General features: G+C 40.5%; 1 protein-coding gene across 2 annotated transcripts; it reads right to left on the bottom strand.

The window, feature by feature from the left end:
- Positions 1-630: 630 nt before the first annotated feature.
- LOC120306091 (PILR alpha associated neural protein) lies at positions 631-50,390 on the bottom strand. Of its 2 annotated transcripts, none has more exons than XM_039338738.1 (6): positions 50,309-50,390; positions 18,155-18,222; positions 16,703-17,274; positions 16,333-16,414; positions 8,616-8,843; positions 631-5,754 (listed from the first exon to the last, which is right to left on the bottom strand). In XM_039338738.1, the coding sequence occupies exons 2-6, from the start codon at positions 18,169-18,171 to the stop codon at positions 5,733-5,735; spliced, it is 921 nt and encodes a 306-aa protein (XP_039194672.1). In that variant the 5' UTR covers positions 18,172-18,222; positions 50,309-50,390; the 3' UTR covers positions 631-5,732. The 2 variants fall into 2 exon arrangements, with proteins under 2 accessions (XP_039194672.1, XP_039194671.1); XM_039338737.1 differs by lacking the exon at positions 50,309-50,390 and adding an exon at positions 49,075-49,917.
- Between the last annotated feature and the right edge of the window lie 21,699 nt (positions 50,391-72,089).

Below are 72,089 nucleotides of genomic sequence, written 5' to 3' on the forward strand. Positions count from 1 at the left end.
CAGATGCAATTGGGACAGAGTCGGAGTGGAACTTTATTGTTTTATCATTTTTGAAGATATTTATAGGGAAGGGCAGCATAGAAATAAGTAATTGGAATCCATGGGATCTTTAACTTCTTCTCTTGGTTAAACTGAATCATTATTCAGTGGTGCAGATTTAAACCTAGTACGATATATAAATAAAAAACAAGTATTGGGGACTTCCAAGGAAAAAAATGGCAAACTGAAGACAGCCCTGCAAAAAGCAGAGCTGATGGCCACAGTGAAAGAAAGAGCTGGCGAGTAAACCAGCTCTTCATAATTCCTCTGTGGATAAGGAGAGCAACTGAGATCACCCACAAGTGCTCCAGCCATTGCAAAAGAATGGAGCCAGTGCATTTAGTACTCTCAGAGATAAGGAAATAGCCATCTTGCTCAAATCACAGCCAGTGCCTTTGAAACACTAAGTGAGAAAAAGATAAAGTTAGTTTATTTGATCAAAGTTAAAATAGATTTTAATGGACTTTTGTTGACATCAGGACTGAAATTAAAACATTTTATGAATTTGTTTATATATAAGAGATGGGTTATGGGAAGAAGAGATCATGTGTTGTATTTTAAGAGAAGGTGATAATTACTAAATTGTTTATACTTGTAAGGATAAATTAATTTATTTAAAAAAAGATATTGGCATGAAAACAAATAGGAAAAAATATTACAATGTCATAGATTTTTCTTGGAAAATATAAACCCAAGTGGCTTTTGTTTCATGGGTTGTTTGGGTCCCAGTTGATATTTGCCTGATGCTACCATTACAGCTCTCACGTCTGCAATATGGCCAACAAGAGAATTAAAACCCGACAAAGAAATCTGATTACATGTAGCAGAGATAGAAAGTACATTCATCCTGCAGTGTAACCACCCCCATTGGGAAGCTCTGTGTAGTTATGCACTTACAATTAACAGCATTTAATGTACTATCACTGATGCAGAGGCCAACAAAAATAAATAATGACACAGAAGACTCTAAGGATTCCAATGCAGTGAAGTTAAAGAAGTTTTTTATGGAGCTGTACATACTGTCACGGAGACAGAACTGTCTACAATATGTATGCTTATGGCAGAGCCATTCTCTCATGACCAGACCTATTAGACCTCAGCATAACCCATCATGGTAATCATTGTTAGCTTCTTTTCCCCCCTATTGGGTGGAAAAATCTATGCTCCCCTGGTTTAGCTGGGTCAAGGCAAGGGCAAGAGGAACCCTAATGAAGAGGAGATGAGACCGTCCAACCAGGCGCTTCAACCACCCCTTTCACCTGGAAAACCTTGGAGCAGCAAATTTAGGGTTTGTGCATAGTTTTGGCCATGTGCCAAAATAAAGTATGTATCCAAACCAGGAATGGATAAATGCTGGCTGCTGCCCACGACATGGCTTCTCCTCCATCTCACCCACCTCAATTTTCAGTTTTGCTTAACCCTGCCTGCTTCCTTTGGCAGCATCTCTGCTTTGCCTACCCAACAGTTTCCAGTGCTACCTCTTCCTATTCCGGCTGGGAGAAATAATTTTAGAACAACTTGGTTATGATCTTTGCAGCTGCTCCATCTCTTTTCCCCATATAAGTAACCCATCAAATGCTAGCATGGATTGTGTTTAATGTCTTAAAAGTACGGTAACAGTTGAGCTATTTTAAGCCATGAGCTGCTTGGAAGATGGGGATAAAATTCTTCTATCTCAGCTGACTGGAGAATCAGTCCAGCATTCCAATCGTTACCCAAGAAAGTAAAGCAAAGCATGAGAAAGGAATTTTGGAAAGAAAAAAATATAATTGTAAAACACATTGGATTTTGACCAATTATGTTCAAAACAGCTACACCCACTGTAGTCAAAAAGCCCTTAGAAACGAATACAGTATACAGTTATATATTGGCCAGGCTTTTTTAAGCTGGCGTAGAGTCAAGCAGGCATGAGCAAAGGATAGGAACAGCTCAAACAGTAAACACAGAAATGCCCTTAATTACAATGAGGCATGTAGAAGAAAAGTCTCTGGTGGATTACCCATCAACTGAATTCCATGCTGAAGGTTTTTGCATTTTTCATTTCATTGGCTAAAACATCTTTAGTCAGACTTGCTGACATCACTCTGTTTTAACAGCATGAGGATTAATATTTTTAAAGGTCAGAGAACACAATTTTGTTGAGGAAGAATCCTTATCTTCTTCAAACACATATCAAGGTAAGAGAATAACAGGCATAGAAAAGGTAAACATCTAAGTAGTTAAGCACCTAACCAGTTTTTCACCTTCCCTCCCAAAGTTTATATCGACACCATTTTTCCTTTACTTCCAGTGATGGGCAGTCTTAATAATATTTCTGCCGCATGTCTTTTTCTTGTTTTACTTCACATGCTACAGCATCATCCATTCCAACTTCTCTTTAATTTTGATGAAGATGGTGGATTAGGGCTTATGTGTTGCTAAAATAAAAGCAGCTTTGCGTACAGACATTAAAATATGACATTTATAAACAAGCTGAAAAAAGCTCAGTTGACTGATTTTGGCATTTCAAACCCAGGCAAAGAGGATACAGTTATGGTGGGGGTTGGTTATTATTGTTATTATTATTTGGTTAATAAGCATGCCTGGGTGGTCTGTGGTTTCCACTAGGGATCTTGGTAGTCACATTCTAACTCTGTGCTATTGTTATAATTAATAAAATATAGAGCTTTATAGTTCTTAACTAACTAGATGATGATCCCTTTGCCCCAAACAAGCAGAAGGGATTACTAACTTCATATTACTACATAAAAATAAACTATAAAGTTATTTCACTTGAATAAGAAATTTATGCTGGCATTATTATGGCAATTAATTCTTAATTTAAAAATAGATGTAACTCCATACTTAAATAAGTGACACTTTAAAATAATTTCCTGTGTATCATACCCTTAAGCAGATGAAATAATGAAAACATTTTAATTGTTATTAAGTATACTACAAAGAAAGGAGAGGGATAAATACAAATAACAATGGCAAGTTTCCTTTATTTCTTCCTCAATTAAAATAAAATGACAACAGCTCCCCCTTCCTACCCCTCATTTTCAATAGTACAGGATCCCTATACTCTTTTGACTATTTGGTGGTTCTAAGAGTGGAATTCTAAATGCAACAATGAAATTTAATTCTGAGTGTTCATAAGATAGAAGTGACTTGAAATATAAAAAGTTACTCATGCATTTTTCTCCAGAACTTAAGAGGGCCAGTTAAACCCCAAATACCTGGCTAGCTTCAAATCTCCATTCAGGCTGGCTTCAAATCTCTGATTCCATTCAGATAAATGTGGGCCACTTTCTCTTTCTCACCTCGCAGAAGAGTTGTGAGTCTAAAATTGACAGGGTGGCACCTACTCATTCAGTGCGTTTCCTTGGGAAAGAGCAAGATATAAACATAACAAATGTTTGTACAGAGTATCTCATAACTATGCAATCTAGTATCTGGGAAGATGGGTAAAAAGGAATCTGCCCCTTGTGGATTTATCACAGAAACACGGCTTTACGTTGGAAGCTCAGATATAATTACCGGAGGAGCCTTTGATAAAGAAGTTGTGCTTGTCAGAAACTGAAGTAATAAAAAGAACAAGTAAGTGCTTCCTTGGGGCTTTGGAACAGATGCCCGTATTTCAAAAAGCAGATTTTGGTTTTGTCCTGCTTAGACAACACAGTTCTGCAGATACTGTACAAAACTGTAAACATATACCTTTACTATTTATTCTAGGCTTAGAGAATCCACTGCAGAAAATATGGAACACCCAGGGATAATGATGCTGGAATTGCAAGGAAGTAGCTTTATATCCTAAGAAGAGTCAGACTGCCCAGGTAGCTGGTCCGTGCTTTAAAACAAAAGCAGACCCCAGAAGGCTTGATTATAAGCCTAAGGTTAGGACTGAAATGTTTAGCAATGCAAATTCCAGTGGCTACGTATGGTTTATAATCTTTGGGCTGCCCATCTTCAAATCTCCACCTGAAACTCTATCTCTACTACTTCCCTACTTGGAAGGGCACAATGCACACTATATACACCAGCTAGCACCGTCAGCAGTGATACCTCAATTTTGGAATCCCTTCCTAGAAGAAATGCATTTGGCACTGACTACAATGCTTTTGGAGGCCACACTTATTGCAAACCAAAGTTTTCATTGGGGGCATCAGGACAGGTACGTCTCATCCAATCATTGTAGTGGGGAAATCAGAACTAGAATGAAATGCTATAGAAGGGCAAATGAAGCGGGACATAAAAGGAATACCTTCTTGGCACCATAGCTATAGCAAGTAATGTGCTTAAAAATTCAAGAACAGACAGATGGTATGGGTTGCCTACATACTACAGTGGTGCTAAGGAACTACCTTTCTGCAGTTGGCAGTAAATTTAATTAATCAGAGATTTTACATATACAAAAGGAACAACACTTGCTGCTATCAAGAAAATCTTAGCATGTTTATGCACAAAAAGGTTCTGTTTAGTGAAAGTTCCCAGCAATATAAACAAGCTATTTCCTCTTTTAATTCCTCAATAGCTAGTTTTCTGCCACAGAGGGAAGGGACATAATTCCACAATATTTTTAAGACAAAAAAAAAAGCAACTAACAAACCCCTCTAATGCATTTTTGTTCTGCTGTCAAAACAAAGGCTGCATTGGGTTGAAGAGAAACTATTCAGAGGGCCATTAATAGCTTTTCACTTATCTCCCATTCATTCTCATTATGAAGCAATCAAGCATACCACACCTGCAGCCAGGAAATATTTAATAGGAAGCACAAGACCCTATCAAAACTTCAGTTATGGTTAGCCTGTCATCACTAGACAGTATAGTCTTGCAATTGTTTCATTGAAATAGCCATTGGCTTGTTTGTTTACGACCATGTTCTCCTATTATCTCTGGGCAGAGGTTTTTGTTCTGTATCAGTTAACTATAAACAAGCAATGGTTTTCAAAGGAAAGTGGCATATTTGGATTAACCAGGTCCTAGGTTTAGTATGATACTAGAACACAATTTTAAAAAGATGAACAAGGGATGGCAATTCTAGAGAAAAGGTTAATCTGAAAACCACCATAGGAAATTGAGTGTGGTATGCTGTTTGTTACTGACTCTTTGTATCTAGTTCTCCTTAATCATACTTTTACTTTCTATATAGTATGTTGATTCCCACAACCCAGTAAGAACCGCATCATCCCCCCACCCCACCCCAAATGATACTAAGAACTGCCCTTTTGGAAGACCCATCAGATCCCACGAAGAGGAAGAGAACAAAAGTTGGGAAGGAAGGGAAGACACACAGCATCCTGCCTCTTGGTATCAAGCATGCTTACTAATAAATATCTGTAATGCAACTGTTTGTGTCAAGATACAAGGGAGATGTGTTTAAAATTATTATCATACTAGTAACTTTCATCCGCTTGTTCCTTCCCCGGGCTTTGTTGGCATGACACTGCCCTAATCGCCGTGCACCATGGGGCTCCTGAAAGCCCAGCCTGGCGGGTTGAACGTGAGCTCATCTTTGTTTTAGTTGGGCCCGCAGTGATGGTGGAAGGAGGTGACACAAAGGGATCCACAATAACTCTTCTGTTGCACCAGAAGTGGCATTGCAGGAGGATGGGACTAAAGGAAGGGCTGCCGCTTCTGTGGGACTCCCTTGAAGATTCAGCATTTGAGCTCATTACAAGGACATCAAGCCTTATTCCTTCCATTGCATTCAGTCACAAGTTCACCAGTGGAATCCTGAGGGAGACAGAAGTAGAAACGGAGTGGGAGAAAATTAGAGACATAAATAAAAAGTATTCCCAGTACTTAGATGCTATGAATAGAGTGGCTTTATCTGTTTTCTTGCAATGCTATCATAGCCCGGATGGGATTATTACTAAAACATCCTTAGTTCTCTATAAAAAGGGATAGCATGTAAGTCATTGCACTATGACAAAATGATAAATTTTAGGAAAGTTGACAGTATTTCCATCAACTATTACATTTAAATAAATTTACATTATCCACATTCGGTTCATGCTTTCTCATTGCTGCATCTCTTGTCTTCCATTTGTGGGAGGAGGCTCCTATAGACAGGAGTCTTTAGAAAGAAGAAGGATATAAAACTACCCATGGGACAAGAAGAGAAGAGCCCCTTCGTGGAGAGCAGGCACGGTCCTTTCTACTCCTGTCACTCCCATCTATTCCCAAAGAACCCAGCACACATCATCCAGGGCATCAAGATGGAGCGGCTGATGACAATAGCAAGGAATGGAATATCCTGATTAGAGAAATGTCTTCTGAGATACCCAGGTTGGAAAAAAATCAAAACAAACAGTAAGACAGAAATGGGTGGTCAGAAAAAAATCCTTTTGTCAAAAATCCTCTCTCATACTACGGGTGTTTGCCTTTAAGTTGTAACTCTACAGGTAGTCTCGACTCATGACCACAACTGATCCCAACATTTTCCATTGGAAAGCAAAATAGCTGTTAAATGAATTTTGCCCTATTTTATGACCTTTCTTTGCCACAGTTGTTAAGTGAATTTGACTTCCCCATGGACTTTGCTTGTCAGAAGATTGCAAAATGTGATCACGTGGACCCCGGGACACTGCAACCGTCATAAATACATGCCGTTTGTCAAGTGTCTGAATTTTGATCATGTAGTCACAGGGACGCTGCTGCATGGTTGTGTGAAAAAGACTCATAAGTCACTTTTTTCAGTGCCATTGTAACTTCAAATGGTCATTATACAAATGGCTGTAAGTCGAGGTCCACCTGTATTAATATTTGATTCTCGCTGATCAACTATAATTTTTGATGGATATCCAGCTGCTATTATATATTTACTATATATAGAACCAAGATCCCCTTGTAAATTGTCAAATGTATCACAGTATTGGTAGTATTCACCTTCAGCCACTTTTAGCCCGATAAATGTTAGAGGGCTAAGTAATTTTGTTACCACATATTTGCACGGTGGCAGTTAATCTATGATTTGGTTTAGGGAACCCAACCCATTTTACAGAAACCAATGCATTCTGTTTATATACTATTATAAGGGGAGGGGGGGGGATGCAATCAAGCAATGTAACTCTTGCTACCTCTGTGGTCTTGCCTGGCATATTGGACTCTGCTCGTGCTATGAATAATGAAAAGTAGCGAGATTTCTCTTCCATTATTTCTAAAGGTCATAATTGTTGTTAAGGATTTATTTTTGTTGCTCCTTCTATTGAGGATCATTTTTAAAAGCAGTAACATAAGACTACTACATTTCCTATACCAACTATGGGATCTGCACCTTCCAGCATCCTGAGGGTACTGGGAACTATAGTTCATCAAATATCCAGGGACATGGCCTATCCCAAGCCTGTTGTAGTGATGCGTTATTTCAGGAGCCCGTGAAAAGTGGAAAGACAGAGAAGAAGAGGACCACCATCCAGCATGTGGGTAGGCTCAGCTACAGTGGCAGTGAGTGTGCTGTTGAAAGACATGAAAGGCTAAGTCAGGGATAGATCCTCATGAAGAAAATCTATATGGCTGCTAAGAGTCAGCAGCAACTTGATGGCACATAATCAATCAATTGCTTTTCAATTATTTTCCTTGAGGTTTCTGAACTCTTTGTATCTCTATTTTTGGTTTATACCTACTGGAACTTAAAGCTATACAAAGACAAAAACAGAAAGTCAACCTTCCCTCTCCCCAGTGCCATTAATTCTTGAAGGGATATTTGCTAATGTTTTATAACTAAAATGGAACCGGAACACAGTGACAAAGCATAGTACGCACAAATTAAACAACTGAAGCTCTCAATCTACAACTTGTCCTCTCTAAGGCATAGTTTTTCAACCTCAGGGTTCTGTGAGACACTAAAGGAAAGAAAATCACTCAAGCACAGCCAATTATCTATCAGTAGACTGTTGCCTTTTGATCAAGGTTTCTTTCTTTTCCTAACTAACAGGTTCCACCGCCTAAAAGAGTTTGAAGAATCCTGCTGTAGGAATATTACTGCTGGTCTCTTTTTATTACCTTTTGAACACAAATACTGCTACCACAGGGATGTCTCTGTAAATTTTTTTTTAAATGTTTAATATCATGGAATAGAGGAAGAATGTTTATTACTGATCACTTTTCACGCCACTTGAAAAAAGCCATAGCACAAATGAATGGGTACTGAAAAGGAAAACTGCATATCTTCCAATGAACAAAAGCTGGGGGGAGGGGGGGAGAATAAGAATACATAAAAATGGTTATATACTTTGAAACAAATAGAATGAAACAGTTGTTATATTCCCCGTGATAGTCTTTAGAACTGTGTGTTATAAAATTGACAAAATTTTACAAAGTCACCCTCCATTTAGAAATGGTCCCTTTTCCATTCATTTCTCCCAAGCATCGTGTCTGAGAAAGCCTAGGGAGTATAAATTTTAAGGGGAAACAAAACCAGCACCAAAATGTAGAATCTATTTTGACATGTGGCTCAAATAGAGGTTCACTAGCCCTGCACAAAAAATCAGCTGCTCACATACTTCTGATATTTTTTGTTCTGATTTTTACTTGTTTTCCCCCTCTTCTTCTGCCAAAAGCAACAGCCAATTATTGTCCACTCTGCTACTTACCTATTGAGCTGGAAGGCACTGGACTTCCCTAGACTGTCCAGCTTCTCCAAGCCTTCCAGTACTTGTCCACTTTCCACCATCTCTGGCGTAGGAACCTGTGAATCGCTGTAGGGTCCTAGGATGCTGACCGTGGCAGGTGACAGGTCTGTTAAAGGCTGCTGGCTCTCCTGCTGCTGCAATTCATTTTGCTGACTAGAATGGTGACGGCGCTTTTGATTCCGGTCCCAGCTAAAGTAGGTGGAGAAGGGGGTTACCATCAAGACAGCATGCATACATAAGTTCCAGTATGTGTGTGTGTGTGTGTGTGTGTGTGTGTGTTTGTGTGATTCATTGCTTAGTTTTAGAAACGCATTCCATTGTCTTCGTTCCACATACTGTATTAGATCTTTTGCAAGAACACTGTATTTTTCAGCATTCAAACTATTATTTTAATTACTAGGGAAATAAAAAAAGCCCATTTGTTGTATAGCTGCCAGAGAACCTGTTCTCTTTTTGAGTGCATCGATACTCAAACATCTCAGAGTATTACAATACTGGATACTGTTTGTGGAAGTTTAATGGGCATCTATAGGAACTGTGCCTATGAAACGCACCCCATGACGTGTGGACCAAGCTCAACAGAAAATGGCTATACAGGTAGTCCTCAGCTTAAATAGTTTGTTTAGTGACTGTTCAAAGCTACAATGGCACTGAAAAAAATGACTTATGACCATTTTTCACACTTATGACATTTGCAGCATCCCCACGGTCTCATGATCAAAATTCAGATGCTTGGCAATTGGCTCATGTTTATGACTGTTGCCATGTCCCAGGGTCATGTGATCACCTTTTGTGATCTTCTGACAAGCAAAGTCAATGGGGAAGCCAGATTTACTTAATAACCATGTTGCTAACTTAACTGCAGTTATTCACTTACTAACTGTTGCAAGAAAAGTTGTAAAATGGGGCAAAACTCATTTAACAACTGTCTCATTTAGCATCTGAAATTTTCGACTCAGTTGTGATCATAAGTCGAGGACTATCTGCATTCTAGGTTCCTTTTACCCATGACCAGACTTTGGTATATAACAATTAAAGGAATTGGTCTGGTTCTTTACTACATATCTATTGTTTAAAAATATTTTTCATTAAAGCTCAGGCATTTGAGAGAGCTTCACCTGGCTTTTATTTTTTAATTCTTGTTTTCGTTCATTTTGTTAGTTTTATTTATATAGTTGATTGTTTTTTTATTGAGTTGTACAGCACTTTACACATTTGGAACAGAAAAGCAAATAAGTTTCACTAACAACAGCAATTTATATGCGTAGTAATTTAGAACATGCAAAAGTGGTTCCTGCTTTTCTTTTAGGTATTATGGACAAACCAATTGGAAAAACAGTTTGCGACGCTATTTCTTTATATGGTGACCACTGCGAGGGTTGTATATGCTAAACATTGGAAAGAAAAGGTGAGGCTGGCTGTTGAAGAGTGGATTTTAAAACTGACTGAAGTAGCAGAGATGGCAAAATTAACTGCCTTAATTAAAAACAGTGGACTGAACAACTTTATAAGAGACTGGAAAGAGTTTGTGGACTTTCTATGTCTTAAATACAATAACAGATGGTTAACAGAGGGATTTGAAGATTAGTTTTACATTTGGGGTAACCTGTTGACTGGTGATTTTTTAATACATAGATTGTAAAGCAATATTGGATTGATTTGATTGCTATATAAGTAGATTTTCATATTGGGGATATTTGTGTATCTAATGTAGCATTTTTGTTAAATATAGATGGAAAAGTTTATAATTATTTGTAGATCCATTGCATAAGGAGAGGAGAACATATTATTTTTGGATGTATCTTTCAGCATTCAGACACGATGGATTTTTTAATGTTTAATGTTAGATTTAATGCTGCCAATTTTCTCTTTTTTATATACATTTTTATAAGTTCCTTCTTTTGGTTATTAGTGTTGGATGTTTGTCAATCTGCTTTTTTCCTGTTTTTCTGTTTTGTATTGTATCTTGGCTAATTAAAGAATAAATATGTTAGAATTCATAACTTAAGGTAATAAAATGGGTGCATTTACCATAAAAAAGAGGAAACAGTGATTCCCAAATTCATTTGGGAGGCTAAGATGTTTTTGTTTTAACCCTGTACAACAAAAGTATATGAGTGTTTCTAAAACTCTCTCAGGCTACTTCCTTAATGACAACATTAACAGTAATATAGTTGAGACTGTTCCTTTCTCTGTAGAAAGTACATTATTATTTCATGGACCTCTTAATTATTTATTCTTCTTTCTCATCTGGAAATTGTGTGGTTCACCACTTTACACCACTATTCCCCAACTCCATTCTCTCTTATTTCATAAGGATAATATCTTGTATATTTCCTGCTGCCAGAGAAGGATTAAAATAAGCATAGCCAATTGACTTTATTATGTAAAAATCCCTTTAGAGAGTTTCTCTTTGTCTACCTCAATTTTAGATTGCTACCTTTGTTTAAGCCTCACAAAATCTATGATGTAATTTAAACTGAGATAATTTGCTGATCAGCTTGGGGACTGAATGGGGAATTGAACCTCGGTTTCCTTTTTACTCTTAGTCTAATACTTAAACCACTATACTAATGTTGGCAAGTATCATATCTTGCAGACATGCACGAATCTACCTGCTTACCTAGGAAACAGATTAGGAGGTTATCTTAGAGCTTGCTGCCATTGGAAAAAAAGGTGATGTGGATCCCTAAAACAGCCTGGTTACTCTATTGCCAGGAATCCCAGAAAACATTACTTTTATCTGAGCCTGCAAATTAATCCTTGTATTCTGTCAGCAAGAATGTATGCTCAGAATTACTAAACATCAAATCTTTGTGCTTTCATTGTAAAATAGGTTTTCACTCATTTCGTAATAACTAAACTGCTTCATATTACATCATTGTTATGAAAAAAAGGCAGCTTCTACTCAACCACATGCTCCATACCAGCAACCAACATACAGCGATCCACAGCCACTGAATAAACCCTTCCATCCCTATACACAAATCCTTTGTTTTCCTTTTTATGTGTCAGGCAAAAGCTGTCGATATCTCAGCAGCATTTTCTGAAATTTTCAATCCTTAAGGCGACCGTATTGCCTGAAGAATCTCCTGGATTGATATCATATGACACAGATGATAGTTAATACAATTGTCAAAGCTTCCAGAACATGTTTGCCTCTACGCCTTGCCTAATGTAGATAAGGCTGCCAATTTTAATTCTGATTTCAAGAGTTCTGGGCCTAGAATTAGTGCTAGAAATGCAGGTGGGAGTGGATTTTAACAGGAGCTGAGCTAGCAACAAAAGGGTTTTGTTGCTTCCCTGGGAACTACCAGTGGTAGTCAACCTGGTCCCTACCGCCCACTAGTGGGCGTTCCAGCTTTTTTGGTGGGCGGTAGGGGTTCAATCGAGCTGTTTAAATTTTTGGATCCATTGAGCCCTCCGATCGGCTCACAGAGCTTTCCAGCAGGCGCGGGGTGTTAGCCTCAGCTGTGCGACCCCCCACGGAGCTCTCGGAGGCCAGAGAGCCTTGCTGAAGTGCGCCATCATTGCGAGGCTCCCGTCAACTTTCTCGACGATCCGGATCGCAGCAGAGGCTGCGCAATGAGATAAAACTGCAAGTGCCTCATTTTCGGCTTCGGGGGGGTGGGGGGAATTAAAGGCACAACGAACAACAAGCTTCCTCTTAGAGCCCCTCATGGCTGGGAAAGCCCAGCCGAAATACAAGCGGCCGCTAATTTTGGTGCGGCCGCCATTTTGAGAGCCACACAGAGCCCTCAGTCATAGAGATTTCAGGCATCTCTGACAAAAACCAGGCTCTCTCTTCATCCTGCTGTGACAGGCACGGATCGGGGACAAACCAGACTCCACTGGGCATTCCCTCAATACCAGGGTAGAGGCCATAAAGGCTTTCTCTTCATTCCTGCTTGCCCAGGACTTAAATTGGACATGGAAAAACGATTTGAAGATATTTTGAAATTGAAGGTGTATGACTGGATGAAAAATCCTTTTACCGCAAATATTGAAGAGGCTGATATAACTTGCCAAGAAGAACTGTTAGAAATTAGATATGATGAAGAAAGTAAACATAAATTTGAAAGTGGTGGATATGAAAACCTATGGCAAAGTAAAAAAAATGCCTGCCTTATATCCAAATATGTGGAAAATGATATTCAGTTTATTGATACCTTTCCCTACCTCATATCTTGTGGAATCAGGCTTTAGTGCTGTTAATCATATTATGACCAAAGAAAGAAACCGCCTGAATATTTCCGAAAGAGGAGACCTTCGTTTGTTCCTTACAAAAATTGAGCCAGATATCCAGTATTTAGTTTCGCAGCATCAGCCTCAGGGATCTCATTAATAATTTAATTAATTAAATGTAATTTCATCAGACTTCCTGTTTCTACAGTGGGGCAAAAAAGTATTTAGTCAGCTACCAATTGTGCAAGTTCTCCCACTTAAAAAGATGAGAGAGGCCTGTAATTGTCATCATAGGTAGACCTCAACTATGAGAGACAAAACGAGAAAACAAATCCAGATAATCACATTGTCTGATTTGGAAAGAATTTATTTGCAAATTATGGTGGAAAATAAGTATGTGGTCACCTGCAAACAAGCAAGATTTCTGGCTCTCACAGACCTGTAACTTCTTCTTTAAGAGGCTCCTCTGTCCTCCACTCATTATCTGTATTAATGGCACCTGTTTGAACTTGTTATCAGTATAAAAGACACCTGTCCACAACCTCAGTCACACTCCAAACTCCACTATGGTGAAGACCAAAGAGCTGTCAAAGGACACCAGAAACAAAATTGTAGACCTGCACCAGGCTGGGAAGACTGAATCTGCAATAGGCAAGCAGCTTGGTGTGAAGAAATCAACTGTGGGAGCAATAATTAGAAAATGGAAGACATACAAGACCACTGATAATCTCCCTCAATCTGAGGCTCCACGCAAGATCTCACCCCGTGGGGTCAACATGATCACAAGAACGGTGAGCAAAAATCCCAGAACCACACAGGGGGACCTAGTGAATGACCTGCAGAGAGCTGGGACCAACGTAACAAAGGCAACCATCAGTAACACACTACGCTGCCAGGGACTCAGATCCTGCAGTGCCAGAAGTGTCCCCCTGCTTAAGCGAGTACATGTCCGGGCCTGTCTGAAGTTTGCTAGAGAGCATTTGGATGATCCAGAAGAGGATTGGGAGAATGTCATATGGTCAGATGAAACCAAAGTAGAACTGTTTGGTAGAAACACAACTCGTCGTTATTATATGCTTTAACTTGCTATAACTCTGCTTTATAAATTTTATAAAGTAAAGTTATTTCCCTACTTTATAAATCACCATTACTGTGGAACCGGTGGGCGGTTAGAAAATTTTACTACTAACAGAGATACAAAAGTGGGCGGTAGGTATAAAAAGGTTGACTACCCCTGGTGTTGACACTTGCATTCTGGTGCAGGATAAGGAATAAGGCAAGCAACTGATACAAAATAATTACCCCGTTAGCTAGCCAGGCTGCCTGCCCGCCCACCCATATGCCTACTTGAGCTTTATGAGCTTAGACAAAGGTAGTCACTAAGGAGGAAAGTCACCTATGTAACCATAATCCTCCATCCTGGGGCTGACCTCCACAACTTTGTATGTTTGCTCTGATTACAAGGTGTGAACATATTGCTTCTGATTCCTGCTGTCCCACAAATGTGCGTTAGCAGCCTAAACATTTAGGAAAATAAGAGGCCTGCTTGTTTCCCTTCAACTCCAATTTGTTAACAAAGCTCTACGTGGTTTAAATATTCTTCCAGTAGTGGATGAATTAAGTATTGTGTAGGTGACAGCAAATTCCCCTTTTCTCTCTGTCTCCTAAAAGGGCGGATGAAATAAGAATCAGTTTTGTTTCTTATACATACTAGATCAGATGTGGGCAGTCCATGATTTACAACAGACAACCTTAAAACCATATTTTTGGAACCTCCAGATCCACATACAATTGCAGACTGAAAATCAGCAGAGATCTGAAACACAATTTTCCACATTTTTCTGGCAGGGAACTAAAATGTTGGTTAAGGCTTAGAATATACAGTCAATCAATTTGTAAAAATAATACAGCAAACATACCCCAGAAAGAAAGAAAAGAAAAGAAAAATGCTGGTGCTGCCTATTTAGAAACATTTTGTTTCTCTTGGTACCCAAAATAAAAAAAAATATAGCTTCCAGCAGTGAAACATTTTATGTTGTACCACATAAACATTGCCTGCCTCTGTTCTACAGAGGGAAGATAACAGGTTTGAAGCAAAACTTTTAAAGCTACCTCTTCAAATAGTTCTTTGGCTTTTGAAACAAGGAAAAAATAAAACATAAAATCACTGTACGCAAAAAGAAAAAGCTCTCTACATTGGGGCTTGGATTATGGCAACTGAATAAAAGACTCCATCAACCCCTTACGTGGTGACTGCCTTGGGAATACTTTGAGGGCATCTGATATGAGCACAGACCGAATATTTAAAGAAAGCTATACATTCATCTGCAGCATCAATCTAATTGTCTCTTGGTTTTACAATTGTATGGCAGATCCATCCAAAAGACACCCAGTTCAGTCTGTAGTCTTGTGTCTCCATTATATCAGTGAGCTGCTAACTTTTTACTTTGCAACACATAACAAAAAGCTACATTTTTTTCAACCAAAACACCCTGTTTTGCATATAATATTAAACCATATGGATAGCTTTGCACATCCCACTAAGCCAAAAACAGAAAAACCTCAACATTATGATCTAATGTTACATGTAAACTAGCTATAGCTTTTAAAAAGTGAACAAAAGCTGCATGAAACTGAATCAGATCTTTGGTGCATTTAGCTAATATTCTTTATGCAGACTGGCAGGGCCTCTCCAGAGTTTTAGCCATGTGTGCTCATGCACATACCAAATCACATTTTGCCCTCTGAATCTGGATCACTGCTCAGCCTTATTATGAGCAGAGCCATTGCCTTCATCCTAAGTTGAACATTGTAGGACATAGGAGGTTATTTTCATTATGTCGAATGAGATTGAAATTCGTTCTTAACTGAGGAAAGAAGCTAAACATTCACCACAACATAATGATAAAACCATTTTATCATTTATTATATACTTCTGATAATCTATTGGGCAAAATATTTAGAATAGATCTATTAGGGTTTTATTCTATACTTTGAAACCACACAGCATCCGATCCAAATATTCAGTAGAGAATCAGCTTATCTGTACAAAACTGAAAAGAGAAAATGGAAAGCATCCATTGCTTGAAAGTTGCTGGGTTTGACCTTTAAATCTTCTTCATCCTAAACACCACTCACAGTAGTAAAGAGGTAGGCATTAGTGTAACTACTGATAATTCCTTTAGTTTGACAGGGTAGTGACCTGCCATTTGCAGCCTTAGGCATATTATGGGCTTCATAATATACAAAATGCTTCCTGCTGGACAGCACTAACTTTATTCATACAACCTGACTGCTTGTGAGATAATTAGGGAAACAAAATACACTTCCAAGACAAATGAATGGATAATTGAAAAAATGACCTCCAAGGCATTGAAATTCATTATCTGCAATTATAGCCCATTCCCAGGACCATTGCCACATCCCACAATACTACTTTTGATTTCAGCTAAGGTCCGGAACAACTCTTTACACCTGTGTAGAATCTACTCACCAGAATTTGAGTATTATTCCCATTGCAACAAGGATGATAATGACAGAAATTGTAATGGTGACGTAAAGTTGGGGGTCCACACCTGGAACAGACAAAGGTTGCGGAGTCAGAAAAAAGAAAGAAAGAAGTGGGACTAACTTTATGAGGAGAAGCACTAATTTTTAAGCTCCTTTTTGGAAGGTCAGTTATTTCCTAGATTGATTTCTGCATGTCTGTAAACAGAAAGGCAAAAACCTAGCAGCCACAGAAGGCAGTTTTTGCAATGACAAAAATAGCCCCTGCCTAATTTTGGCTTGTTACTCAAGCTGTTGGTTACACAGAATCATTAAAGCAGTTTGTAAAGGAATAAGGGAAAGCAACTGATGATTACCTTCTCCCCGAGGTCCAAAGAGGAAGGGTGGTAGAGTGGCTGGGGTCTGACGCAGGTTGAGCCCTTCATTGTGTAACAGTGAGTGGGAATTGGGTTGTGCTGTTGCCATTCCATTGGATGAAACAAAGGCATAATCCAGAAGTGGGAAGCCTGGGTTGGCAGAGCTGGCATCCCCTCCCTCATCAACTGAAACTGTGGGACCCCAAACAATGGCCCAGGGGTACTGAGATGAGGAGGGGCCATCTTCAAAGCCAGATGGAGTAGCAGGCTGGATCCCTTGGGCTTGACGCCTCAGCCGTATGGCATGGCGTTGGCCAGCCCTTTTGGAAACCATAGAGTGCAGCCGCAGTGAGGTAGAGTGAAATCCTGTTTTCTCTGTGGGCAGGTTCCTATCCCAGATACAGAAAGATCTGGATGCTGTGGGGCTCCGGTGGCTGCACAATGGCCGGGCTGCCAGAAGACCACGGGTCCGAAGAGACCAGGCGCTGTGCAACGGAACTGCTGAGGCTAGGAGGAGGAGTAGCCAGAAGGGCAGCAGATGGAAGCAGGAGACCAGGGGGACCCTCCTATGGCTGTTGAAAAGAAAGAGAGATGTTCCTTATTCACCAGACCACTCCTCTTTCTATGCTACAAGATGGCTGTGTTTCAGCTAGTGGTTTTGTTCAGCTTCTGAGATAACTAGGAGGGGCCGCATGTTAACAAGTAGAAAAGCAGAGAATTTCTCCATTTGAGTTTATTGCCTCAGACATGAATATGCCTTAGGCTCACCATGAAGGTGGAGCAGCAGCGTATTTCTCAACCAGAATTAAGTATCATTTTACTTTCTCCAATTAAGGCCATGCCTGGGAGGAGTTGCACGGTTAACAGTGAAGAGGAAAGATTTTGCAACCTTCCAGCACAGATTCAATTATCCCTCCATCTCTTGTATAGAGATCCTCCTTTCAGTCTTTTTTAGAATTTCATGTCATTCAGAGGGCACTGCACTCTTCCGCCCAAGAAGTCTAGTGGCTGCATTTAGTTACCTGTGATGTCATTGAATATTATTTAAGGAGCATGGCTATATGCTCTTCCCTTCTTAATGGACTATCGCTTTGGTGAAGAAATCCTTATATCCTGGGTTATCGATACTAAGCCAGAATCTCCTGCTCTAAGTGTAATGGGGAACCTGTGCTTAATACATTGCAGGGCGAAAGAGGAAAGGGTTACTTTGTGAAACTGCAAAGTGTTCAAGCATTGGTTCCTAAGCCTCTTAGTTCTTAGTCAAGCCTCACCCATTCCTAATGCCAACAGAATAGCCTTTTTATAGCACCTGAAGTTACTGATGCTATGTGTTTAATCCCACCTCTTTCTGATCCTGCAGCTGTTTGATTAACTTTTTCAAAACCGTCTCTTAGATGCCATCGTCTGGGTCTCATTGCTATCCTATATTTTAGAATAATACTATGGACTTACCAGAAACTAGTTTCCATAGCTAGAGGCAACAGTTTTTCCACAGGTGTAAATGAGTCTCATATTCTTCACTAAACCAGGAATAAGAAAAAAAAAGATGAATGTTAGATGTTATTTACACCAACACTTCCAGATCCTTAGGAACTTTCATGGGTCTTTCCTCCTTTGTATCTGACTGCAACACAAATACGTAACTGTATAACCAAGTTGGAAGGGATTCTGGAGGTCTGCTAGTCCAACCCCTTGCTCAAGCAGAAGACCCTATACCATTCCAGAGAAGTGGCTTCCAATCTCTTTTTAAAAACCTCCAGTGGTGGAGCACTCACAATTTCTGAAGTTCCACTGATTAATTGTTCTCACTCTCAGGAAATTTCTCCTTCATTCTAGGTTGGAGCTCTCTTTGATAAGTTTCTATCTGTTACTTCTTGTCTTGCCCTCAGATGCTCTGGAGAATAGCTCAGCCCCTTCATCTCTGTGGTAGCCCCTCAAATACTGGAACACTACTAGCAGGTCACTCTTAGTCCTTCTCTTTGTTTGACTAGACATAAACAGGTAGTATTCATGATCTTTATTAGGCTAGACATGTCCAGGCAACTTCTCTTTTTCTGTTATGTCTTCATGATGTTGTGGGTTTTTTTGTTCCAAGACCAGAATAGAGGTTACCTTAAGTCACACAGGGTAGTATCAATATTAAAGCAGAATTTTTCCTTTTACACCAAAATCAGTTTCCAGGTGAATATAAATCAGTACACTTCTATTCCTAGTACAGTCAGGTGATTCTTGCACTTATTGGACACGGTAGCTTGATGTGGGCATGCCTCTCCCTCCCCCTTTAATTCCTGGGCAGCAGAAGAGGTGGTTCTTTCAAGCCCTCCCCATATATCAGCAAGCCTCCAAGGTGATCCCTGGTTTAGAGACTATTAGCAAACCAGTAGTAGTGGTAGGAGGGATATGCATGGTGAATTTGAGGAGGAGAAGAGAGAGAAATAAATGGCCTTAACTCTGCTGGTTCATAGCATAACCTTCCTGGTGCCTGTCAATGTTGCTTTTGAATATTGATTTAATACACTCCCGGAATAAGAATGACCTCATTTCTGGAAGGAGTTTGATTATCAGTTGATGTTAATGTCCTACTGCAAGAGTACCAACCTGCATTCTCTAAAAGAATGTTAACCTCATTTTCAGGAAGAGTGCTAAGCTAAGGTGACCGTGGGCTTCCCTTTGAACACACCCATGCAAAAGGCTTAAGCAAAATTAGAGTGAGGACTGAGAGATGGCTAAACATGCCATCTTGGCCATCTGAAAAAATTAGTCTCCTGCCCAACTCCCAACCCATTCCCTTCAGATAAATGTGATGCAGGAGAAAAGGCAAACAACTGTGGAGGAATCCTCCAATATTTCTCTCTAGTGTCCCCTGTATGGCATAAATAAAACAATCCCCATTTCTCAGCATCGTGGCCAGGGCAGGGTAGGTTTACCAGGTGAGGTAGCAAATATTAAGTCAGTTTAATGTTCTGCAAGGTCAAGGTCTGATGGAATCCAAATTTGGCAGCAAGAAGGAACCTTATGATTACTGCGCGATTCTAAACTTCCCACTTTTTCCACCTGTTCTTTGAACTGTTACAAAGACACCATGTGTTATAAATATAAATAGGCTATAGCTTGATATGGAGAGAAAACTTGACCTAAGTTTCCCATTTTGTGCACATATTTGCATTCATAAAAATGAAAAAAAAAAATCCCCGAATAGTCAAGCATGTGAAAACCTCACTATTATTAACATTACCATTGCTGCTCCTGAAATTGAAAAAAAAATATTGTCATGGATTTTTTTTAGCACTTAAAAACTTAACAGTTCCTGCATGTATTAATAGTATGAAATGTGTAATCCACTTCATATAAAGAACCGCTTTAATTGTGCATGCAGACAAGAAAAGGAATAAGAATAAATTTAGAATGATAAACACTGGAGATTTTGAAAGGGAATGAATCAGCAAGAAAAGATTCCAAGCCTGCTTAAGAATTTAGAGAAAAAAAATGTGCCCATAAAATATTTAGTATTTACTTTCTGGTTGGCTAAAATGGCTTTTCAACATTCCTTGTTGCCTTTTCCATAGTTGTCTCTTGTCTCTTCTTCCTCCACTTTCCTGCCCCACATAAAACACAAGTGGATTATATGTTCTGACTTGTATTTTGAACTATTGTTCGGGTAGACTAATAGATTAGACAATATTCTCAAATTCCAGAATTCCATAACTGTTCAGTCGCTAACACAGCCTGTGCCTTCTGGATAATCTCAGATATAGTTTATCTGTCCATAGAAAATACTGGTTATTACAAGCTTGTAGTTTTTTTTCAAAGACTAAGGTACTTTTCCAAAGCCTCTTCTCTCCAGGCTGCCTTACCCCACCTTTTGCTCCTCAGTGTGCCTAATTTCAGCTCCTACTATCTCTAGTGAGCATAGCTGAGAATTATGCTGCCTGCCTAGAGATTATGAGAGTTGGAGGCCAACAGATTGAGGAAGTTGGCTTTATGCCCTAGACCAGGGGTGTCAAACCCGATCGCATTGTTGGCCATATTGTGACATATCGGGATTTGTTTTGCCCTTATCAGGCCAGGGTGGGTGTGGCATACCTGCACTAAACCATTGTATGGCTGACACATAATTTATGCACCGAACCTAGATGGGAAATCACTACAGGTAGTCCTCAACTTATGACCACATTTGAGCCCAAAATTTATGTTGATGAGTGAGATAGCTGTTAGGTGCGTTTTGTTTCATTTTACAACCTTTTTTTACAACAGTTGTTAAATGAATCACTGCAGTTATTAAGTTAGTAACACGGTTGTTAAGTGAATCTCGCTTCCCGATTGACTTTGGTTGTCAGAAGGTCGTAAAAGGTGATCACATGACCCCGGGACACTGTGACCGTATAAACAGGAGTCAGTTGCCAAGTATCTGAATTTTGATCATGGAGAATGCTGCAATGGTTGTAAGTGTGACAAATCATCATAAGTTGCAGTTGTAACTTTGAATGGTCGCTAAACCAACTGTTACAAGTTGAGGACTACTTGTATATTGTTAGCATTTTCCTGACTTGAGCACTGAAGCTTGAAATGCTCAGCTAGGGCAACACAGACAATTTGAAGTGTCCACTATTTAAAAAAAAAAATATCCTAGGATCCACAGTCACAGCCAGATACAAAATAGTAGCTTATACAGGAGGCAAATGTTAAAATGAAGGATCTGCTGGACACTAATTCAGTCCAAGCACATGTAATCCAAAAATCAAAATCTGTTCCTGATTTCTGTCCTCCCATTTATTTTTCTGTATGTGTGTATAGACACATTGTATGTACTACCTAGCTGGTTGGATGCAGCAATGGTTTATTGGATTGCAACGTACTTTAGAGATCCTAATCTGTGTACAATAGCATGGGCACAGTTGAGATAAACTGGGTTTTGGCTGCTTCTATGCCCTATGATCCAAATTTGTCAAAATTGTTCTTACTATTAACAGGGAAGGCTGCATGTAACATGATACAGTATGACTAAGGTGCTAACCCAATCTATTCATCTTACTAAAAAACTTTATTTGAAATCTCTGGTTGATCAAAACCATTTATGGGAAGTGAAAGTCAATTCTAGGTAGCCCATATGGTGGTAACTATGGCATGTGGTAGTTTGTGACTTATAAAGTAAGAAGAATATATGGCAAATAGTATTAATTTACTAATGAAATAAAAGAAAGAAAAATGGATACGCTTGGTGTTTGAAAAATGCAGAGCAGGATACAATAGTTATGATTGTTCTAAATGTCTATGGAAGTATGAAACCATAGTTTGATTATAATTGCATGTTACACTTCAGTGACTATGATAATAGATGAACCAGGAATGATTTTTGGGGGAAATTGTACAACATTCTAAACGGATGGAATTCAAGAGAAAAATATTTATTGTTACATGATATGAACAACAGATGGGAATGAGGTGAGACAATAGAGAAAAATAATTGTTTTTTTTCAAGAATGAATGTGTTTGTTTGGCATCTGCTTAAAAATATTTCAAATACATAATTTAAGCAAAAGATGATTCATGCTAAAAGTTTGGTTGATTTGATTGTATATGCTGGAAGTCTGAGAACAAGTAAAGGATACACCACTGATGAAAATTTTCTGAATGAGAAACAGATTTATTTTAGTAATATCATGAGTCTACCTTGGGAAAAATGGATATGAAGGAAAAATAAGGAAGTGCCAGTGGAAAGAATGAATCTTATGTAATATTAGAAGAAAACATTAATCATTCAACAGAATAAATGAATGAATGGAATACAAAGAAAGGATATGAAAGTTGCTAGAAACAGACAAAAAAAGATTATGTTTCAAAGTGCCAGACAAATGTGTCATTTCATTAAAAGGAAATTTGAAGGCCTCTTGAAAAGATGAAGTGAAAGAGGCTGTGGATGAGAAAAATGCATGCAAACAGAATCATCATGGCAAAAATAATAAATGAATAGAGTGTATTATGTGTACCAATATAAAGATAGTTGCAAAATGTAATCAAAATTCATTAGAAACAGTTAAGATTAAAAATGGCAAAGAAAATGAATTTTAATGGAAACAAAAGGTTTTGGGGGAAGAATTAAGTAAAGATGGTGAAACAAGGAACTTCCAGCAAAGTGAAGCCAATTAAAAATCAAAACCATGAAATTATTTTGGATGGAACTGAGCTGAGGGAATGTAGAAGAAGCATTTTAGAAACTTGTATTGGAGTAATAGTTAAATGTCAACAGTAAAACAGGAATCAATAAAATATTAGCATCCAAAAAACTGATTAAAAGGAAGTTATAAACACTGTGAGCATGTTGAAAAACAATAAGGCTGCAGGTATAAACAGTGAGAGAAGAAACATTAAAATATGGATGTGGCTTATTTATCTGTAAACTTGTTTAATATCTAAGTGGACATATCTGTTGATCAATTGGAAGAATTGTTTTATAGTTCCCCTACATAAAAAGAAATGTTTTCAGAATGAATGGAAAACTGATTAGTTTGTAAAGTAAAGCCAGGGAAAAAGACAAGGATGTACAGGTAATCCTTGTTTAACAACCACAACTAGGACTGTAAATTGGTTGTTAAGAAAAGCAGTTGCTAAATGAAACCATGACTCTGCTTTTGATCTGATTTCAGCTTCTCTTTGCTTTGTGTACGTGTGAAGACTGTAAATGTGAGAATTGGTTTCAAGGTTACTTTTTCACAACTGTCACAATTGTGAATGGTTGCTACATGAGGCAGTCACTAAATGAGGATTACCTCTATACCGTTTGTTCCTTACTGTATTTATGGGTAAATATATTGTCAGAGGTTCCGACTAATGAAGCACTTCAAAGAACTTTCAGGCATGTTTCCTAAAGTCTTTATTACAGAACTACAAATTGCCGGTCACCATCATGGACGTTGTGATGCCAGAATCTGACTTCCTCTCGCTGGCATCAATCTTTTCTTGCTAAACCCCTCCCTTATCTTGCAGTCACAAGTCACATTATCCAATTAGTGTGAAGGTCAAACGTTTACTTCCTCTTTCTTTCCCGGGCTTTCCCCCCCCCCCACTCAAAGCTATGTATTAACCCAGTAAATACCAGACAGTTTTGCATATTGTCAAAGCAAGAATATACAGTATTTGCAGCATTGACATCCGGCCCCCCTTACAAGAAGGACAGATCCTGTAAAGTAAACAAAAGCATATGTTAAGGGTTATCTTTCGGTTTGCTGGAGTGTTTCACATGAAACCTTTTGATCAATCTGTCAGCGTTCACTTCACTAGATTTCACCCAGGTGGCTTCAGACAATGGGTATCCCTTCCATTGTACTAAGTACTGTAATTTCCCTCTAAAGATTCTGGAGTCAAGAATACGTTTCACTTCATAGTGGGTCTGCCCTGCCACTACGAGGGGTCCAGGTGCCTTCTTTGGAGGAGGTCTCAAAGTGGAGCCCCGATAAGGCTTCAACAAACTACAATGGAAAACTGGGTGAATTTTCCCTAACAGTTTAGGGAGTTTTAGTTGTACTGTGACTGGGTTGATGACCTTTACTATGGGGAAAGGCCCCAAGAATTTTGGTCCCAATTTCTTGCTGGGCAATTTGAGGCATAGATATTTAGTTGACAGATAGACCTTTTCCCCAACTTGGAATGTTCTTTGGGGAGCCCGCTTTTTATCAGCCTGCTTTTTATAGGTTTCAAAAGTCTTTTTTAAAGCAGTTTTTGTTTTTTTCCAAACTTCTTCCCACCCTCTCACCCATTGATCAAGTGTCTGTGAAGCGGAGGGCAACTGAGGATATTCAGGTATTGGGTTAAATTCTTTCCCTGTGGCTACTTTGAAAGGCGTGTAGCCGGTGCTGCTGTGCACGGAATTATTGTACGCCACCTCCGCAAAAGGGAGGAGATCAGTCCAGTTCGTCTGTTGGTAAGAAACGTAGCACCTAAGATATTGCTCCACCATTTTGTTAGCGGCTTCGGCGGCCCCATTGGTGGCCGGATGAAAAGCAGATGATAACCCTTGAGATGATCCAATCAATGTAAGGAAATTTATCCAAAACTTAGTGTGAATTGCACTCCCCTGTCTGAGATTATTCGCTTAGGGGCACCATGCAGCCGGTAGATACGTTTCAGGAACAATTTGGCCAGTTGTTGGGCAGATGGGAGTCCTTTGCAGGCAATGAAATGAGCCTGTTTTGAGAACAGGTCTATTACAGTCCAGATGACAGTATTTCCCCTACTTTCAGGTAGGTCCACTATAAAGTCCATAGCTATTTCTTCCCAGGGTTGAGAAGGGTCTGCCACGGATTGCAGTAATCCAGGAGTTTTCCCCGGGATTCTTTTCGTTGTGGCACATACAGTACAACTTTTTACATAGTTTTCCACATCCTTTTTCAGCCCCGGCCACCAGAATTGCCGGCGGGTGAGGTGTAGGGTTTTCAAATATCCAAAGTGTCCAGCCTGCTTTACATCGTGGCTGTGTTTAAGAGCATTAAGACGGAGCACTTCTGGAAAATATAACTTCCCCCCTTTGTAAGCCAAGCCATCCCTGCATGTTAGGGATGCTTGATTATCTTTGAACCATTGGTCACTGAGGAGTTCTCGTTTTATTTTCTTCACTCCAGGGTCATCAGGATTGGGGACCCTGCGAGGTGTAAGTTGAGCAACAGTTTGTGGATCGGGAATAATTGCCTTGTTAACCTGCTCTCGTTCGCTTTTGTACTGGGGTAACCGGGATAGCGCATCAGCTAGAAAGTTCTTTCCTCCTGGTATGTACTTTAGAGTGAAGTTGAAGCGGTTAATGTACTGTGCCCACCGTACTTGTTTGGTGACAATTTGCGGGGAGTTTTCAGTGCTTCTAGGTTTTTGTGATCTGTCCATACCTCAAATGGCACCTTGCTCCCTTCTAGATAGTGTCGCCAGTTCAATAGCGCCCACCTAATTGCGAAGGCCTCTTTCTCCCAGATTGCCCATCTTCGCTCGCTCTCAGTGCTCCATAATGAGATCTTCCCCGAAACTTTGCCAGCTCCTCTCAAGCATAGGGCAGCTGATGGAGTTCCGGACCGCAGGTCGTTTGAAAAGAATGTTAGATTCTGGCATGATGTCAGAGGTTCCGACTAATGAAGCACTTCAAAGAACTTTCAGGCATGTTTCCTAAAGTCTTTATTACAGAGCTACAAATTGCTGGTCACCATCATGGACGTTGCGATGCCAGAATCTGACTTCCTCTCGCTGGCATCAATTTTTTCTTGCTAAACCCCTCCCTTATCTTGCAGTCACAAGTCACATTATCCAATTAGTGTGAAGGTCAAAAGTTTACTTCCTCTTTCTTTCCCGGGCTTTCCCCCCCCCACTCTAAGCTATGTATTAACCCAGTAAATACCAGACAGTTTTGCATATTGTCAAAGCAAGAATATACAGTATTTGCAGCATTGACATATATAAGGAAACAAGAGCCAGTTTAGTGTAGTAATTGGGGGCAGGGACGTGAATTCTGCTTTTGCCTTAGGCATGAAGCCAGCAGGATGACCTTAGGCCAGCCCTCTCTTAGCCCTAGGAACAAGGCAGTGGCAAACTACTTCAGAAATCTTGCCAAGAAAACTGCACAGTCTTGTTCAGAAAGTTGCCAGGGATCAGGACTGTCAGGCTCAAGCCCAGAGACGAGACAGTGAGATTCAGCTGAGTCCAATCCTTTATTTGCTTACACCTAACAGACAGAATCTTGCCAAATTAAAGCTATAACTTTCTAAGCTACTAAAATATATCCTGAGATTCTACAGGGCATTATTCCGAACCTCTTCCCTCCTCCTCACTTCAGTTTGGGACTGCACAGTCTCTTGATCTGCATCTCCCTCAGGTAAAGTTCTAAGTTGGCAAAATTCTCCCCCTCTGCTGCTGCAGGTGCACATTCCATCACAAGACTGACTTGTAAGCAATGTGTATGTATATGTATATAGATAAACAGATGGATAAGAAATATATATATATATATATATATATATATATATATATATATATATATATATATATTTTTTTTTTCTGAGGTTTTCGCAGGTGTTTTGTATGTAGGTCTTTGGTTGTTCGGGTTTTCTCCCGCGTAAAATTGGAAGTGTCTTGGCGACGTTTCGACAAAGTCCCATTCGTCATCTTCAGGCTGGTGTTTTCAGCTTCGTGCTTCAAGCAGCAATGTGTGGTCTTAGCTGTTTCTTCCTTTTAACTGCCAGTGGGGGTATGAACTGATTGGGTGGGAGCTTGGCTGTGTTCTGATTGGCTGGGGGGTTGGCTGTGCTCTGATTGGCTGGGGGGTTGGCTGTGCTCTGATTGGCTGGGGGAGTGTTCTGTTTGGTTGTGCTCAGGTTAGTCTGAGTTGCAGAGGGGTTTAAGATTTTGGGCTGCCTTGCTATTTTTTGGCTTCGCGTTTGTGGTCGTGCCTCATCTTCATGGAGGGTGTCAGTTTGCTTCATGTATGGATTGGAGGGGTTTAAAGTGGCTAATGATGCAGCTGTGGTCTGGCTTCTGGTTTGTGGTCGTGCCTCATCATCGGTGTGGCTTTGGGTTTGCTTTTTGCATGGATGTGTGGTGGTGACATCCTGTGTGGTTTTTGTGAGTGTGGGTCTGGTATCATTTTTTGTGTTGGTTCCTCTTTTTTGACTGAGTTCTTATGTTCTCAGTCAAAAAAGAACTCAGTCAAAAAAGAGGAACCAACACCTTCCCTGGTCCAACACCTTAAAGCCACAGGACATGAAATTGACTTTAAAAATACCAGAACCATTGCCAAAAGTGAACATTTTAATAAAGGAATAATCAGAGAAGCCATCGAGATAGAAAAACGCCCACACAGCATGAACAAGCGAGATGATACCTCCCGCCTACCAGCCATTTGGAAACCCACCCTTATTGACAAACGACTCCTTAACACAAAAAATGATACCAGACCCACACTCACAAAAACCACACAGGATGTCACAACCACACATCCACGCAAAAAGCAAACCCAAAGCCACACCGATGATGAGGCACAACCACAAACCAGAAGCCAGACCAGAGCTGCATCATTAGCCACTTTAAACCCCTCCAATCCATACATGAAGCAAACTGACACCCTCCATGAAGATGAGGCACGACCACAACGCGAAGCCAAAAAATAGCAAGGCAGCCCAAAATCTTAAACCCCTCTGCAACTCAGACTAACCTGAGCACAACCAAACAGAACACTCCCCCAGCCAATCAGAGCACAGCCAACCCCCCAGCCAATCAGAGCACAGCCAACCCCTAACCAATCAGAACACACCTCCACCCAATCAGAACACAGCCAAGCTCCCACCCAATCAGTTCATACCCCCACTGGCAGTTAAAAGGAAGAAACAGCTAAGACCACACATTGCTGCTTGAAGCACGAAGCTGAAAACACCAGCCTGAAGATGACGAATGGGACTTCGTCGAAACGTCGCCAAGACACTTCCAATTTTACGCGGGAGAAAACCCGAACAACCAAAGACCTACATATATATATATATATATATATATATATATATATATATATATATACACACACATACATATATATATGTAGGTCTTTGGTTGTTCGGGTTTTCTCCCGTGTAAAATTGGAAGTGTCTTGGCGACGTTTATTATATTACTAAAACTCTTGTTTTTGTAACCCTTAGCTGGAGGAAACGGTGCATTATATGGCAACACCTTTTCAATTAAGGTATCTCAAGTAAGTTAACTTACAGGATGCTGGGACCCATGATTCCCAAGGGAATGAAATTTAAGAAAGTTTTGGCTTATCTTAGCATTGCCAGATTGCTGCTGCTTCGGCACCACTGTTGCACGGCTATGGTCAGCTGCAATTATGTGATCCTCATTTTCAATGTTCCTTTAAAACTTCCCACAAGTCGATGGGATAATCCACTCCTGTATGCTTGCACTGCACTTTCTTCCTCCCTCCCCACCTGGCAGCAGCATACTTATTTACCTGCTGACAAGGGAAGGAAAGGGAAGGAAAATGGGGGAAAGAACAGGTTGGAAAGGATGTAGGGAAGAAGAAAGGGAAAGGGAAGGAGGAAGAGATGAGTGGAGGAAAGAAAGGAAAGAGGGAGAAATGGAGGAAGAAAGGAAGAGAAAGTAAAGAAGAGGGAGCGTAGAAGGGAAGACGGTAGAAAGGAAGGAAGGAACAAGGAGAAAGGATGGAAGATTTCTGAGGCTCCCTGGCAGTTGCCACAAGGAATCTCAATAGGCAGGTTGACAGGAAGTTGAAAGTCACACTGGCTTCTATTGGTTTTTTCCTGCCAAAGCTTTTTTCCGCCTGCCTACCTTTTTTGCTAGGAAACAGCTCTGAAATCATTCAACAGGTCAGAGGTTGTCCAATGGACAGATAAAATTTAAGACATGCAAATGCTAGTAAATACAGGGATAGTTATGTGGTGAATAATAAATATATCTTAAAATAAGTGACAATAGCTCTATGTAACAGTATATTTCTGCCTATTCTGTTATATGCAAGTGGTAGCTGGATATGTCATGAGAAAATATAAGTTGCATGTAATGAGAATGGATTATTTTTAAAAAGTGTAATAAAGCAAGAAGAGATAGGGTCAAGAGTGAATGAGTGATGAATGAATGTGGTTTGAATACAAAAATGATTGACCTGTAAGAAATAAATATGCTGAGGGATTTGATGCTATTGAGAATAAGTAAAGATGAAATCACAAAATTAATATAAGGCGCAAGAGTGAATTATTTGATAGAAGGGGAAGAAACTGAGAAAAAGGTTGATATGTTTACAGAACATAAAGCAGTCTATGAATTAATACGTCAACATGGTGTTTTGCATGGTTTGGAAAGGAGTCAGTAGTATAGGGAAATGTGTTGTGCAAACTAGATTTAATTTCTTATATCTCCTGCTTCCATTTTTTCCTGCTTACTCTCACTCCTTTTTTATGCTTGCCACAACATTGCTTGACTTGAAAGGGAATAGCATAATGCATATGCTATTTTAGATATTTGAGAATCAGAACCCTCTGCAGAATAGTGCAGAAATCTATCAGTGGGTCTCACTCTAGTTTCATCTGCCCATCCAATATGCAAAGAAGGCATATTAATTCTCCTTTCTCTTCCCTTCATTTATTTTTCCCAAGTGTAGACATTCAGCTTCCTTTCTATGCAGTTACTTTCCATTGATTTAACGCAGGCTGTTTTCCCCAATATTAGCTAAAAGCTTCAAAGACAAAGCTTCCTGCAACTCTAGTTCCTTGTGATGGCATGGTCTGATTTTAATCTACCAATTATTCACTTCTTAATTCTCTTTTGGTTTTCCTGCTTTGCTTTTCTTAATGAGCAAAACAATCACCTTCAGATTCCTAATATATTGTGGACAGGGTTTTATTTTTAGTGCTGTACTAACTGAAATATCAATGCAATGTTTTGTATCTCTATAAGATTGTGCAGCGGGAGCCTTTGTGTGTGTGTGTGTGTGTGTGTGTGTGTGTGAGAGAGAGAGAGAGAGAGAGAGAGAGAGGGAGGGAGGGAGGGAGAGAGGGAGGGAGGGAGGGAGAGAGAGCATCCAGAGGCTGAGAGAATTCCATTGTTGCTTTGGAAAAAGACTTGTGCTTTATGCTTGAGAAGAGACAAACTGACTTGAGGAAAGAATTAACCTAAGGTGATATAAGTCGCATAGGTGCCAATCCCTTTTGCTTCTCCTAATCTCTCAGGACATCTATAAGGTTGCTTATATTCTATGCTGCATGCAAAGCAGAAGGTGAACAAAGGTAGACAATGGGAACACACATGGCAAAAATGACTTTTGGGGGCATTGCTGCTAAGAAGGGGTGGTCTTGCTGTCTTTCTGTTTAACATGTGGTGGGTTGGAATAAGAAATGTGGTTGAATTATATAATCTTGCTCATGGACATGTATAATGCTGGCATATGTTTCTTTAAGCTCATAGAAGTCATTGGTTTCTATTTCTCATGTAATAACATTTCGAATAGAATTTTTATTATGGGGCATTCAGTGCCTCCTTTCTGATTTTATAGAGGTAACACCTTGAGAGAAGGCAGTAGATTCAAAGTATTTCCTTATTGTTCTTCCTTCTGCAGTGAAACGCAAGGTTTGCTTGTTGGAATAACAATTAGAGACTTGGAATAAGTCGTATATCAAAGCTGTTATGTTGCATTTCAAGGAATGCATCTGTAATCTTTTCATGCCACTTTTGTGGTTATCTTGTCTCTTTTATCAGTGGCAAACCAATTCTTTCTGTAGAATTCTTCCCAGCTTCTGGGACGGTGCTCACCTGCTCACACTCTCTTTGATCAACATTTCATATGATATCTATTTCACCTTCTGGTTTTTGCTGTACTCCCACCTGAGTGCAAAAGACAAAGAGATTCCCTGGAATCTCTTTTGGACTAATAAAAGGTTGTTTGGACCTCTCCGGTTTGTTTGTTTTCTTAGGAAGTTGTTTTGCCGTGACAAAAAGATGCATGGGTGCACACACTACCTAACTGAGCAGTGTAGCAGGAGAAACACTCTCTCTCTGCAGAAATAAAAAAGGGACTCATAAAAAGGAAAAAGGGAAATTCAATGGCAGAGCTTAGAGAGAAAAATAAAATTCCTCCTCTCCTTTCCAAAATGCCAATGACATTCTCCTATAACAATGGCATTCACAAGGCTGCATTCAATAAAATACTTCAGTGTAAATAAAGCATATTATTGGTGGATGTATAAAAGATTAAGCCCAAAAGACAGATCTCTGCTACTTGCCTGAAGAGATTTGTAACTAAAACCTCTAAGATTCAGTTTCAATAACACATCATGAATGGCCCCTGTATGGAAGCCACAAGTGCCTATCTTCATCAAGACTTTCAGCCACTTTTCTCTCTTGATTTTGCTTTTCGGATCAGCAAGCTGCAAGAAACAGAGGGGGAAGAATGCACAAGACAAGGAAAAGGGGGAAAAAAAAGAATCTGGGCAGACGTATATCCTTTTACCTACATTAATATTTGAGGTGAAGGTGGAATAACAGTGTTTGAGAAAAGACTCTTCAGAAAATGTGTGCTCCTCATTTCAAGCTTTAGATGTGAGATTGCTCGGATAAAAGTTTATCTCCACAGAGAGATCTAAAAGACTAACCTGGAATCTTATGGCATCTTAAAGGCTAAAATATAAGCTTTCGTGAATCACATCCATTTCATCAAAAAATATCAGCAAATTCCCATGAGAAGGGTGAGGGAAAGGGATGATAAGGAAGAATTTTTGCAGTGGGAAGGGAGGCAGTGAGACTGAATTATTTAGATAGCAGTCATAAATAAAGTAGCATGGTGTTTCTCAACCTTCACAATGTAAAGGTGTGGGGACTTCAGATCACAGAATTCTCCATACTTGCTGGGGGATTCTGGGAGCTGAAGTTCACACATCTTACAGTTGTCAGGGTTGAGAAACACTGAAATGTGTCCTTGCTTAGAGACGATAGGGACCAGCAACTCCACTTTGTTAAGCAAAGTGGTTGCCAAGTGAAACCACAACTGTGCTCATGGTTTTACTTCAGCTTTCTTTTACAGACCTGGGAAGGTCAAAAATGCAAGGATTGGTTGCAAAGTTGCTTTTTGTATCACATTGCACCTGTGAAGGGCCACTAGATGAGGACTAGCCATAGTGATTTGGAGCATTCATAGGATTCCATCCGTAGCATTGGGGTTTTCCCATAAAAGCCAGAAAGAGTTTTAACCCCATAGCTGCTGTTAGTGCAAATAAAGTAGCCATAACTCTATACTGCCATTAGAGCCTTCTAAATTATATATGTTGCTTAATTAATTCTAGTGGGGCAGGGTGATTTGTGACCTTTTTTTCAATTTGATTGATGGCTGTGGTTACAGTTACTCTAATGTGAGCTGTTAAAGTTGATATTATTAATAGTTATATTTTTTCCCCCTTTGGCTTCTGCTTATAGAGTTGTATGTCACCCAGCAGCGCCACAGTCATTGAGGTAGCCTCTAAATTGGATGAATTTTAATAAGGTTGAGAAAATAAAATCCCCTCCATTTCTTCCAGCCTTTGGGAGGAGTGTCTTTGGAAGAAGAAGCCTGTTTCAAATCCATTCTCAGGTTGCATGGCTGGTAGGAAAAATAATCACCATTAAAATAAAGTACGTGCCTCACGCTTAAAGCTTTGTGGGCTTATTTATAGGCTGAATGATTAAACAGGATTCTGTAAGAAAGAAATTGTTCCTGCATCTACTAATAGTTTTCCAACTCCCACACATAGCAGGAACATCAAATGAAGAAGTCAGTGTTTGGAACCCCCTGAGCTCAGAAAGAGGCAGGTTGAATTTCCCAGCTGTCCCTTCCAGGATGCTGAATTGGGGGTTTTGAAGATGTTGAGTTGGTCTTGATTTATTTATATAGCAGTGAGATTAGTAGGATGGAGATTGTGGGATAATCAGTTGTGCACAGTTGTTCATATTCTCAGCTTTTTATTTTTATCATTTCTTCCTTTTTTTAAAAAAAAGCATTAATATTTTAACGTTAAAATTTTAAAAGAACATGTAACTTTCATAGAGCACTTTCAAGTTCTTATGCATTATCAGAGCATAATGTATTATCAATCGGTTGCACTACCAGGGCATGATTCTTACACTGTTTGAAGTCTACTGTCAATCAATGTGGTGACTGTGTCAACAAAGGGGAAGTGATGTCACGGACTACAATAACACAGTAGGTTCCCAGGAAGGAGGGTGCGCATTCCAAGGAAGAGGGTTAGAGAAGAGACAGCATGGTCCAGAGCTGGATCCTGAGAACATGAAGGGATTTAGGTTAGCCACTCCCTAGAATCTCCCAGGGTATGTCTGTTAAGTTAGGGTAGTCTAGGTTTAGTCTGGCAAGACTCTATCTATGTAGTGTGAGCAAATAAAGACTTTTGGCTGGATTGTGATGCATTGTTCTTGGGCTAGGCTTGACAGCTGTGATCTTTTTATATCTCTGACTTACTTCAGTGGTTGTCATCAGTCTGTTATAGCAAGTGATGTAACTGGGCATACAGTTTATACCTTACATCTCATTTACTGTAGCAATCTCCCAGTAACAATCATCTCCATCACCTCCTTCTCCTCCTCTTCCTCCTCCTCCCCCCTCCCCCCCCAATCAAAGGCTGGTAGAAACATAATACAAATCCTAACTAAAGATCTACGATTTGTTAAGACAGCAACTAAAAATACAAGTGATTCCAAGCAGGGTGCAGGTTTTTTCATAAAATTAGGATGTTCAAATCTGACAGATTCAATATTTTGAGATGTTGAGGAAGTCCTTTAGGTATTGTTCTGAAGGCTCCAATCATGACAGGGATAACAATGGGTTCCCCCCCATTAGCATTCAATTTTGATCGGCAAGTCCCGGTATCTTGTAATTTTATCCTATTGTTTTTCCTCAACCCTAGCATCACCCAGAATAGCAACATCAATGAACCAGATTTTCTTCTTTTCAAAAACTGTTATATCAGGCATGTTATGAACAAGATGTCTATCTGTATGGGTCTTAAAGACTCTTAAGATCTTAACCCACTCATTTTCCAAAAACTTCTCAATTTGATAGTCCCAGCAGCTTTCACTACATTCAAATCCAAACCTCTGGCAAAGCTTCCAATAAATAATTCTGGCAACTTGGTCATGAGATTGCTTATAGTCAGTATGAAATTTTGCTGCAGCCATTGATCGAATATTTATTATTATGGTTTATCCCACAACCAGCCATTTCTATCCACCTGTTGAGTGGATAGAGTCCTTCCCAAGGACCTGGGATAGGGAGATGTTGCTTGATGGTATTAAAGGCATCATCACAAAATTTAAGCTGTTCCAAATAAAACTGCCTTCTGCAATTGACTGGTGATGATTTTGTTTGTAATGGTGGTGTTCAAGAGATGCACCAGATATTTTGGAATTGCACCCAAGCCATATATTATTATTTGTATTATCTTTGTCTTTCTTGCCACAGTCACTCTCCTTCTATTTGCAGATCTTTTTATTTTGTGATTTTCTCCAGTTCTTTCTCTTCTCTTCTACTATCTCCAGATATTGTCATAACCACTATCCAGACTTTTTTTGACTTTCTTATTAACAATAATTAAGTCTGGAGTAGTATGTGGCAAGTGCTTGTTTGTTTGAATTCTAAAGTCCCAGAGCACTTTATCTTCTTCATTTTCTATAACTTTGTCCATTTTATGATTCCACCAATCCTTGCTTGCAGGCAAATAGTATTTCTTGCAGATATTCCAATGCACCTTGTTGCTACTTTGTCATGCTGTTTTCTATGGTCAGTCTATGCGGTCTTCTTGCAGCAGCTAACTAGGTGATCTACTGTTTCTTCAGCTTCTTTGCAGAGGCGGCATTTGCTCTCTGTTGCTGTCTTCTCAACCAACATTGCAGGCATTTATTTTTAAGGCTTGGATTTATGCAGCCAGAATTAGGCCCTCCATCTCTTTCTTCAATTTTCCTGCTTTTAGCCTTGTTGTTATTTGCTTTGTCTGCTATTTTGTATGTACTGGTCATGTACTTTTTTATGTGATATTATTATGTTTCATTGTACATATATTACTATATACACAAAAAATGAGATCACAGTTGCCAATTCTTTAGCTGGTGTTAGTCATCATATGTATTAAGTTCTTCCCAAGAACTTGGGATATCATAATGTATTAGCATAGTGTATGTTTGGATCCAAGCAGGATAGCCATTTGTAATTAATAGATGGAAATTTTGTCAATGTGAAGATTTTCTAAGTGCTGTCCAAGATTTTTTGGTATGGCACCCAGTGTCAATAACCACTGGGCATTAAGACTGGTTTATACCATCATCTTTCAGTTTTGATTTTCAGATCTTGATACTTTGTGATCTTCTCCAATTCTCTGTCTTCTACTATCCCCCAGCATTGCCACATCAGTTATCAGCACTTTCATATTTTCAGACACAGTTAAATCTGGTGTGTTATGAGCCAAGTTTAATTAGTTTGTTTTCAGAAATCCTACAATATTTTCACCTGCTCATTTTCAACTACTTTTTCAATTATATATTTCCACCAATTTTTCATTACTGGCACATGAAAATTTTTACAGATGTTCCAGTGAATCATTTTGGCAACTATGTTTTATCATTTTTTATAATTAGCTTGTACAATATTCTTGCAAGGACTGAGTATGTGATCAACTCATTATTATTATTTACACAAAAATGTGAAGTCACAACAGCCAGTTCTTTAGCTGATGTTGGCCTTTATGGGCATTGAAGATGTTGTTGTGTATCTGCATATGTGCAGATTCAAGCAGTGTGTCCTTTTGTAACTGATAGATGAAAATTTTGTCAATGCACAGGTTTTCTAAGTTCCATCCAAGATTTTTTGGAATAGCACCCATTGTGCTGATAACCATGAGACCACCATAGTTATGCCATAGTCTTTCAATTTTGGTTTTCAGATTGCTACTTTGTAATCTTATTATGGTTGGTCACGTAGCCAGCCAGATCTTAAAACTGGATTTGGCATTTTTATTCATCTATCAAGTCCTTCACAAGGAACTGAAATAAGCAATTATTGTTGTTGGATATTGTTATTATTATTACTATATACACAAAAATGTCACAGCTGCCAGTTCTTTAGCTGGTGTAGGCCTTCATACCCATTGACGTCTTTCCAGGAACCCTAGAATGTCTTGATGTATCAATATAGTATATGTGCAGATCCAAGAACGGTGGCCTTTTATAACTGACCTATGCAAATGTTGTGGAAATGAAGATTTCTTTTTTTGTATGGCATCCAGTGTGCCACTGGGACCAGCAGTTCCTTCTCTTCTCTTCTCTTCTCTTCTCTTCTCTTCTCTTCTCTTCTCTTCTCTCTTCTCTCTTCTCTTCTCTTTTCTCCTCTCCTCTCCTCTCCTCTCCTCTCTCCTCCCACTTCCCTCCCCACTCTCCTCTTCTCTTCTCCTGTTGCCATGTACTTATTTTATTATTTTATTTTATTCTGCCTTTTAACCCTTCTCTCCTCTCCTCTCCTCTCCTCTCCTCTCCTCTCCTCTCCTCTCCTCTCTCCTCCCACTTCCCTCCCCACTCTCCTCCTCTCTTCTGCTGCCATGTACTTATTCTATTATTTTATTTTATTCTGCCTTTTAAATATATATGACCCCTCCAGTACACCAAACTGGTTCTCTAATGAACTCTTGAGCTATTGTCCCCTTCCTGCCTGGATGCAACCTTTTTCCTCTGTCAGTGGCTTCTGCTGTTTCATTGATCCAAAATGCATGAATATGTGCATTTTCTGCCATGCTTTATTTATTACCTTCATTATTTTACCTTACATACATCATCTATCCTTTCCTCATTGCCCTCTGATGACCTAAAGAAGAAAGTTTTTGTTCTGCTTACAGGTTTTAAATCAAACCCTGTTAAATTACAGGAAAATTGCCCATAGAAATTCGCTTCAGGTTTGTCAGGCCTGGGTTCAACATGCGCAGAGCCCGTCCACACTAAGAATTTATAGCAACGCTCAGTCATCACTGTAGCAACATAAAACCTGTCTGCAGTATGCTTCTGTGTTAATGTCCAAGCCATGATTTGATGATGCTATAAATTGCTGCTGCAGAAGTCATCTCCCTGGGGGGAGGGGTTAATTCTTACAAGAAAAATATTCCATGTCCCTTTTTAAATTCATAAACATGTTATTTGTTTAATAATGTAGCTTTAATACATTAAAATATATTGATATATGAGAGGCTTACAGTGTCAGGTGGAGTGTTGTTCTCTCCACAGAACTGTATATATTGTATTTTGACATCCTAACACTGTATTTTACAATAGATTCTGTACACAGCTTCATAATTCACTAAGGTTATAACTTCTTCCTCTTTCATGTCATGAGAAATGGCAAGAAAATCTGTGAAGGAAAACTAACATCAAATCTTATTCTCTCTTATGGTTTCCTTTCCAGCACAGATCCTATAAGCCTCTCTTTATAGCCACAAAGGTTAAAAATGTAAGTTCTTAAATAGCAAAACAAGTGATAAAATCTGTGCCAGTCATTTGTGGAAGTGAAGACAGTTTATGGGACCTCTATTAGATCATAAACTTAATGAAGGCCCGTTTCTAGTTAAGTGGCAATCATGTTTTAAAGAACGTAACAGTTGTGTACTTTATGTACATTAAGTACATAACATTATTGATAAATGATCTGCACAACCTGCACAAAGTAGCTGAATTCACACATTAGTTAAGCTCAGACTTGAATTCATATGAAATGCTAAGCCAAAATTGTGGTTTTTGGCTTAGCAGGTTATGCAAATCTATTTCATTTATGTTCAAAGTCAGCCAATGGAATTTTTTCCCAGTTACACCATGGTTATATAAAGCACGGATTCATAAAATGTGTGAATTCGATGTGTTTCCTGTGAATTCGATGTGAATGTGTAGAGTAAGGAGAACTAAAAGCAGCACTTTCTTGAGAGAAGATAGGTTACTTTTTCACCTCGCATAAGTTCAGGTTCCTAGCTGATAGAGTTAGAATGTGACAAGCTGCTCAATCTATATTCTCTGCTATTAATTTAAGCAAATAAAACTTTCGTAAGTGATAACATGCAAATGCAATCAATTGTGATTTATTCGGTAAACTGTGGTTAAACCAACCATATATTAGTCTGATGTGAGAAGCAAATTATGGCTTCACTATCCCATATTATTGGTGAGTCAATTGTGCGCTGAGCATAGTGAATTGTCAGTTGATAATCTAGAGTATGTAGATTTTTCTGGCTTGGACATATCAAATGAAGTTTCCTGAAATGCTTTCTGACTGCATCAGCTTTTACCTAGATTTATCACTCTGTCAATGAAAGAAAGTACAGTAGTTAATTTTTAGTCTACTTGAATCCTGAGACATGCATAAATAAACACGTTTGAAATAAATTATGCTATTTCTGCCCAAATAACTGCTGATTTTGCCATGCCCCCTCCAGCTTTTCCAAAAAAGGGAATTGCACCAAGCAGCTTGTCAATATAAAGTAAATGCTTCCAAAATTTATTTAAGTTGAGAAAATATCATCTGGTTCTAATTATTTTTTATGGTACAAACTCAAAAATGCCCATGAGAAAAAAGGGGCAACATTTCACTGTTGCTTCAGTTTTTGCATTACAAAATGCATGGGTTAGAATAGAGAAGTTTGGAAATTCTGATAGATTGTAGTTTTTACACTGAATGCTTTTCCAAGGTCAGCTAGATGTAGGGAGAGCCAAGTCACTTTCCACACTTTTCAGATTATAAATGTATTGTATTATGTTCTGCCGGAACAAGGAACTGTTGTGATTGCGTGACTAGGAAAGACAGAATGTTTCTAAAACATATTTGGAACAGGTTTATTTTTAAACAATTAATTCAAAACATGGGCTAAAGTGCTATTTCATTTAAAATGCTACTGCATAAATATTTAAAATTTAAATTATATATTAAAAGTACAGCAATTGAATATACCGGTATATGTTTAGAAAATACATAGGGTACTAAAATTGGAAAACATACATTTTTTTATAATTTGTGCCAAATTGCTGCTGCTTCACTTAAGCATGCAAGTATTTTAATTTTTGTCCTGTAAATTAATTAGCACAAATTTAGATTTTGACTTTAAAAATGAATTCCATTGCTACAATCTTTATCTTTGTTGTTACAAATGTTGTAGCTCAGAGTTGCTATACAGCTGAACCGTGCAAATTGAAATAATAAACTACCTGAGCACTACCACCATTGACACAATCCCCATCAGTCAATTACAAAAGGCAGTTTCACTTGGAACAGCTTACATGCTGCAACAACACCTTTAACGTCATCAAACAACAACATCTGCCTATCCCAGGTCCTGGGGAAGGACACAATAGGTGGATAAAAATGCCAAATTCAATCTAAACATCTAGCTGACTGTGGGGCAAATCACAATAAAAATAATAGTCGATAGGTGGATAAAAATGTTAAATCCAGTCTAAACATCTGGTTGGCTGTGCAACCAATCATAAACACAACAGATCTGACAGATAAGGCAATTTGTAGAGATGTAGTAATATCAATTACTTAAAATGTCAGTCTTCCAAGTGAAAAACATGAAACACAGATGCTAAGGTGAAATTATGTCACTGTTCCATTCTTTTAATTAAAAGGATTCTGTGAACTCTTAACAGAAATTAAAAAAACAAGAAAAACATAAAGAAATGGTAATCAGTGATATAACATAAATTACAGATAGGCAAACACAGAGACTCCTGCAACTATAGTTACCAAAGTTGAGCAAAAGATCCTGATAATTTTGTGATAACACATGAAAATTATAGTGTAAATCTTAAAATAGTTTAAATAATATCAGTTTACAAAACAAGAATCTCCCCCCCCCCCCAATTCTCTCAAAGCACTCAGGGGAAAAAACAAACCAGACATTTTAATGCAATCCACACATGTGACAACTTTGCAGCTACAGCTCTTACTCTCCAAAAAATGTAAATTAGTCTTCTGGCATCCATAAACTTTTTTTTTTTCCAATCTCAACGTAGATGCTCCATAAAAGTGGACAGCCCCTCTGCACATAGCATTTGAACCGATCTGGCGTTGTGTCAGACTTCACACCAGGCATGGTAATAAATCTCAACACTCCCGACATTCAACCTTTTATTCGGGAATTTGCTAACCACAGAAGCTTCACAGACATGACATGGCTGAGTAAATTGCTTTATTGCAGATAAGAAAGAAGTAATATATGCACAGAAAATCTGACTACTGCAGTAAGCAGGAGGCAAGTCCAATGTGCAGCATATGCCTGCTCTAAAGTTTACATTTCAGGTCTTTTCCTTTTGCCTGTTTGCATTCATGGGCTTTTAGCCATTCTTTTTTTTTGGCCTTGAGAACTGTAGATACCTGCTCAATATCTATAAAACAGATTGTCTGGCCTGAGAATCACCAGCTTTGGCCTTTGCTCACAAGTGCTCAGCCACTGTGTTCATCCTTCTTGGGCAGCTGAGCTGATTTTTGAATATTGCCATTGGGGACCTGGAAGACGTATTGGATAACTTTCTGGCCAGTTTCACAATCCTTTTTTCAAACTGCCTAGATTGATTTTCCCAGCTTATATAGGCAGAGTGCATTGGTCTTTTGCCTTACATTGCCTCTGGCTCAAGCAAGCTAGTAACCCTACCACTACCCACCAACACATACACATGCAGAGGCTCTACACTGCAACCTACAATGGTTGTAGCTGTTGAAAGAAAAGTGTGTGTTAACAACTATGAAGTTATGCCACCTTCACAACTCTCACTGGGTATTTATAAACAGGAAGTATGATAACTTGACAGCCAGCAATTCAGATTTTTCTGAAATGGCCAAATGAACGCCGCTTGTACAGAAAGTGATGGACAGAAGCTTTCAAGGGATGCACAACAACATCTGAGCTGTACGGCCCAACCTGTTTTCTGAGCTAACAGCAATGCTTCCCCCCCCCCCCCGCTTAAGTGATGCAAAAACAAGAAGATTTTTGTTGTTCCATAAGCTGCCATAGCTCAAGGATGGGTCCCTAACTGGGTGACGGTTGGGTATCCACTTTTTCATTGTCTGAGAAACTACTTTTGATCTCCTGCCATTCCTTGCTGGTACCTCTCATTCCAAGGTTTGGGAGAATGTTTGTTGGATGTTTCTATAAAACACTCCAACATTTGGGGGGGGGAGAACTTAGGGGTGAAAACTGATGCCTTGTGGAATTAACCTGAATGAACCAACTATGCTAACATCACACTGAATAGCTCCTGTGGGAACAAACATTCACTCTGCTGTATAACAATCCAGGACTTAATTGCCGGAGAAGGTTTTCCTCCATTCCAAGCCTTTAAAAAGTGGTATGAATGTGATCTGAGGCAGCCCTGAGGGCATACAAGAGACAGTCAGTTCTGCTTACTGTTTTCAGAATTGGGATCATTTTAAAATGCCCTCTTTTTTTATGCCCGTGTCCATGTGACATTCTCTCCAGAAAGTTTCAGAATATGCAATAAGTATGGAATTCTTCCTAAAATCTGCTTCCAGACCTACTCCAACCTATCTGTTAAAAAAAAGGAAGAATCACAGATAGGGAGACTTCTTTCTACTCACGTATTAGAGACTGAATGGTTTGTGCAAATCATGTCAACCTGTGACCTGGCTTTCACCCCCATCACATCTTAATTTATCATCTAACAGAGGGCCAGCTTGGTCGCTTTAGCAACTGACCTATGGAATAGAAGTTCCATTTAGCTACCATAGCAGCCAGGACTAGGATTACCATTAATTTCTCTAATATTCCTTCAAAAAGCAACTACGGTAAGCTAGTGGTTTTTCTCCATATTAGCTCAATAAATTTCATGTGTTCTTTATTGCAGGATAACCAAACATTCTTCAAAGGTAACTGGGATAAATGCAGGTTATTTATTTATTTAATTCCCCATCCATTTTTCATGCCTTTCAGAGAGGTGGCTGATGGACTCATTCATATTCTTTGTTGGATGAGTCAGTGGAATAAAATATTTGGCCTTAATTCCTAGATTAAATTTGGCCAAGGCCTGTAGGTAAGAGGAAATAGAGGAGGGCAAACCTTACCCTACATTTCAGTCTAGCGGGTGAAATCCAGGGGGACATAAGAATTAGTCACCATGTGCCTTCTCTAAGCTCTGTTAAGCAGGCATGTTTACTCCCAAATATGGGAGTAAACATGCTGCTTTAGGACTGCAGCTTTAAAAACAGAGTTTTTACTGCTTTAGGACTGCAGCTTTAAAAACAGAGTTTCAGCAACACCAGAATAGATCATGGTTGGGAAAGCTAAACAGAATCAGGTCTAATATTTAGATGCCAAACGCTCAGGAAATTACCAAAGTGTAGGCATTGACTAGGAAGTTGAAACGTATCTTAGAAAAAGACAAGACAACCATTTCTTTTTTATTATTATTTTTGATTATAAAACTATGGGGACACATACATGAAGTCATCAGGAAAAGCTCGACTCGAAAGAGATTCCATTTCAGAAACTGAACTAAAAATCAGCAACTTCCCGCTTCCCCTCAGGACCCTCTCCACAATACGAGAACTACCATAATATTTCTCTACCTGACAGCAAACATATCCAACACACATTCCTCCTCCTATTTTCCCCTCAATAAGAACCCTGTGAAGTGGGTTGGGCTGAGAGGGAGCGACTGGCTCAAGATCACTCAGCTGGCTTTCATGGCTAAGAAAGAGTAGAACTCAAGTCTCCTGGTTTCTAGCCTTTTGCCTTAATCATTAGACCAAACTGGCTCTCCAAAAGTGGGTTTTTACAGGTATTATGAATATTCAGAACTGCTATACAGTACAAAAATTTAAGTATCATTCCTAGAAGACAGTCAATTTGGTGTAGTGCACAGGTTGGCAACCCACGGCTCCAGAGCCGTATGTGGCTCTTTGAGCTTTCTCCTGTGGCTCCCAGCCTCCTCCACCATTCGGGGAGAGAGAGAGAGAGAGAGAGAGAGAGAGAGAGAGAGAGAGAGAGAGAGAGAGAGAGAGAGAGAGAGAGAGAGGCACTTGTGCTTCCCTGCTTCCTCTCTTCTCTCTCTCTCTCTCTCTCTCTCTCTCTCTCTCTCTCTCACACACACACACACACACACACACACACACACACTGAGTGGGGGAAGAGGACTGGCAGACCAAGGGCAAGAGAGAGCCAGCCCGATAAGAATATGTGAAGCTTGTCATGAAGCCAGCTTGCCAAGTGAGTAGAAGATTGGAGAGAGGGAGAGGGAGGGGGAGGGAGGGAGGAGACAAAAAGAGAGAGAGAGAGAGAGAGAGAGAGAGAGAGAGAGAGAGAGAGAGAGAACTCATGCACAGCAGCCTCTATTTCTTTTTAATTAAACTCTTCAATCAAGCTCTCCCCCTGCAAGTTTTGGGGCTCCCAGTGTTTTTTTTTCTCTGGGAAATGAGTCCAAGTGGCTCTTTGAGTGTTTAAGGTTGCCGACCCCTGGGATAGACCATGAGTTCTAATCCTGTCTTGGGTACAAGCCTGCTAGGAGCTCTTGGGCCAATCATTCTCCCTCAGCCCTAGGAAGCAGGCAAGGACAAACCACTTTTGAAAATGTTGCCAAGCAAACTGCAGAGACTTCTACAGGTGGTTGACTGGAGTCAAGACTAACTCAAAGATATCCACCCATCTACACAAATCCATAGAGCTGCCATTATTTACCAGGTGTTGCTGCCAGCCTGGTTGAACAGAATTACAAAGAAACTAACCACTGGTTTAAGTCACTAAAAACAGTTCCACTGCACTTTTCCAAAGATATTTTCAGGAGTAAATTGTTCATCATATATGAAAATCTTACATTTATGAAGTTTTATAAAGTATTGCATTAGGATCTTTGGTAACCTTTTTCCAAATGAGCAAATTACCAGATTAGGTACCATTATCAAAGCTTTGAGACAAATGAGTGGGCTTTGCCAACTTTTTATGTGTGGAGACAACTGCTCCTGCCTGGATCAGGTAGGCCAATCAGAAACAGGCACATATTGTAATCCCAAACAATCCTGGTTGAAATGGAAGGTTTTGGGCAAAACTTAAAGGCAATAAAAGAACCATCCACTTCTTGCTGTATTATCATGGATTCTATTCTATTTCCTGCCTGAGCAGGAGGTTAGACTAGATCAGAGGTCACCAACCTTTTCTTGCTGGCAGCCCAGAGGGAAAGGGAGCAGCTGGAAAATTTGCGTGCACGCGCACGCACATGTGTGGAAAATGGGGCCACAAGCACTGAAAGGGGGCTAGAGGCCCTGTTTGCATAGGCTGCAGGGGCTAGCTGCCGCTGCTAGCCCTGGGCGCATGTGCAAACTGGTCCATGGGCACCAGCATGAGTGCATGCATGTGTGTGAGGGCACTGGCCAGCCTGTCCCATGGCCTAGTGGCCAGTAGGCCACAGCCCATAGATTGGGGACCCCTGGACTAGATGACCTCCAAGGTACCTTACAACATTGTTATTGTTGTTGTTATTGTTGTTGTTAATTGAAATAAATAAAACTTGATTCACACATTGGCCTATACCAGGCATGTCAAACTCGGACGTTGCGCAACGTATTGGGCCGGTTTTGCCATTGCTGGCAATGGGGTGGGCACGGCTTCCATGTGACATGTCTGACCTGCGGGCCGGCAGTTTGACAACCCTGGCCTATACCTTGTTTGTTGAACCTGGGTGTATAAAATAACCTCATTTGCTGAATTCATATATCCACTAAATCATAAGTCCTGATATTTAGACATCATGACTAAGTTCATATAAGGTAGTAAGCAAAACCAATTAAATGCACGCCATCTTGATATAATGTGTGAACTATGTGCTGGCTGGGGAATTTTGGGAGTTGGGAGTCCACAAATCCTACAATTGCCAAGGTTAAAAAAACAATGAATTAAACTAGCTAATTTCTACTGACACTATTTTTCTCTATCTTTTTGTATTTAAATTACAATCCTATTCCTACTTTGCTAGGTACCAGCTTCAATATAAAGGGTCTTCTTTCGGAGTAGATGAATACAAGATTGTGCTGCCAATTCTTTTTTTTTAATTTCTCCACAATACAATAATACTTTGTGGCAACAACTCATTCACAAATCCAATTGAACTGAAAGCCTCTATGTGCCTTGACAGGCATTGCCTTGTTTTATTTCATATTACAAACAAAGCAAAATTAACAAGTGCTTCTTGTTAACTTCATAATATCCATTGCATTTTTTTGGTCATTTAGATCAATGAAAATATATTTTTAGTCTTAAACCTTATGGAAACTATTTTTGCTGCCTTTCTTTATATCTTTGTTTCCATTTTCTACAAGTCAAATTCTACAACATTTGGAGCAAAGGATTTAGCATCTGCAAATCATGTGCATCTCTTTACTCTGAAAATGCTTACAATAAAGGTTCTTTCCTCACATTCCCCCAACATTTTGCAATTCTTAACACTGAGTTTCATCTGTCATTTTATTGCTAAAGTCACCCAGTTGTGTAATGACCTTCCACAGACAGCAATCTGTTTCAAGTGCAAAGCTTTGCCTATTGTGTTTCCAGCTCAATATTCTTCTCTCTCTCTCTTTCTCCTTCTTTTCTTCCTTCTCTCCCTCCCTCCCTCCCTTCCTCCCTCCTCTCCCCCCTTCTTTCTGTTTTCAGTGCTTTCCTTTCTACTCTCCTCTTCATATTTTTAGAATACCACTTGATTTCTTACTCATTTGCCACTCTACTCCTCAGCATAGCAGTCTTAACAAACAGAGAAGGAGTTGGAGGCATACTGGTCTATTAAGCAGAAAATCCAAAAAGCAATTATGTGTGGGGATGGGTTGGGGAAAAGAGAATCTGCTTTTTTTTTTTAAGTGCTCCAGATTTTGCCAAATGCTAAAGTTGACCCTGATCAAAACAGAGCTGGGGGGAGGTAGGTCGGCCCAATGCTCTGGAAATACAGTTGGTTGAATTCTCAACTTAACCACCTCCCCATTAGTAACTGACAAAACAACAGTCCCTCTTATTCTAGGATGACTTTGTTTTCTTAAGAGACTTTGAAGAATGGTTTTCTAAAAGACTTCGGAAAATCCATTTGTATAGAATCAATGGGAGCACCCTCTTTCACAGGCTGCCTGAACATTCTCAGAGAATCTGGGAAGATGAGTGAGGTGTCACTTTCCCTTATTAATCCCAGAGCTGACAATTTCCTGACATAACAACATTCATCTATACATTTTGTATTTTCATCTAGGCTTCAGAATTTCTGTGCATTTTCAAGGGAAAACAGATATTTAATTTAGTAGATAAAGATTGTGAAATTCAACGCCAGGCAGAAAATTCAACTGGAGACAAAAGGTATATTGGAAAAAAAAAACACCCTGTCGTTATTCACTGTGGTGATTTACCTAGGAATGTGTTGGGATTTGCATTCTGCATTTTGAATATTTATAATAATCTGTGCATACTATATTTTTTTACTCCATTAGAGCTCCTTTCAGAATTCAGCCTCCATGAGACTTTTGTCCCTGACAAGACTGATGAAACAAGGATGAATCCTGACCTGTAGGAGACCGCTGATGTTCCTGGTGTAAGGACAACTCCTTTCATCCTTTTTAACATTTCTCCTGCAGGACAATATCTAGCAAATGACCTCTCATATTACTTAATAGAGGGGAAAAGTGTGCCATTTGGATGTTCTGCTTCAGATATAAAAATGTCTGAGGCAGACCACCATTCCTGTAAGCTCAGTCAGAGAAACCACGAGTTCCATTTCAGGTCTTCTGCTTTTTCCATGGATGCTAGGATGTTCAGTAATTACACAAATACATTATTATGGGCAGAAACAAAGCTGTCTTTGAAGCCAAGAAAAGACAAGCAGGATTCAGTATTCCAAATCCCACCTCCGGCAAGCTCTGAATGGAATGAAGTTGCTCTTCATCAAGACTAGTCGGAGTATTAAAAGCCAGTTGCCAAAATATATGAGTGAGGTTTGCTGCAATAGATCCTGCCGTGTAGCAAAGAGGGCAAATATAATAATATAAAAAGATGCCTAAGATGATGTTGCTTTGGAGGTGTGGGTGTAGTCAGGAAACTTTTTTTTTTATTTCTTTCCCTTCATAAAATTGATTGGCAGTAAGTCTGGGATAGAAATGGAAAGGAATTCTTTAATTAACACCTAATAAAGTTGCAGGAGTCACCACCACCACATGCAAGCAATCATCTTTAATGTAGTCTTTGTTTAGTAAAGAATAAAAAGCAAGCCATTGAGAACCTCCATAGTTAGAGGCATTTGCTGGCCAGTTTTGGAAACAATGGAGCCTTGCTTTGATCCAGGCAGGCAACTCTTCCAAAGGCTTAAAGAAGCGTGGAGATCTTAGCCTAGGAATAAAATTGTTGTGTTATTCAAAGTATGGAGCTGCTATGTTCAAAGCCAGGCTGTGATTTCACGGTGATAGTAGCTAATGTGCTGTTTAGAGAAATTCAGCAGCATTTTGTAGCTGGAATAGTGAGAGTCTGGTGGTCTCTCACCCTACAGTGGTGTTGCTGCTGCTGCTGTGAGAAGCTGGAAAGTGTTAATCCCAGTGGGGAAAACAGTATGTTTTTCAAGGACTGCCAGAATGGTCCAGAGTGAATCAGATGGCTTAGAATAGCCTTCTCCAACCAAGAGCCCTCCGGGGAGTTCGGGGTCAGATGATTGTAGTTCCCTACTTCCAATGGACACCAGACTATAGAAATATGTGTACTTGATTTAAAAAAAAAATAGCAGGTAGGTTTTGTTCTTTCAGAGATTTGGAGGAAAAAACTTGTAGCCCACTCCAATCTCCTTGGGCAAGTAAGTTCCATGTTAACTGCTTGGGAATAATGTAGATGGACTAAGCAAGCAAACCTGGCGTCTACTGAAAATCTTGGAAGCCTAAAGCATTTTCTTGTCTTTAAAATAAAAATAAATTGTTACATGTGAGGAGTAACCCTGCATGGTGTCTGAATTTTCAACTGCACCCACAAGCTCTTAAGCTTTTTGAGATGTCCTCAAAGGATGGCCAGGTGGACAAGACCTACGTGGCACATTCTCCTGGGTACTGGGGCGGAGGTGGTGGTGAAGTAATTGCCTCACGCCCCTGTGTTGTGCCTGTTTGTCTTCTTGTTTACCACAATTGCTCCTGGGCACAGCAGATCTTGGCCGTCTGTGCACAGGGGATGGAGCCGAAGAGGCTCAGGGCAAGACGGGCAAGGGCTGCTGGAAAAGGCTAGATGAGACTGCTAAGTACCGCCGCCCAAAGGGTGGTCGAATTGCCGTTCTTTAAGGGAGACGCTTTCCCGGATCACAGAAAACATCCTCGATTTCTGCCAGTTTTCACAACACACGCGCGCGCGCACACACACACACACTGTACACAACAGAACGTCCCTCCTCTTCAGCCCGTCAAGAGCCACGGATAAGGCACCCCACGTTCTCCTCTCCCCCCCCCCGCACGGCCAGCCTTCACGCCAGAAAACCCCGCAGAAGCCCGAGGGCGCACACACTCACCACGCGGGTCCCTCCAACCTCCCGGGGAGGCGTCCTCTCCCCGCGGCTCTTCCGGGAGCCCCCCCCCCGCCCAGGTGCCCCGGCTCTCCCCACTCCCTGGGCCCCCGGAAAGCCGGGACGCCGCCCAGCCCCGCTTGGGAAAGGCTGACCGGCAGCAGCTCCCGGGCAAACAGGGGACGGCGGATCGCGGAAGGAAGACGGCGGAGCAGGCGAAGAGCCGCGAGCGAGAGGGGCTCGCAGTCTCCGGGCAGTGGCGAGCGGGCGGGCGGGCGGGCTCTGCCTTCCCCTCCTCCAAGCCCGGAGGACCGAGCCAGCCACCAACTCACCTTGGCGGGCGAGCCGAGGGACCCGGCTAGCCGTGGCAGAGTCCAGCTGCCGCTCTCCTTCTCCCAACTGGCGTCGCCTTTCCTGGCCAGGCGGGCTAAAGGAGGCAGAGGAGGCGGCGGCGGCGGCGGGCCGGCTGCTCCAGCCTCTTCCCTCGCCTCGGCTGTCTTGTCTGTCCGTCTCTCTGTCTGGTTCGCTCACACCTCGGTCCCTGTTAACCCTCCGCCTGCTGGCTAAGCCCGGCTCTGCCTGCCACGAGAGGCCGCCCCCTCGAGCGACTGCCTTGCGCGTGGCGTGGGGGGGGGGCTGCTGCTCTCGCTGCTGGCGAGCGACTGAACGGGCGGCAGAGCGGCGGGCAGAGAGAGGCGAGCGCCAGGGCGCGGGGCGGGCCGGGTTACCGGGGCAGGGGAAGACCCTCGGGGGTCGGGGGGGGGGACGGAGCACGCGGGCCCCACCTTGTAGGAAAGGGCGTGTAGCGCTTGCCAGGGCAGCTCCCCTCCCGCCGCTTGAAGCTCCCTGGGACGGTTGCGGACGACTGTGCCCGTGTGGTGGGCTAACCGTATGTTTGTGAGCAATGCTCCTTTCCCCACGGAGAGAAACCCTCCCTCCCAGGACTGCTTGTTTGTTCAAGCAGAGTCGGATTCATCTGAGCACCCGCAAAGTGAGCAGCCTCCTGTCCGCACGCCAGACCTCTGGCTAGCGCCAGGGAGCCCCCTTCGCTTTGGGGACGACGAAGACGGCCGCCCTCCCCTCCATCCAGGGCCAAGGAGCCGCGCATCCCCCTTTCCCAGGCTGCAGGCTGACTTCAGCCGCGGACGGGACTTCTTGCGGGAGGATCCGCCTGTAGCGATCCTGCCCTCGGTGTCTCTCTCCCCCCCCCCTCCGCCAACTCCCCCGAGCTAGTCTCGCAGATTCCTTTCGGCGCCCTTCTCCCTCCTCTCTCAGATCCTCCCCGGCAGTCCAGCCTCTTTCTCTTGCGTTGCTATGGAGCGAGGCGTCTCCAAGGGACATACCAGGCAGCACCTGTGGCTGGAACTGTCTCAGTTCAACCTCCAAGCCAGCTTGTCCGCTTGGGAAGGGTGGGCGCTGAAGCCCCCGCCTCTCGCCAAGGGAAGAAGAGACCCAGAACGGGCGGAGGGGGGGGCAGGCGAAGCAGCAATTAAACGGACGAGCGAGCTCGACCGTCCGGCTCTTCCTTGCGCTGCCTTCGATCGACTCCCGTCCCTCCGCTGTTACCGTTGATCCGATTTTTTTGCGCCAACAAATGCTAATCGTTTCTCCTCCGCTCCTCCGCCGAGTCCCGAATCGCCAACCTCGCCTTTCGCCTCCACCCCGCCCTCACTTGCCCAGAAGCATCTCCCAAGCGCCTTGCCGTGGGAGGGAATATTTTCCCCCAAAGCATCCTTCCGCTTTTCCTTGCCAAGCCCTCGTAACCCCGTGGGGAGATATGCCGGAGCGAGGGCGCGCCAGGAGCGAGCAAGGAACCTGCAACGCGAGGCCGAAGTCTGAACGGGCCGGTCCCTGCGCCTAGGCTGGAAGGATTTCAATATTGTGTTTGGTCTCCCTAAAATACCGGCATGAGCATCTCGTGAAACTTGTGATTAGAAGACAGGGCTCTTAGCTGGATCTTCTGGGTTCAGAAATTAAGTGGGGTTTGGCCCGGCTCATTCTTGGACGGGAGATCTCAAGGGGACACCAGAGCTGTAGGCGAGACTTCGAAGTAGAAAAACAAACAAGGTACTGAGGCGAGGAAAAATTGAAATCACCACGACTTGAGGGAGGCTATGTCATTCTTGGAGAGTGAGAAGTAGTTGGATCACTTTACCTTGTCCCCAATGGACGCTTCAGATATGTATTAAAAATGCAGTGTAAAAGTGTCAAACACATGTTTACAAACCCTAGGGCCATAAGTATTTAAGGAATGATGAACCACTGCAGTACGTTGTTAGTTAGACCATTACTAGAGCCAGTTTCATCTAATGCAGGGGTTCTCAACCTTGACAACTTTAAGACTTGTGGACTTCAATTCCCAGAATGGTTAAGGCACCGAGATAGAAACAGGGAAAGTGAACAGATGGCCTTTTGGGGAGATACACACACACACACACACACACACACACACACTTGTATTGTTTGGGAAATTTGCAATCTATCTAGTCTTTTGAGGATTTACAGCTTGATCATATGTGAGTTTGCTTCTGAACACTGTGCACTGTTTTCTGGACAACTTTACTGTCCATGTTGAAAACTGCAACTATTAACTTTTATGGTCCATCATCACATCACAATCCTCACTCCAAACACAGGGATGGTCTGTGACTTGAAAATTGTAAACAGAAATCCAGGTTTTTGTATAATGATGCCAATAACAACGGCCAGGTCTGTGCTAAGCAAAGAGAAGCTGTGCTACAGGGCTAAAAGCAAAACTAGTCCAATATTATTATATCCAGTTTTTACTCACATGTTCCTATAACACTTTTCTTTTCCCTCTTTTTTACCTTCTCTGCCTTTTGGGGCCCCAGTTCACCCCATTACTGCCAGTTTGCCCGTTCTCTTTCTTTTTATCTGTAGATCATTGATTCCTGCCACTGCCCAGTTAGTTCTGCTCTGTGCTTCTCTTCCATTTGCAGAGTGTGGCCATGCCTTTTTAAAATGTTTTCGATGGTGGTGAACATCTGTATTTTTAAAATGTATACACTCACTATATGGCAGGGCTTGCTTTGAAGCCCATGGCAAATCCAAAAGTATTCTGGGGGGGGGGGTTATACAGCAGGAAGCTGAGGCTTTGTAATGTTTTGTTTTGCTGCTTCCCCCCCCCCTCCAGCCTTTCCTGTGGGTGCTATGTTGGGGGTAGAAGACTTATCAAATCTTTCAATGCTTACTTTGTTTGTTAATACACCTTATCACAATTTTACAATGCTGTCTATTCTGTGCATGCATTTTGAATTAATTTCCCTTGAATTCTTTGCAAAAAGCCAACAGTGATAATTATAATTTACTCTGCTTCTGTTAGATACCTGGAAGCAGTAGCAGCCCTCCAGCTGACTTAAACCTTGTTTTCTTAACCATTTTAAAAATCCAATGACTACAGTTACTTTTAGAAACACACCTTGCCATCTCGCCAAAACTAACACACAGGAAAATCATAGGGGCTAGAAACTTTTTTCAGAAAATGAAATCTAAGGGATAAGGTCAGCGCCCGTTCAAGGTTTCTGCACTCTCTCCAACCTGCATAGAATCACACCAACTGAGCAATACTGTATGCAGTCAGTCACATGGTGTTCCTCTTTACTGGAGGACAGGCAGCTAATTACTTTTTACTCACCAGCACCAAGCCACAGCTGTTACATTACAGTATTTGTTACACTTCAGATCACTGCAAAAGTGAAACAGCTACCAATTTAGATGACTTGGCCTCCTTTGTACTGCCTTCTTTTTAGATTGTGCATGTGGGGAAAAGTGAGAAATAATTGGGGCAGAATAAGGCTTGGCAAAGAAAATAATTGTGAGTAAAAACTGTTGCGTTTTTCAGCTGCACGGCCAAGACCTTCCTGGAGGAATTCAAGAGTTATGTCATGTGTGCCGCTTCAAGAAGGAAGGATAACGGTGCGGTTGTGGCTTGGTTCATTATGCACCGCTGTGGGATTTCACATCCGCTATGGAGGATTAGATCCCTGTATAAGTGTCTGAAACAAGGCCAAAAACTTCTATTCTACAATGCTTCTGGTCCATATTGGAAACTGAATTGCATGCTGCGTTGGGATGCATGGACAGAATACTGAAGAAGCATTTGGGCTATTTAGGAAAGAGAGCTCCAATGAGGGACAAGTTGTCAACAATTAAACCCTTGAAGTGCCCGCTGGGCAAACTGGTGAGGAAGCCACTTGTCCGTGAATTTGATTACAACATGTGATCCATCTTTTATATGTTAATATGGCATGACAAGGCCTTCTAGCTTATTTGGCCCTACGTTGGAACAGAAGAGTCCAAAATGTGTCCTAGCATGCATTTTATACAAAAGCTCCTTTCACACATTTATTCAGTTAGAACAGGTTGATCCTGTTATGTTATGTTAGTCATTTAATAGCAGGATCATTGGGGAGGTGGTTGGAAGTGCTAGAAAATTTTCTGATTTTTAGCTAGATCTCTGACATTAAAGAAAAAATGTAATATTTGCCTGGGCAACAGAATGCTGGTTTTCACCTACCTTGCTTTTTGGGGGAAAAAATTGTATGTAACAATTGCTCTAAAATGAGAAAAACCGATGAATGTTTTCTTCCAAACCATCAATTCTGAAATAAAGTCAGCACATGCTCTGAAAAACATGATCCTACTGAAGCAAATAATAAAAGTTGGATGGATTTTGTTTCTTGAGATTCTGTATGCTGGTGGTAGTTTTCTCACTGTCGGTTATCACTGATGGGAGAGAGAAAAGGATAGGAAAGGAAAGGAAAAGGGAAAGATCTTCCTTCCTCCAGTCTCTCTTTCCATGGATGACAGGAGAAAGTGGGGAGAGAATGAGAAGGATTCCTTTTGAATCAATTTTATTCCACAATCAGCATTTGTTGCTTTTATACATTAAAAAAGGGAAAAGGTGAGAAAAATCATAAATAAAAAACCGCTGCTTGTGATTCAGCTCCATTCATGACTCTTATCTGTTGTGTATTTTTAAAACTTGTATTCAGTTGGAGTTGTGATAAAATTAGGCAATGGCCATGGGAAATAGCTTCAGATGATGGACCTTTGCACTCACACCCACTCCTTTCCTCCTATTCACTGTGACTGATAGATGTTTTTCCTGCCTGCTGCCATGCAGAAGAGGGAGGGCAGCAAAGATGTGGGGCTCAGTCAATCACTTTACTTATCACAAGTTGCACACATATGATTAGGACATTTGCCGTTCAGCAGTGAGTCAGAACAAATGGGAGAGGCAAAATAGGGATTAAAATAGTGACAGCAAATTTTATGCCATAATTGGTATAGTTTTTTCTATCAGCTGAAGGATAAGGGGACCACTGTTTAACTCAGCAGAAGGGAAAGATCTTTTCTCTTTGCCATTTGCCAGTGGTTGGATTCATACAACGCAAGATGTTACTCCCTTGTACAATATTTTTCAAAGTTGGTGGTTTTTCTTATTCTTTGTTAAGTTAAGTAGCTCCTTGTGCTGAGTATAGATTTAGGGAATGCAAAGGCAGGGTAATGTCAGTCCATCATGAATAAGCGCCATGACTGTAAATAGTTTTATAATAAAGAATTAGAGAAGTTAGCGGAGATGCACAGAAGTCAACATATTACAATAGTTATTAAAATAACTGTGAATTTTCTCATTTAAGATGCAGTTGAATCCCTCTTGGATTCAAATCTGTGGTTGTGATTTAAGTACTAGAGTTGTACAATGCTTTTCATTCAGAAGCAATCTTGGAACATAGAGACATTTATATCAGCCTTGGGAAATGATGCAGCTGCTTTAAGGAGTTGCAGACAGATGTTCTGTCTGCCTTCTGTATACTTCAAGGCATCTTCTTGACACAGAAGCAGAAGAATTGCACGGCCTTTAGTATTGCTTCCAGTATTATTTCAGATAGGACATTGCTATGATAATATTAATCCTATTAACCAGTGCAACAATGATGGGATGATGCTAGAAGGCATTGTAAATCACAATCACGGAAATGGGTCTTAAAACTGTAAAGAGTGTAATTTATTTGTAAATGTAGCTACTATTTAATAATAGCTGTCTATTTAATTCAGCCCCCCATCTCCCTCTCTCTCTCTCTTTTATAAAAAGATAAGCTTGTTTCATTGTTTGGGATATGCAAGAATTGATACCTAGAGCAGGGCTTTTCAACCTTTTTACCAATTGTACCACATTTAGGATATCGCAATATTGGAGTACCACCTAACAAGGTGTCAAAAACTTGATGACCAAAAAAAAAAAAAAAACCCCTGTTCAAAGTTGTAATTGCACTGAAAGGACTTATGACCATTTTTCACACTTCTGACCATTGCAGCATGCCCAGGGTCATGTGATTTATATTTGGATGCTTGGCAACTGATTCATATTTATTTATAATGGTCACAGTATTCCAGAGTCATGTGATCTCCTTCTGCAACCTTTTGACAAGCAAAGTCAATGGCAGAGCTGCTGGTGGCCAAGTGCTAAGGCGGGACTTCCTTTCCTCCCTCCCTTCCCTGCCTTCCTTTTTCTCATTCCCATCTCCTTCTGAAGGAAGAATTTGACCCCCCCCCATATTTTCCCTCTTCCATATATTGATCAAACAAGGCCTCCAGAGACAGAAAAGACAAGTTGCTGAGTGAACTAGCTTAAAAAGGCACATTCCCCTTTAAGAATTAGCTACTGGCTAGAAAGGAAAGTAAGGAGCAGATGGGCACTTAAGGAAGAAAAAAAAATGTAAGTACTGGCTGCCAGCTAAGGCAACCTCCCCAAATGGCTCCATTCATAAGTAAAGGAATGCTACAGGCAAAATCCATTCAGGAGAAAAATACTTCAAAATCCCTTGCAGCAAAACTTACAGCTAACAACAGCAGAGCAATAGAAGCTAACACGAGACATCAGCCATCAGCCAAATAGAAATTGCCAAACGCTCCTTAAGAACACAAAGCCCTCATTGCACAAATCCCAGAACTTCAAAGTGACAAAAGCACATAAGAATCCTTCCACTCTCCATCTCCTTCCCTCCTCCATGCCTCACCTCCAGCCATTGCTGCCTTTTTTCATTCCTCTTGGAGGGTGACCCCTCCCCCGCTGCATTTCTTGCCTGTTTGCTGCTGCCAGCACAGGTGGCTGCCACAACAGTTGTAGATGGTTCATGGCCAGCCTGCTTGATCTCCTCTTCCCCCACCCTCCCCCTCCTTCTTCCCCTTCGGTGCAGCTGACTCTGTCTCCTCCCAAGGCTCCTGCCTTTTCTCTCTCTCCCTCTCCTGCCCAAACTGCCTCCTTTTATAGGCTCTCCTGTCTCCGCCCCCTCCTCCTTTCTCATGGGGGAGGGTGAGCCAGAAGTGAGCCTATAAAAGGCTCATTTCTCAACCTTTTTAATGCCGCCACCCCCAACCGGTCGTAAGTCAAGGACTACTTAACCGGTCGTAAGTTGAGGACTACTCAACTGGTGCAGCACCGTTTGCAGAATGGGACTTTTGGCGGGCTCAGCAGGGCAGAGACAGCCTGGACAATTCCTATTGGCTTTTGAAAGCCAATAGAATTAGACTCTATTCAAGACAGTCTATTCTATTGGCTTTCAAAAGCCAATAGAATAAAAGGAAGTAGCACAGCTAAGGAAAAGGGGGAAAAAATGGCGGACTGCATAGTTTGGCGACCCCCGTGAAATGGTCGTTCGACCCCAAATGGGGTCCTGACCCACAGGTTGAGAACCACTGGCCTAGGGCCTTTGCAGCTCCAGAGGACTCTCTCACTGTAAGTCCTTGCCTGTGCTGGCTCTTTCCCTCTCCCACTACACTTGGCTAGGCAGGGCTGCGTACCACCTGCCACTCATTAATGTACCACAAGTGGTATACCACCGGTTGAAAAGCCCTGACCTAGAGAAGGAATGGCGAGGAAGGAAAGGTGAAAGTTGTGCTTGATTCCTGATTACTCTATTGATCCATTTCTGGAGTTTTCTTGTCAGCAATATAGAAGTGATGGGTCTCTGTCTTCTTCCGGGATTTTTTTAAAGCTTTATTCCCTAGTTTGCAGGGCAGATTTCCTGATAGTGCTCCATCTAAATACTAAGTCTGATCATGGAGGATCAACCAAACTCAGCTTAGCGTTACCTAGCCACGGACAGATGCATCTTAATTTAAAAATCTGAGGTACCGTATATTAAACACAAGTAATTTCTCCTTGAGTTAAATAAAATGATAATGTTTCCAATTTTGCTGAATTGATTTCTTTTACTCAGATACCTTGGTATTTGTCTAATTAATTTCAAGTATCATTTTTTTCTTATGAATCTGTACATTGTCAGGACAATACAGCATCTTTGTAAAGAGAGCAGTTTTTGGGAACAGAGGTATAATAAATGCCTTTTGTAAAACTTCTCTGCCACTAACAGACAATAGGATTGCAAACGTCTGGTCCTGTTGTGGAATCAACCCCATGGTAACTGTCTACTGTGGAACAATCAAAGAAATATAACTCTGCAGTTGGAAGAAGCAATTTAAAAATAATTCAAGGAGAGATGTTGGGAAATGCTTGGCACAGTTGCCAGCAGGAAGACCCCCCTTTCCTTGTTATTTGCAAGGAATGGAGCTGAGAACATCTTCCTGGATCTGTGGACAGAAACAAATTGTAGGAGTAGGTGTGGGTGCATGAGATAGGAAGAGGTGCAGCTTATTAAGGTTGGGATTTTCAAGAGGAACAAAGTCAAATAACATTTTGATTTCTATGTAGAACAAAAAGAAAAAAGATTGAATGCATAGGTCGTCCTTCAGAATATTTATGGAAATTTACTTCTCTGTACTGATGTATCTTGTTCATAGGAACGATATACAGCAAGGTATCTGAAAAGGTATCTTGATCTTTATTCAGAAGGAATGTTTTTTACAACATAGCTTTGGATAGTTTTGTCTGTGACTTCAGCCCCAGATATAAGATATACAATTTATATCACTAGTGGGTAGAACTAGACGAAGCTTCTTTTTCAGAAATAGCCTTCAGATTATTTTGATATTGTTTTCTTTATGAAATGGTATGTCCCTTCTAAAGAAGATAAAAACTAATATGAAATAATATAGAGTGAGAAAAAGAAAATCAGAAAGAAATCAAAGAGAATGCTAAAATGCAAGAAAGGAAAAAAGATAAAGAAAAAAGTTTCAGATCTTTTTTACAGCAGTTATAAATATAATTATAAATTTACCTCTTACTCCATAGTTACAAAAATAAGTCTCTTTATAATTATTCTGTCTAATCATCAAATCATAAGTTCATTTTTTTCTGCTTCACACAAAAAGTCCAGAAGGGATTTCTAAGCAGTAAATGTAGAAATTGTTTTTTTCTAAAAATTGTAACAGATTTTCAATAGATAATAAGATAGTTTTATTGTATGCTGTCAAGAAGATGAAAGAAATTTCTCACCAAATCTTGTAGACATTCTACTCTGGGAGGAGAGTAATTAACCTAGTGCTCAGTTCTTTTGTTTATCTTGTGATTTGCAATAGAAATTGACTTTGGGGAGATTATTCATTATTTTTAATGAAAAGAACAAAACAATGATGTTTTTAACTGAACAGGTTTATTTATATGTTTGCAACCACATCACATAATTAGAATTTTAAAGAATCAAAAACAAAAGAATGCTGCAAAATAATTAAATGTTGAACTTAAGGGTCAGTTCTACAATAAACCAAAATAGATTAAGATGCCATTTTTGCTATGGACTAACAGTTCTAGTGCTGATGCTGGTAATTTGAAAAATGTACAAAATACAGTATATTTTCAGAATTAAACTATAATAATTACTTTTGTGACATGAAAATAATCTGAGGAGAACATTATGTTTATGTCAGAATGTTTAAAATTTTGCATAAAGGTTCCAAAATTCATGCTTAGCATCTACCTCTGGGATAGTAGCCTATGAAAAACAAAGGAAAGGGTGTAAACAATAAATGGTAATTATGGCGTTTGTCTTGTACTAGCATAGGCTCTTGTAATAGTAATCCCTGAGTGACTTTCTGATCATACAGAGTGTGTATTACATCCTTGTATTCAGAAGAATTGCAGGATATGAAACAGAACAGATGATGGTGAAGACATGCTTTGCATCTTCAAGTAGTCATCCACCATAATTGCTTCTTTGGTTTGGCATTTGTTAACATTTGCCCAAGTGATTGGGTGCCCAAATCCTTGGCCTGAGACTAACAAATTTGCTGAATCCAATCCACAAAATGTTCCATTTGTCAAATCAGTTCAGTTGTTTCAAAATGAAAATTAGACATGGTTCTCGTAAATATATTGTCTCAAACCTGGTTTTGGTCCTTTACAACCAGGAGGGCAGGTGGCCCAGTGTGTTCAGATTGTGATGAGCACATTATTGCATGAAGGTCTGGAGCATCATAAAGGAGATTTATAACCTCTCCTGAAGAAGACTATTCTGGTCCCGGAAGCAGCAGATGGAAATTTGTCCATCTCTGTTTATCCATGCCTCATTTTGAAGGAAATAGCCATCCATCTCCATACTCTTTTAGGAAAAAAAGGTTCTCCCCATAGTATAGAATATAGGCAATAAGTGAAAGCCAGCTTCTGGTGGTTCTGATTGTTATTCAAGGATACAGGATTGTTTGTCTGATTGTTATTCAAGGATTGTTATTCAAGGATACAGAAGTTCATTAGGGGTCAAGAAATCTTTTAAACAATATTTAGTGGAATGATAAAGGCATACTCTAGGTTTCACCAACTCTTTGTATAAATGTGATTACAATGGGAGAGAGTCCTTTAGAATACAAAAATTAAATTCCATCTATTTTGGCCTCTTGGCACAAGGTCAGTATATCAAATGGTTTAAGGAGCACTGTTGTGCCATACTAAAAATATGGGTCACACACAGCTTCCAGACCTTGTTCAGTCTGGTTTCAGATCTGGGCTAAGTCACCATAGTACAGTGGTGACAAACCTATCGCAGAGGTGCCAGAGGTGGCACTCGAAGCCCTCTCTGTGGGCACATGCACTGTCTCCCCAGCCCCGCCTCCTCCCACAGCCCCTTCCTCACCAGCAGCCCCCCCAGAGGAGAGTCGCCCCTGGGCGCAGCCCACACAAAACAGCGCAGCCAAGGACATGGTAGCTGGGAACAAAACTCCGCCCTTGTGCCCTATCGCGTGCAGATGATGCTGCCAGGCACGGGTGGAGGGCATGGCCGCCATGGCCGCCATGGCGCTGCTGGGCTGCCTGGGTGATCTATGGCAGGCCGTGGAGGTGGTGAGTGGCCCAGTGGGCAGGGCGGAGCCGGGATGGGGTGGGGGGGCAGTTTTGGGGCACTCGGTCTCTAAAAGGTTCGCCATCACTGCCATAGTAGTTCTAATCAGATAGATAATTTTGTCAGCATGAAAATTTATTACTTTTTTAAAATTTCTTGATGTCTTTTTAAATTACTGCCTTTTATTAAGGGAGGGAGGAAGGGAGGAAGAGAGAGAGAGGAAAGCAACTTGTCTACTTGTCTCTTTTGATTGATTTCTCAGTAATGTTATTAACCATGGTTCATTATTAGATCAACACTAAGAGTTGGGATCAGAAATATTATTTTCCACTAGCATCATTCTTGCTTGCAGCACTGATTGCAACTAATGTGATGGCAATAATAAAAAAATAGCATATCTTTAATATCTTTTAATGTTTACATGAAATCCCAGGAATTGTCATTTGAAGATACAAGCACATCAATATCCCAGAGATTCCTCGTAAAATGTTTCTGCCATAGCTGAATTAGGGGAGATTGCGTACATACCTGCTGAACTGGCCGGGGCCAGAGGTGGGGTTTTTGAGGCTGGTTTCTATGGAGGTACTGCAGATGGTTGTCTTCCCAGGCCAGGAAATAAATAATTTTCCTGGCCTAGATGAACTAGTATTGGTATTTGATATATGGCACTTACATCAAATGCAATATGATACCTAAGTGCAATATGAAAAAAGCAATAAAAATATAACACAGCATTGACTGATATCAATACTATTATAATGTAATAATCAATCTAAAATATTTGCTAATCACAGAGTACCATAATTTAAATCTGTATTAAATTCAGTCACAACTTCAGAGATGTCTTTTCTAAACCTCAGGAGACAGAACTCTCCCTGTAGGGGCATCCATTCCAAAGGGTAGGAATTAGATAGGAAGTGCCATTCTGAAATGGCCTTGATTGAACAAATGGGCTGAGCACACAGACGCATGAATTTTAATAAAATTGTTCAAATATTAGGTATACTTGAGCCAGGAGGTCAGTGCAAACAATTAAAAAAAAGTAACGCTTCTGAAGACTCAACCAATGTAAGGGTTGATGGAAAGAAGTAGAGGTGAATTGGAAGAAGATTCAGGACCATAGAAACCAGAAGACAGAGCACAGAGTCTAATATTTCTACCAAAAAGCTACTGCAGGTGTCCGGGTGAGATATCCCTTAGAAGCAATAAGATGCCCACATTTCCTAACTGACTGCTTAGCTGTTTAAAAAGATACAAATGATTTTCCAATACTTAGAAGATGAAAATTACAGGATCCCGTTGTTTTATTGATTGAAGACTTTAACAAAAAATCCTTATTGATTAAGAGTACTGATTTTTTTTATTTTGTAGATGTTTGTATTGTTTTATAATTTTAAGATTGTAAGCTGCCCACTTGGTTGAGTTGGGAAGCTATAGAAATGGAATGAGTAAGTAAGTAATTAAGTAAGTAAATAAGTAAGTAGGTCTCTGTCACAGAAGATATTCATATCTGATGGCCTTAAAAAGAAAAAGAGGCAATAGAAGGGTGAAAGGAGATTGTTGTGGATGAAAAGCAATAAGCTCAGCCTTACTCAAATTGAAGGAGGTGGCAAAGACATCCGGTTGGAAATTCCAGTAAGACAGTTGGAGAGGAAAGCATACCTCTTATCCCTAACCGGGGCAGAAGAATATACATAGATATCACCAGTGTAGGCGTGACAGTGAAAACTGACTGAAGCTGGGAGAAAAAGCAAAAAGAAAAGAAATTAGATGGCATGTATACTGAGAACACGGCCAACTTGTTCCATTGTATCAGCAGGACGCCATTTCTAGAGGGCAAGAATGAACATACACCACGTGCCTCACTTTTCCCCCAGCTCACCATAAGTGCAACATCTGCTCACATAGTCTTGCTCTCTGTCCAAAGTAAGATTTTCTGCCCAAGTGATGCAGTCTATTTTGCCTGCTGTGGCTTATTTCTTTATAGACCAACCTCTGCATTTTGATTGGCTGCTGTGTGAAGATTCCCTCCCCCCCTGAACACCTAGGCCAGGGGTAGGCAACCTTGGCTCTTTTATGACTCATGGACTTCAATTCCCAGAATTCCTGAGTCAGCTATGCTATGCTGACTCAGGAATTCTGGGAGTTGAAGTCCATGAGTCATAAAAGAGCCGAGGTTGCCTACCCCTGAACACCTAGGCCAATCATCACTGCCCTGCAAGGCCTTTTGGGCTATTGACTCTCTAGTTTACTCTTGCTTCACAAATGACCTTTCTTTTTTTACAAGTTCACACGCAGAACAATGAAACATTTTCCCTCTCACCCCTTTTTTAATGATGTGAATGTCAGAGACAAGGATCAATCGGGTTTTTCTTTCTCTCTTTTCTTGAATGGTTGAAGGGAAGTTAAAAAGAAGAAGAGGGAGAGAGAGAGGCAAACAGATTATATTGAAGGGAGTAATCTCTGTTCTTTGCACATTGGAATTTATAATATTCAAATGAGATGGAACTTTTTAAGTCTTAGGTCGAAGGAAGCAGAGGGAAAAGGATGGTGCGCAAACAAGGAAGAAGAAATCTAACTGAATAGAACTTTAGATGTTCTCTTTTGGAATGGAGACATATTGTCTTCTAGCAATTGCTTCCTTGGCCCCCTGGAAGTTTGGAAGGAAGAGAAATCAGTTGTTTTACAAGCCGCTGCCCTTCTGCTCTCAAATGCCATCTCACATCCAGCCCTGCAGTTCATCCCAGAGGCTGCAGAAGAGAGAAGCTGGGGGGGGGGGGAAGGAATAGAAATATTCTTGCAACAGAGGGATAGAATCAAGATAACGTGAAGTATTAATACCACTCTTCAATGCCTTGGTAAGGCCACACTTGGAATACTGCATCCAGTTTTGGTCACCACGATGTAAAAAAGATGTTGAGACTCTAGAAAGAGTACAAAGAAGAGCAACAAAGATGATTAGGGGACTGGAGGCTAAAACATATAAGGAAAGGCTGCTGGAATTGGGTATGTCTAGTTTAACGAAGAGAAGGACAAGGGGGGACATGATAGCAGTATTTCAATATCTCAGGGGCTGCCATAAAGAAGAGGGAATTAAGCTATTTTCCAAAGCACCTGAAGGCAGGACAAGAAGCAATGGGTGGAAACTAATCAAGGAGAGAAGCAACCTAGAACTAAGGAGAAACTTCCTGACAGTGAGAACAATTAATCAGTGGAACAGCTTGCCTCCAGAAGCAGTAAATTCTCCAACACTGGAAGTTTTTAAGAAGAGACTGGACAGCCATTTGTCCGAAATGGTGTAGGGTTTCCTGCCTGAGCAGGGGGTGGGACTAGATGACCTCCAAGGTCCCTTCCAACTTTACTACTATTACTAAATAGTAACCCTCACACGCCTGCCTGTTGTGGTGATGCTCCAGGGATGGGAAGGCACAACTGGGTGTTTTGTCCAATGGAAGACTGAGGCACTCCGCAATTCAGCCTGAACACTTCACCAGCTGCTAACAAAGCATCCAAATTTGCACAGAAAAGTTCTAAATGAATTTAGGATCCAACTTGCATCCACACAGGTCAGTAAGGTGCAGTTACCCAAACCTGAACAGCTACAGATAAATGGAAGAACAAAGAATTCTCCATAAAACCAAACTTATGCAGTAGAAAATTTAGAATGGAAAGCAATGGGAAACTGGATGAACAGTGCTTAATGAACTAAAAGAATGTAGTAAAATCTTTGGATCAAATCCTATGGATAAATCCAGCAGCACCGGTCTTGATGATTGATCATTTGCCTTAACCAGCAGCAAATAATTGACAACTCAAGCAAATGCCAGCTCAGTATTACGGACCTCATAAAACCCTAATTAAAATGTGTCAGTAAAATTATTCACTGACAAATAGAGAAGAAATTGGGATGGAACAGCTTGTTCCATCATCATACAGTTCTGTAGAGAGCCATGGATATGGCCTTGAAGGAAGTACCCAGAAGCTGTTACAAAAACAAAAATAGCAGAAGCATGCCTTGAGCCCTAGGAAAGTAGTAGCCTTAGGAAGAGATTCAGGCTGCTGCTCCCTGACTCACTGGAGTATAAGGGGGGGGGGGGATGGAGGAAAAGTACAATCAGACTTGCAAAAGTATCTTAAATAAGCCAATCTCAATAAAGCTTAGTTCTGGTCTTGTGGAGTCTCTTCCCTGATCTGGACACCCTCAAAGCCTGCCAGATTCTGTCTAAAGGATCAGGTAGGAACCCGAGGTAAACTGAGGGTTCAGGGATCTGGGTTGACAAACAGAACCTTTATTACCTTTCGTTGGTATCATTGGTTTTGGTCCAATCAGGGATAGCTTAGGCCCCATGATCTGTGTGTTGATATAGAGAAATGAAGACAAAGAAAGACAAAAGCCATCAGCAGAAACTAAACTCAGTCCTGAGACAGGAAAAGGTATAAGAAAGAAACTTTAATAATAATAATAATAATCCCCCAGTGAGGCACTACCTTGACGTGATTGTGGGGCTTGTGTACTCTGAGGAAGACGAGAGCTATGCCAGAGGTTCAACCATACTGGACAGGTCTCATCAGAGGAGTCAGACAAAGAGTGTCTCTCCCATAAAAAATATGGTGAGACGTAAATTGCAGAATGCCATACCGGCTCGGACGTCGCCCAGGTTAACAAGGTCCGCGCTAGATATCGGAGTTCCTGGATATCTGGTGAAAAATGGGTTACAGGACTCAGGACTGTTGGCTGAGCAACCAGGGCCAGCAGCTGCAGAACTACTGGAAGAAAAGATGTTTACCCATCGCAGATACACAGTGATTGAAAACAAAGAAATAATGATCTGTTACTGTAAATCAAGTCCAACAAGAAGAGGATATCTAAAACGAATGCACCAGTTCTGGAAAGAACAACATCCAGAATCAGAAATAACAGAACAGAGACTAGCAGATCAACGCCGATTTATAACACGAAATAAAATATTCACAGAAACAGAATTGGACGAACTGCAAAGGTTTACCCAGGTCAAAGAAATCAAAGCCTTACCAGAAGTAATTCAGAATGTAGAGGCAAACCAGGGGGAGTTGGCAGTGAAGGAATCCAGCAGAGATATACAACTGTTCTCATTTGGAAACCAGGCACCTCTTCCTCAGTAAGAACAAAACCCTCTAACTAAAGAAATAAAAGAATTGAAACAAAGAATAACTGAGCATCTAGAACAGCACAAAAACAACAGAATAAGACTACCTGCATTGAAACTTGTTCCAAAGAAACAGCTAGCACAAGCATTAAAAGATGCAAATACTGCAATATCAAGTATAAGCACCAATTCACTGCAAGAAACAAACCAACTAATGTACAGCACAGCTGCAGTTATAACTGAATACCTGGGATGCAAAATCAACAAAGAAGAAAAACAAACAAACAGTGCACCAGAAAAATGGAAGGTTAGAATAGAAAATAAGATCATCAAGTTAAGATCACATGCAAGCAAGCTAGAACAGATGAAAGAAAAGAAGCTGAAGAACAAGAAGACCAAAGAATACCTAATCAAGAAATACCACTTAGAAACAAGGAAGATCAAGGAAGCACTGGAAATACTAAAGCAACAAATAACAGCTATAGCCAGGAAAATCAGTAGATATGAAGCTCAAATTGCAAACTATAGGCAGAACCTCCAATTTCAATCCAATCAGAAACGTTTCTACCAATCCATCAATGGAGAAACTGCAAAGAATCAGTCAGTACCTGACAAGGAAGAAACAGTGCAGTTCTGGAAGCAGATATGGGATAACCCAAAGAACTACAACAAGGATGCGGCTTGGTTAAAAGAGGTGGATGCAAATAAAACAGAAGCTGAAATGAAAGAACTAGTAATAACAACAAAAATGGTAGAAAAAAGAGCAAAGAAAATCAAAAATTGGTCAGCACCAGGTGAAGATGAACTGCATGGGTTTTGGTTGAAATATCTAACTGTTATACACCCACTCATTTCCATGCAGTTCAACAATATACTACAAGGAGGAGACATTGAAAAGTGGCTAACAACTGGGAAAACCTACCTAATAATGAAAAATCCAGCAAAAGGGGCAACACCAGGTAACTACAGGCCAATTACCTGCTTACCAACAACTTTCAAATTACTAACTGGTGTGGTAGCTGATGCAGTACAACAGCATCTAGTTGAAAACAATCTCTTTCCACCTGAGCAGAAATGAAACCGCCCCAATAGCATAGGAACAAAAGATCAACTCCTAATAGACAAAATGATCTTGGAAAACTGCAAGAGAAGGAAGACCAACCTGAATGTGGCATGGATTGACTACAAAAAGGCATTTGACTCTCTGCCACATGATTGGATAATAAAGTGCCTAGAAATAACAGGAGTCAGTAGAAACATCAGAAAATTTGTGCAAAGATCGATGGCACAATGGCAGACACAGTTGCAGATCAATGGTGAGAGGCTGGGAGAGGTTAATATCAAGAGAGGAATATTTCAAGGAGATTCATTATCACCATTACTATTTGTTATTGCACTGTTTCCTCTTTCAACAATACTGAATAACTCAGGACATGGCTATCAAACATCAAAAACATCTGCCAGACTATCCCACCTCCTTTATATGGATGATCTGAAGCTGTATGGAAAAACATCATCTGAAATAGAATCGCTGCTCAACACTGTCCGTATATATAGCCAAATATTGTAATGGAGTTTGGCTTGGACAAATGTGCCACACTTACTATCAAACAAGGAAAAATAATGAAAACTGAAGGAATCAAGATACCCCACGAAAATAACATTAAGAGTCTGGATGAGGAAGAGTACTACAAATACTTGGGTATCCTTCAAGCTGACAACATCAAGCACACTCAAGTCAAGAAAAAGATTAAAGGTGAATACATCAAGAGAGTGAAGAAGATCTTAAAATCCAAACTCAATGGAGGAAATACCATAAAGGCAATCAACACCTGGGCAATCCCAGTCATTAGGTACACAGCTGGAATAGTGGACTGGACTCAAGCAGAACTAAAAGCAATGGATAGGCAGACCAGAAAAATCATGACAATGAATCATGCCCTTCATCCACGCAGTGACATTGATAGACTTTATCTACCCAGGCAAATAGGTGGGCGTGGAATGCTACAAGTCCATCAGATGGTTGAAGAAGAAAAAATGGCTTTGGAAGAATATCTGAAGAACAATGATGAAGATGCACTGAAATTAGTATATCAGGAAGGCTTACTAACTGCTGGAGAGACCAAACTGGCCTACAAGAAAGACCAAATGAAGAACAGAATAGAGGCATGGGAAGACAAGCACTACATGGCCAATACATGAAAAAAATAGCTGGGAAAGCAGATAATAATAAAACCTGGCAATGGCTAAGAGCAGGAAAATTGAAGAAAGAGACCGAGGGACTAATTCTGGCTGCACAAGACCAAGCTTAAGGACAAATGCATACAAAGTCAAAATTGAGAAGACAGCAACAGACAGTAAGTGCCGCCTATGCAAAGAAGCTGAAGAAACAGTGGACCACCTGGTAAGCTGCTGCAAGAAGATTGCACAGACTGACTACAAGCAGCGGCATGACAAAGTAACAACAATGGTGCATTGGAAGATTTGCAAAAAATATCATTTGCCTGTAAGCAAAAACTGGTGGGATCATAAAACAGAGAAAGTCATAGAAAATGATAAAATTAAACTGCTCTGAGACTTCAGAATTCAAACAGACAAGCACCTGCAACATAACACCCCAGACTTAACAATTGTCGATAAGAAAGACAAAAAAGTCTGGATAGTGGATGTGGCAGTGCCTGGAGACAGCAGAATAGAAGAGAAAGACCTGGAGAAGATAACAAAATACAAAGACCTACAAATAGAAATAGAAAGACTGTGGCAAAAGCAAGCAAGGGTAGTACCAATAGTAATAGGCTCCTTGTGTGCAATCCCAAAACAACTGGAGCACCACTTGAACACCACTGGCATTGATAAATTCGCTATTAGTCAATTGCAAAAGGCGGCCTTACTAGGAACTGCTTCCATCCTGCGGCGATACCTGTAATACCATCAAACATCCACATCTGCCTATCCCAGGTCCTGGGTAAGGACTCGATAGGTAGACAAAATGCCAAATCCAGTCTGAACATCTGGCTGACTATGCGATGATCGATAATAATAATTATTATTATTCTCAATCATCGCACAGTCAGCCAGATGTTCAGACTGGATTTGGCATTTTGTCTACCTATCGAGTCCTTACCCAGGACCTGGGATAGGCAGATGTGGATGTTTGATGGTATTACAGTATCGTCGCAGGATGGAAGCAGTTCCTAATAAGGCCGCCTTTTGCAATTGACTAATAGCGAATTTGTCAATGCCAATTGTGTTCAAGTGGTGCTCCAGTTGTTTTGGGATTGCACCCAAGGAGCCTATGACTATTGGTACTACCCTTGCTTGCTTTTGCACAGTCTTTCTATTTCTATTTGTAGGTCTTTGTATTTTGTTATCTTCTCCAGTTCTTTCTCTCTATTCTGCTGTCTCCAGGCACTGCCACGTCCACTATCCAGACTTTTTTGTCTTTCTTATCGACAATTGTTAAGTCTGGGGTGTTATGTTGCAGGTGCTTGTCTGTTTGAATTCTGAAGTCCCAGAGCAGTTTATTATTATTATTATTATTATTATTATTATTATTATTATTATTATTATTATTATTATTATTATTTACAGAAACAGAATTGGGCGAACTGCAAAGGTTTACCCAGGGCAAAGAAATCAAAGCCTTACAGAAGTAATTCAGAATGTAGAGGCAAACCAGGGGGAGTTGGCAGTGAAAGAATCCAGTAGAGATATACAACTGTTCTCATTTGGAAACCAGGCACCTCTTCCTCAGGAAGAACAAAACCCTCTAACTAAAGAAATAAAAGAATTGAAACAAAGAATAACTGAGCATCTAGAACAGCACAAAAACAACAGAATAAGGCTGCCTGCATTGAAGCTTGTTCCAAAGAAACAGCTAGCACAAGCATTAAAAGATGCAAATACTGCAATATCAAGTATAAGCACCAATTCACTGCAAGAAACAAACCAACTAATGTACAGCACAGCTGCAGTTATAACAGAATATCTGGGATGTAAAATCAACAAAAAAGAAAAACAAACAAACAGTGCACCACAAAAATGGAAGGTTAGACTAGAAAATAAGATCAGCAAGTTAAGATCACATGCAAGCAAGCTAGAACAGATGAAAGAAAAGAAGCTGAAGAACAAGAAGACCAAAGAATACCTAATCAAGAAATACCACTTAGAAACAAGGAAGATCAAGGAAGCACTGGAAATAATAAAGCAACAAATAACAGCTATAGCCAGGAAAATCAGTAGATATGAAGCTCGAATTGCAAACTATAGGCAGAACCTCCAATTTCAATCCAATCAGAAACGTTTCTACCAATCCATCAATGGAGAAACTGCAAGGAATCAGTCAGTACCTGACAAGGAAGAAACAGTGCAGTTCTGGAAGCAGATATGGGATAACCCAAAGAAATACAACAAGGATGCGGCTTGGTTAAAAGAGGTGGATGCAAATAAAACAGAAGTTGAAATGAAAGAACTAGTAATAACAACAAAAATGGTAGAAAAAAGAGCAAAGAAAATCAAAAATTGGTCAGCACCAGGTGAAGATGAACTGCATGGGTTTTGGTTGAAACATCTAACTGTTATACACCCACTCATTGCCAAGCAGTTCAACAATATACTACAAGGAGGAGAAATTGAAAAGTGGCTAACAACTGGGAAAACCTACCTAATAATGAAAAATCCAGCAAAAGGGGCAACACCAGGTAACTACAGGCCAATTACCTGCTTACCAACAACATTCAAATTACTAACTGGTGTGGTAGCTGATGCAGTACAACAGCATCTAGTTGAAAACAATCTCTTTCCACCTGAGCAGAAAGGAAACCGCCCCAATAGCAGAGGAACAAAAGATCAACTCCTAATAGACAAAATGATCTTGGAAAACTGCAAGAGAAGGAAGACCAACCTGAATGTGGCATGGATTGACTACAAAAAGGCATTTGACTCTCTGCCACATGATTGGATAATAAAGTGCCTAGAAATAACAGGAGTCAGTAGAAACATCAGAAAATTTGTGCAAAGATCGATGGCACAATGGAAGACACAGTTGCAGATCAATGGTGAGAGGCTGGGAGAGGTTAATATCAAGAGAGGAATATTTCAAGGAGATTCATTATCACCATTACTATTTGTTATTGCACTGTTTCCTCTGTCAACAATACTGAATAACTCAGGACATGGCTATCAAACATCAAAAACATCTGCTAGACTATCCCACCTCCTTTACATGGATGATCTGAAGCTGTATGGAAAAACATCATCTGAAATAGAATCGCTGCTCAACACTGTCCGTATATATAGCCAAGATATTGTAATGGAGTTTGGCTTGGACAAATGTGCCACACTTACTATCAAACAAGGAAAAATAGTGAAAACTGAAGGAATCAAGATGCCCCACGAAAATAACATTAAGAGTCTGGATGAGGAAGAGTACTACAAATACTTGGGTATCCTTCAAGCTGACAACATCAAGCACACTGAAGTCAAGAAAAAGATTAGAGGTGAATACATCAAGAGAGTGAAGAAGATCTTAAAGTCCAAACTCAATGGAGGAAATACCATAAAGGCAATCAACACCTGGGCAATCCCAGTCATTAGGTACACAGCTGGAATAGTGGACTGGACTCAAGCAGAACTAAAAGCAATGGATAGGCAGACCAGAAAAATAATGACAATGAATCATGCCCTTCATCCACGCAGTGACATTGATAGACTTTATCTACCAAGGCAAATAGGTGGGCGTGGAATGCTACAAGTACATCAGATGGTTGAAGAAGAAAAAATGGCTTTGGAAGAATATCTGAAGAACAATGATGAAGATGCACTGAAATTAGTATATCAGGAAGGCTTACTAACTACTGGAGAGACCAAACTGGCCTACAAGAAAGACCAAATGAAGAACAGAATAGAGGCATGGGAAGACAAAGCACTACATGGCCAATACATGAAAAAAATAGCTGGGAAAGCAGATAATAATAAAACCTGGCAATGGCTAAGAGCAGGAAAATTGAAGAAAGAGACCGAGGGACTAATTCTGGCTGCACAAGACCAAGCCTTAAGGACAAATGCATACAAAGTCAAAATTGAGAAGACAGCAACAGACAGTAAGTGCCGCCTATGCAAAGAAGCTGAAGAAACAGTGGACCACTTGGTAAGCTGTTGCAAGAAGATTGCACAAACTGATTACAAGCAGCGGCATGACAAAGTAGCAACAATGGTGCATTGGAAGATCTGCAAAAAATATCATTTGCCTGTAAGCAAAAACTGGTGGGATCATAAAATAGAGAAAGTCATAGAAAATGATAAAATTAAACTGCTCTGGGACTTCAGAATTCAAACAGACAAGCACCTGCAACATAACACCCCAGACTTAACAATTGTCGATAAGAAAGACAAAAAAGTCTGGATAGTGGACGTGGCAGTGCCTGGAGATAGCAGAATAGAAGAGAAAGAACTGGAGAAGATAACAAAATACAAAGACCTACAAATAGAAATAGAAAGACTGTGGCAAAAGCAAGCAAGGGTAGTACCAATAGTCATAGGCTCCTTGGGTGCAATCCCAAAACAACTGGAGCACCACTTGAACACCATTGGCATTGACAAATTCGCTATTAGTCAATTGCAAAAGGCGGCCTTATTAGGAACTGCTTCCATCCTGCGACGATACTGTAATACCATCAAACATCCACATCTGCCTATCCCAGGTCCTGGGTAAGGACTCGATAGGTAGACAAAATGCCAAATCCAGTCTGAACATCTGGCTGACTGTGCGATGATAATAATAATAATAATAATAATAAAAAAAAGTTGGAAGGGACCTTGGAGGTCATCTAGTCCAACCCCCTGCTCAGGCAGGAAACCCTATACCATTTCGGACAAATGGCTGTCCAGTCTCTTCTTAAAAACTTCCAGTGTTGGAGCATTTACTGCTTCTGGAGGCAGGTTGTTCCACTGATTAATTGTTCTCAC

Source organism: Crotalus tigris, unplaced genomic scaffold (genome assembly GCF_016545835.1).
Source record: "Crotalus tigris isolate CLP2741 ecotype Arizona unplaced genomic scaffold, ASM1654583v1 scf7180000017716.2861928, whole genome shotgun sequence".
In the NCBI taxonomy this organism is placed as follows: domain Eukaryota; kingdom Metazoa; phylum Chordata; class Lepidosauria; order Squamata; family Viperidae; genus Crotalus; species Crotalus tigris.

What these genes read in the sequence shown, in the direction of transcription:
- LOC120306091 (XM_039338738.1), bottom strand. An exon ending in CTTTGGACCTCGGGGAGAAG is followed by an intron (nt 16,415 to 16,702) that starts GTAATCATCAGT and finishes TGTCTGTTCCAG; the next exon opens with GTGTGGACCCCCAACTTTAC. An exon ending in AGTGCCTTCCAGCTCAATAG is followed by an intron (nt 5,755 to 8,615) that starts GTAAGTAGCAGA and finishes TGTCTCCCTCAG; the next exon opens with GATTCCACTGGTGAACTTGT.